Source organism: Natator depressus, chromosome 14 (assembly GCF_965152275.1).
Source record: "Natator depressus isolate rNatDep1 chromosome 14, rNatDep2.hap1, whole genome shotgun sequence".
Classification (NCBI taxonomy): Eukaryota; Metazoa; Chordata; order Testudines; family Cheloniidae; genus Natator; species Natator depressus.
This window is the reverse complement of record NC_134247.1, coordinates 45,503,664-45,572,801: the sequence shown is the minus strand read 5'-3', so window position 1 is coordinate 45,572,801 and position 69,138 is coordinate 45,503,664. Positions and strand designations below refer to the sequence as shown.

General features: G+C 53.9%; 4 protein-coding genes and 1 pseudogene across 4 annotated transcripts; 3 read left to right on the top strand and 2 right to left on the bottom strand.

The window, feature by feature from the left end:
- The first annotated feature begins 17,764 nt into the window (after positions 1–17,764).
- LOC141997947 (killer cell lectin-like receptor subfamily B member 1) lies at positions 17,765–24,615 on the top strand. Its single transcript, XM_074970521.1, has 4 exons — positions 17,765–17,854; positions 18,708–18,797; positions 19,552–19,701; positions 22,063–24,615. Exons 1-4 carry the CDS (start codon positions 17,770–17,772, stop codon positions 22,230–22,232), a joined length of 495 nt encoding a protein of 164 aa, XP_074826622.1. The 5' UTR covers positions 17,765–17,769; the 3' UTR covers positions 22,233–24,615.
- On the bottom strand, positions 22,370–31,864 carry LOC141997942 (C-type lectin domain family 2 member A-like; annotated as a pseudogene).
- A 1,932-nt stretch (positions 31,865–33,796) lies between these two features.
- Positions 33,797–43,224, top strand: LOC141997946 (C-type lectin domain family 2 member E-like). Its single transcript, XM_074970520.1, has 6 exons — positions 33,797–34,403; positions 35,134–35,241; positions 37,072–37,237; positions 38,067–38,070; positions 38,712–38,815; positions 40,228–43,224. Exons 1-6 carry the CDS (start codon positions 34,331–34,333, stop codon positions 40,334–40,336), a joined length of 564 nt encoding a protein of 187 aa, XP_074826621.1. The 5' UTR covers positions 33,797–34,330; the 3' UTR covers positions 40,337–43,224.
- Positions 43,225–45,562: 2,338 nt separating this feature from the next.
- LOC141997945 (killer cell lectin-like receptor subfamily B member 1) lies at positions 45,563–54,151 on the bottom strand. The gene is given in 8 exon segments (XM_074970519.1): positions 45,563–45,686; positions 46,374–46,486; positions 47,035–47,189; positions 49,414–49,563; positions 50,318–50,338; positions 50,341–50,397; positions 51,226–51,233; positions 54,075–54,151. Coding segments are annotated over 8 exon segments (705 nt in total).
- A 950-nt stretch (positions 54,152–55,101) lies between these two features.
- LOC141997944 (killer cell lectin-like receptor subfamily B member 1) lies at positions 55,102–62,499 on the top strand. Its single transcript, XM_074970518.1, has 7 exons — positions 55,102–55,186; positions 55,965–56,054; positions 59,673–59,743; positions 59,813–59,903; positions 60,818–60,972; positions 61,562–61,674; positions 62,285–62,499. Exons 1-7 carry the CDS (start codon positions 55,102–55,104, stop codon positions 62,406–62,408), a joined length of 729 nt encoding a protein of 242 aa, XP_074826619.1. The 3' UTR covers positions 62,409–62,499.
- The last annotated feature ends 6,639 nt before the right edge of the window (positions 62,500–69,138 follow it).

Sequence of the window (69,138 nt, the reverse complement as noted above, 5' to 3'; positions counted from 1 at the left end):
CTGGACAATGGCTGTTGAGGGGTTGTTTGACACCCCGCCTGGGCATTGGTTACTTTCCTTGCTGTTGCCCCTGAGGAGCTAATATCTGGCTGATTCCCCAACTTACAGCCTGCTTTAGTGACCACCATACAACACAATTCTCATAACTTCATATGCATGAATGATACACATCTATGGAGACAGAAATGACTTTCAGCAGATCATGACCTTTCCCCTGATACCTTACAAGGCCTGCTTTATATGTGAGATCACGATTATAAGAAAAAGAGGAATACGAGGGTTACAGTATGCCCCCCCCCCAAGATATAGAATGTCACAGAGGTGTAGTCCGATCCAGGTGTCCAGACTATGGATGAGAATGAGCAACATGAGGCTTCAGAGCTACAACCCCCAGGTGGCACGGGGGTGACATTTCCAGATTGAAATATTTCAGTTTTTGATTATTTTTTGGCCAAAAACTTGACATGTTCCAGGGAACCTCCCCTCCCCAACTCACGTGCACACCCATCACAGGCATGCACACCCATCACACATGTGCACACCCCCTCACATGTGTTTACACACATGACACGTGTGCACCCGTCACTCACCCACAGCCAACCAACCAACAATACACCTGAATTACAATCATCCCTGACATCTTTGAAAGCATCCCCGCATTTTACACTGGTTGGAACGTATAGGTCTATGTTCATAACTGGAAGTGTGTTTGTTATCTTTAACCCACGGCAGCAAGCATTCATCTGATCCTTAGTAGAGCATCTCTCAAATGGAATTTCCTTTATTCTCAGCGCTTGTTCTGTTTGCAGACCTATGCAGTATACATCAAGCAAGATTGTATGTGGCCGTATAAATAAGTGGCACTGAATTTCAACGGTTGGTCTTAATGACTTTATGACACAGACTTTTCTTTACTCTTCAATGCATAATAAATATACGTTGCAGCCACATCCTTTGAAGTGCGTTGTGTGATGGGTTAGGTCACAGAAACCGCCTTGGGACTGCCGCCTGATGTGCTGAGACTACCTCTGAGCCCGTTTTCCCTGCCAGCTTGGGACTCCAGAACCCTGCCTTGTTGAGCCAGATATGCTAGTCTGCTGCAAACACAGACCCAGGTCTGAACCATGTCCCCCAAAGCTGCAGGCTTTAACTGAAAGCCACTTAGCAGGTATTCCTGTCTCCAGCACCCAGATACCCAGTTCCCAATGGGCTCCAACCCCCCAATAAATCTGTTTTACTCTGCATAAAGCTTATACAGGGTAAACTCATAAATTGTCCACTCTCTATAACACTGATAGAGAGATATGCACAGCTGTTTGCTCCCCCAGGCATTAATTACTTACTCTCGGTCAATTAATAAGCAAAAGTGATTTTATTAAGTATTAAAAGTAGGATTTAAGTGGTTCCAAGTAATAACAGACAGAACAAAGTAAGTTACCAAGAAAAATAAAACAAAACCACTCAAGTCTAAGCCTAATACAGTAGGAAACCAAATACAGATAAAATCTCACCCTCAGAGATGTTCCAATAAGCTTTTTTCACAGACTAGACTCCTTTCTAGTCTGGGCCCAATCCTTTCCCCTGGTACAGTCCTTGTTCCAGCTCAGGTGGCAACTGGGGGATTTCTCATTACTGCAGCCGCCTTGTTCTGTTCCACCCCCTTATATACCTTTGGCACAAGGCGGGAATCTTTTGTCTCATTGGGTCCTCACCCCTCCTTCTAAATGGAAAAGTCCCAGGTTTAAGATGGATTCCAGTACCAGATGACATGGTCACATGTCCTGTGAGACCCTGAAGCCTTCATTCTTCCTGGCCTGACTCACAGGAAGGCTTGCAAGTAAACAGAGCCATCTACAGTCAATTGTCCTGGTTAATGGGAGTCATCAAGATTCCAAGCCATTAATGGCCCGCACTTTGCATAATTACAGTAGGACCTCAGAGTTATATTTCATATTTCTAGTTTCAGATACAAGAATGATACAGTCATACAAATAGGATGACCACACTCAGTAGATTATAAGCTTTGTAATGATACCTTACAAGAAATCTTTTGCCTGAAGCATATTCCAGTTACATTATATTCACACTCATTAGCATATTTTCATAAAATCCGATGGAGTGCACCGTCACACTCTGCATCACAAGCTGATCTGAGCAGGGCAGTGTGGTGGCCAGGCCCCATTGAGGGGCAATTTGCATCTTCTGTGATGACAATGTTCTCTCTCCCTTATGATTTATATTATGGTCACGCCAACCAAGATCAGCCATTGTACCAGATGCCCTAGAACCTTACTGACAGTCTTTACCCTGCAAGGCTTATCATCTAAATACACGAAAGGCTTATTATCCTCATTTTACAGAGGGGGAAACTGAGGCACTGAGCAATGCCGTAATTACCCATGGTTACACGGGGAGGCTATGGCAGAACTGGGGATAGACTACAGTCCTGTAACACAAGGTCAGCCTCCCTCTCAAATGAAGTTTACCAACCCCTTAAGCATGTTGACATGTCAAGTACCATCATTAGGGCTCAGAGTCAACATCCCAAGGGGTATTTTGGTTTGCATGACTCCAGAGACCACCGCCACACTGTGGGCACTCCACTATGCCAGCACTGGTTTACTGTTTCAGTAGGACCTGGAGCTCCATGTTCAGAGATCAGTTTGGAAGTGGCATGCACACCAAGTGAATTCTGGGATATGGGGAAGGCGGGCAGGAGGAAACTGTGGTCCTTTGATCCCTTTTCTCACGGGTGCTCTGGGCCTCTGAGAAGTGTCCCACAATGCACTGCAAAAATTACCTAGGTGAATTCTGGGCTACAGCATGGAGGCAACCCCCGCTGGCCTCCTGGAACTATCCCACAATCTAGTGCAAAATTTACCCAGTGGGCCATGGAGCACCTGGGTTAACTACCCACAATGCAATGCACCATGCACGGAGGCACGGCTCAGCTTGCACCAGCGCTACTGGAAGTGTGTGACTACGCACACACAGCTGTGGATTCACCACTGCATGTGTTACCCGGGTAGAACTCCTACGGAGACCAGCCTTCAGCTGTGTGGATAATTAAGGGAGTGGTGGGGAGACCTCTGTGTCCCCAACACACACAAACAGCGACAGGATGATTTTGGGGGATCCCTGGTCACATCTACAGCCTTCTGTCTCCACCTTCTTGGTCACCCACGGCTATCCTCGCCGACACACATCCTTTTATCTTCCAGCCCACAAGGGCTAGAACTGCCGAAACTGGAATGAGAAGGAGCAGGTACCATCTCCAATCCACAGGTTCTGCAAACAGAGAGAGGAAGGAAGTTTGTTCCAAGGCTGGCTACTGGGGGGGGGGGGGGGGGGTTCTTTTATGGAAAAAGTTAATTTGCATCTCATGGTGCCTGCCCTAACCTCCAGCCCTATTGGCTAGTCTGAGTTCTTGCTCCTTCTCCCAGAAATTCCATCTCGGACCAAGGCCCCCCTGTTCCTGATCACTGTTGTCCAATGATACATTTCTCTGAAAAGTTTTGAGGCATCGTCAGTTTGCTCTGGTAGCTTCGCGAGATGGGGCAGTGCGGTCCCTGGCCCTCACAGAAGTTTCGGGACGGGCATTTTACGTTTTCATTCAGGGGCGTGCGTTGGGTCGCTCCGCCCCCCGACTGAGATGGAAAATTCCCCCACCCCACACCAAACCCTCCGAGCAAACAATGATGCTGAGCCGCCCCCTGGGCTGAATTTACCCAACACCACCAGATGGAGCCGGGCCAGGCAGGTCGCATCCAGATCTTGGAACCTGTAGACTCCCCCGTCCCCGCTGTGTACGCCCTGCACCATGAAGTCACCCCCGGACACAGAGACCCCCACTCGGAAGGAACGCAGCAGCTGGTGTGACGTCCCGTTGATGAAGGTGTAGACGTGGTCCCATGTCCCCGTGGAATTATGCCACTTGTAAAGGTCCAGGGTGGCGGGCAGGTGAAGCGGGATGCACAAGGAGCTGCCCCTGGTCACAGAACAGTGGGCATGGGGGCAATCGCCAGCTCCTAGAAGGGGGAGCAGACAGGGACCGGCGTGTGAGAGAGGAGAGCACGAGGTGGCAGGGCTGTGGGGCTATGAGTGGGAACGTGATGTAGACAGGGCACTGGCTAAGCATTCAGAATCCCCAGGCTCCATCCCCAGCTCTGCGCGGGGAGTGGAGTCTAGTGGTTAGAGCAGGTGGAGGGCTGGAAGTCAGAACTCCTGGGTTCTCTCCCCGGCTCTGGGAGGGGTGGAGGGTCTGGTAGGTTAGAGCAGGTGGAGGGCTGAGAGCCAGGACTCCTGGGTTCTCTCCCCAGCTCTGGGAGGGAAATGGGGGCTGGTAGGTTAGAGCAGGTGGGGGCTGGGGGCCAGGACTCCTGGGTTCTCTCCTCAGCTCTGTGGAGAGCATGCACCTGTAATGCCTGAGCTAAAAGAGCCATCTGTGTAACGCCAAATCCTTTATGTGGTTCAGCCACTAGAGGGAACCAGAGGGCCACACTGGGTTAGCACAGGTTACAGTGTGCGTGTCCCATATAGACTAGAGGATAACAACCTACTACTTCTGCTCTCAAATGGAGTAGCCCTTTTAGCTCAAGTGGTAAAAGGCTCTGCCGGAGGTCCTAGGTTCAGATCCTGTTGGCGATCCGTGTTGATGGGATAGTGACATCAATAATCAATGTGCTGGAAGAAGGTTGAAAGTTTCAACAGAGCAATCGGCTTCTCGGTTACCTGATGGCTCAGGTTGGCATTGGATGGAGGTAACGGCCCTGCAAACCAGCAGGAGGAGAAGGCAACCGTGTCCCACTGTCCTCCAGAGATGCCCCGCGAGCCTGGGAGCCATCGAGACGTGTAGGGTCAGCGTGTCTGAGGAGGCCTTACCTGGGAGAGGAAACCCGGTGAGAGGGATAAAGAGCGAGCCGGGGTGGGAGGCAGATGGACTGACAGAGAGAGAGGAGAGAGCGTGGGGAGAGGAGATTGTTGAGAGAGGGAACCCTCCAGGGAGTGAGGGATGGGAAGAGTGTGAGAGACAGATAATAGAGTGATACACAGGAAACCTCGAGTGGGAATGCCACGGCGGGGAGATAGCTTCACTCCACATTGACCCTCGATCTGAATTGAGCCCTGATTCCATTGGGGTCACTCTGGATTTACACCGGGGTCACTGAGATCAGAATCCAGCCCTGACTCCATCTACATCAGTGGGGTCACTCCGGATTTACACCAGAGTCCCTGGGATCAGAATATAGCCCAGATGCCATCACTATCAGTGGTGTCTGTTGGGATTTACACCGGGGTCACTGAGATCAGAATCCGGCCCTGACTCCATTGGTATCAGTGGGGTCACTCTGGATTTACACCAGGGTCACTGAGATCAGAATCCGGCCCTGATTCCATTGATATCAGTGGGATCAATCTGGATTTACACCGGAGTCCCTGGGATCAGAATATAGCCCAGATGCCATCACTATCAGTGGTGTCTGTCAGGATTTACACAGGGGTCACTGAGATCAGAATCTGGCCCTGACTCCATTGATATCAGTGGTGTCTGTCGGGCTTTACACTGGGGTCACTGAGATCAGAATCCGGCCCTGACTCCATTGATATCAGTGGTGTCTGTCGGGCTTTACACCGGGGTTACTGAGATCAGAATCTGGCCCTGACTCCATTGGTATCAGTGGGGTCACTCTGGATTTACACCAGGGTCACTGAGATCAGAATCCAGCCCTGACTCCATTGATATCAGTGGGATCACTCCGGATTTACACTGGATTCACAGAGGTCAGAATCTGGCCCTGAGTCCACTAGAGCTGGTTGGGAATGGGGTGTTTCCATTCCACGGGAAGTCCTAACATTTTGCGGGGGGCGGGGGGGGGGGAGGGGAATTGTTCTGAATTGGAACAAAAAGCCAAACTTCCCCGCAAAATGCAAATGCCGAGCTATTTCAGCTCGGGGCCACCGAATTATTTTGTTTCAAAAGGGTCAAAAGTAGACCAGGGCAAATAATGATTTCTCCCCCACCCCCACCCCCGGTTTGCCGACAATTCTGGGGAGGGGGGATTTATTTTGGGCTGAATGAAAAAATGCAGTTTGTAAAATTTCTGGCACATCATCAAGTCACCGTGGCTAATTATCTGGAGGCAAGCGGAACATTAGGGTTGACCAGAAGCGAAATGTTTCTTTCCAGTTTGGGCGCTTTTTAAAGGGGTGGGTTTTTCAAAACAAAGCCAGAGGGACTTTCTAAATGAAAAGTTATTTCAACCCAAAGAAACCAGCAGCCAAAAATTTTCATTTAAAAAATCTCCAACTGAAACATTTTGATGTTTTTCAAACAATGTGAAGGTTTTTCTCCCCCCGCCTCCTTACAATTTAGCCAAATAGACACAAATCCCTTAAATGTTTTGGGGTCACTGGAGCTGCTTTGTCCACCAGAAAAATATTTTGCCCAGAAATTTCACCAGCTCTAGTCAAGATGTTTTATTCTGGGGGGAGGGAGAGCTCTGTGGTTTGAGCTTTGGCCTGCTAAACCCAGGATTGTGAGTTCAATCCTTGAGGAGGCCATTTAGGGATCTGGGGCAAAAATTGGGGATTGGTCCTGCTTTGAGCAGGGGGTTGGACTAGATGACCTCCTGAGGTCCCTTCCAACCCTGATAGTCTATGAAAGCTGCTGTCAAGTCTCATTTTGTCTTTATCTTCTGATCTTTCTATTCTACTTATTAGTAACTAGATTATACATAATATTAAATAGAATATCTAAAGTATAATAACATGCAAATGAATATTTTGCTATCATATACGTGCCCAAATAAAGAGATAACGTTGGAATGCTGTGGTAGCCATGTCTGCCCTAGAAGTTGGTCCGATAAAAGAGATGAGCTCACCCACCTTGTCTCGCTAACGTTGAAATGAAACATTTTGACTTGTTCCCGTGGAAAAGGCCATCAAAATCAGCGTGTTCCCACAAAACAATCGGACGCTGATGAAATCGGGCGCTGTATTTTTCAACCGAATGCTCCCATCGCAAAGAAATTGACCAGCTCAGTTTCTGAACCTGTACTATCCAGAATCAAGGTACCTTTGGACTCAAATCAGGAATCGGAGCAAGGTTTCCTGACAAAGCTGCTTTTCTAGAATCGGGGTCGGGAGTGGGGGGGAAGGGGGAGACTTTGCACAGAAAGCCATCCCTGACATCAGGGAGGAAATACAGGCAGCCAGGAGTTGAGAGACACCCTCGTCAAAGCAATGCCTTGGATGTGTGCCAGAGAGATGAACCCGGCGTACCTGGGAATTGGACTCTTCTCTGCCATCCCCAAATGGGGAAGGTGGATACAGTTAATCCCTGAGAGCGGGGACAACAACCTCCCTGGATTCTGCATGGGGACGCTCCAAGCAGGACCTAGCAATGGAACAAGTGGGAAGGCAGCTGATCTCCAAAGACATCCAGCCTCCGCCACGTAGCTACTCACCTGCTCAGCGATCAGGCTTGATCCCAGCCCTCGGCCTGCTGGCACAATTCTGGGTCCAGGCTCTGCCGTGGGAGCTGACCTATTTATGCTCCCAGCGGCGGATTTTCCCCTTCGTCACGTTGCTGCTCCGCTCGCAAACCGCAGTTCTGCAATGAGCCGGTGCTGCAAAACCACCACGCACTGAGGAGCTGGTGGGGAAGAAGGAGATCAAACATCCCAGAAACCACAAAGGCCCTCAGCGTTGCTCAAGGCACCACGCAGTGACTAGATAACTTGCCCATGACGGGATGTTCACCCCAGACCCACTGGGATGGGGTAAAGGAGGCTGAGAAGGGGGCTGATTAACTTGAGAGGGAATGAGGCAGGATAAGCAACCCCTGATTTGGGAATAGAGCCCAGCTGAGAAGGAACAGGCAGGGCTATGGCAGAGCCAGGAAGCTGGCGGCAGAAGGAGCTGCCTTGGGTGATTCTCCAGCCATGGACTGGGAGATGAGGAACCAGGGGGAGAAGAGAAGCCCTGGGGTCCTGGCCCTGAGGGAAGGACATACCCAGAGGAGGGTGGAGAAAGAGCCTGATAGAGGCAAAGTAGGAAGCAGCCTGGGGAAACCGTAAGAAGGTAAGGGGCTGTGCAGACCTTGGCTGCTGGCTGTAAGGTCCCTGGACTGGAACTCGGCGTAAAGGGTGGGCCCGGGTTCCCCTACCAGCCATGGGGGAAGTGGCACAGACCAGGCAGTGGGGCAGAAGGCTGTCTAGGACAGTTGTCCAGTGGGAAGTTGGGATGCCAGAAGGTGAGGACTATAGTGACCTAGTCAGAGGGCCAAGCCATGAAGAACGAGAACCCTGAGTCGCAGGGAGAGGTGGCTGGGTGTGCGGACGAGTGTCAGAAGGGAGCCTCAGGTCTGGCAAGAGCTAATCCCCAGAGAGGCCAGCAAGAGGCACCCGAACGGTGAGTGACCTCCATGACACTGCCCCCAGGGAACATTTCTTCCTGACCGCTGTATGAAAGCGCTTGAGCGATGCCCTGAAGCATGCGGGTTTTACATCTCATCCCAACCTCTTACGTCTGCACTTCAGTCCATGACGTTGTGGCTAAGAGCAGGCGTAGGGAGGTGGTGTCAGTGACACAAAGGCCTCTTGGCAAAGCAAGCAATGATCGTCTCAGACCCGACAAACTCACTCCATCAAATGCCTTGCTCACCGGGTGTTTGTCCATCAAGTGTAACATATAAGGTCTCTACTGAAATTAGCCGTGTTCAGGATCATAGAGTGATGTGCGCACAGGTAGCTTTTAAGGAACATTGTAACTGGTCTTCAGTTTAGAAGGTGTCTACAGGGCTTGTTAGTGCAGGGGGCTAGTTGCCACCCATCCCTGGCTAGCCGGCGATGTCATCTCAGGCTCAGTTGGCTGCCTTTGCCCCGATCTTGAACAGTCAAGGGAACACCATCAAAGGCAACGGCCAACAATCAACACCACGTGGAGGTATAAAAGGAACATTACAGCATCCCGGGGATCACCAGCTCTATGGATGAAGCCAAAAGACTGTTTCAGCATAACACAGAGGACGCTTTGAACCCACCCATGGAGGTGCCATGATGAACGGGGGTGTTTTGGGCAGAATCGGATCCTGGTTCCTGTGAAGCCAGTTAACTCTGCAATAAACTGAACTTCGGGGAGGAGGGGACTCTCCTTTCTTCTTAGCTGGGGAAGGGAACTAGAGGTTAGTGCAGGCCCTGGTTTGCGTGCTGTGGTTTTGGTTTTGTGTGGTAACCACGTGTTTCCATCACGCGCTCTTGTTTCTAGTGGAATCGCCGTCCTTCCTGAAGCAAACCCGCTTGTGATTCGTGGTGTGGTTTACGGGAGCGGTGACATAAAGTGAGGGGGCACGCTGCTCCTTCGGGGGCAGAGGAGCTGGGATCTCTGTGAGTAGCCAGCGTCAGGGCTGGATGTCACAGGGGAGCGCAGCAAAAGGGTGCGGGGACTGGGGTCCACCTATTGTTAACTTGCAAGCCAGAGACAGGACTGGCCTAGCCCGGAGGAGGGGGCTTGAGAAGCTGAAAGGCTGGTGAGGTTAGGGAACCAACAGGCGATCCCCTGGCCCCCCGGTTCCGGCACTCCTGGATCTGCTACCTTGCAGGGGAGCGCCCTAAGGGCTACGGGAGAGTCTAGCACAGGGGCACCCTCCTTCTCCTCTGCTGATGCTGTTCCACTAATGAAAGACACTTTGGAAAGTTGGTGGCAGAAACGTTCCTTCTGAAATAAACCTTCGTGGGTTTCACCGCTCGGGCTGTGTGGTTCACAGGACCGGCGGGCTAGGGTGAAGCAGGCAAACTGGGGCACATTGCTGCTTTGGGGGCAGAGGATCTGGGATTTCTGTGAGGACCTGGTGTCAGGGCTGGATATCACAGGGGCGCGCTTCAAAGGGACACAGGGGTTGGGGTGTAGCTGTTGTTACCTCCAAGGCAAAGCCAGGGCTGGCCTAGCCCGGAGCAGAGGGTTTGCGAAGTTGAAAGGCTGGTGGGGTTAGGGAACTGACCACCAGTTCCTGTAAGCAAGACTCCCTCTCACTGGAGGCAGGGGTTAAATAGGTGGGTACCCCAGGATGCAGTGTATACAGCCTTGGGGAGATCCTTACTGGAGACTCTCTGGCGTCCATCATTCACACAGGCTCTTGCTAAGTTGGAAAGGGCTCAGATAAGAGCCGCGCAAAGGACTCGAGGTCTGGGAGAGCTGCCTTCCGGCGCTTGATCTGTTTAGCTCACCCACAGCCCGGATAACAGGTGGCTTGATCACAGTCTATAAGACCCAACATGGGGAGGAGATTTCTGCTAGCCACGGGCCGTTTAATCATGGCAAATACCATGACAGAGGGTCCCAAAACAATGGGTGGGGTTAGGGGAGGTCAGTAGGGTTCTGTGTGATTCACCTTGTCTCAGGGTACAAGAACCAGGGGAAAGTTGATGGTTTTGAAAGGAGGGCACTTGAAACCAGATCAAAGGAAATAATATTTCCTCTCAAAGCATGCAGGTAGCCTGCCGAACTCTCTGCCACAAGATTTCAGTGAGGCCAAGGGCATAGCTTCATTAATTCCACACGTCAGTCTCCAGGCCTGCCTGGCACAATGGGGCCCTGATCTCAGCTGGGGCAGGGCTTGTCTCTCGCTGTGTGTCTTTGCAGCGCCCGGCACAACGGGGCCCTGTTCTCAGCTGGGGCAGGGACTGTCTCTCGCTGGGTGTCTGGGCAGCGCCTGGCACAACTGGGGGTGGCTTGGTTTGTTTTTTTCACTCGTTTGTTTGTTTATGTTTTCAGGCTGGTCTTTTTTCCCCCCTTCCATTCTTCAATTTTCTCAAGTTTCAGTCTCAAGGGATTGAGGCTGTCTTAGATCTGCAGACCAAGGGTCTGATCCAAGGCTCCCACTGGTGGCACACGGCCAGAGATCTCCTAGCTGGGTTGATGGGCTGAAGGCCCTGAGCCAGAGGGCGAAGGGCTGGGGGAGACCCCAGGGCTGGGAAGTGGAGGAGACAGAGAGGGGGGCGTTTCTTGGGAAATCCTCCCCCTAAGGGAGCCCCATGACTGGGGGCGTTTCAGGCTCTAGAAATTGGGTAACAGGGGACAATCCGCTCCGGGGCTGGCTGAGTTGGGTGCGCAGTGGGTGCCGGGGGGTGACTCAGTGGGGTTGTCAGTCTGCCTGGCTGGGAAAGGGGAAATGCATGCGTGAAACGCAAACCGCCACCCACCACGTGAGCCCTCGCTGGACGCGGCATAGAGGAAACACCAGTTTCTCGTCCTCAGAGCTGGGGCAGGCAGAGAGAGAGTGGAAGGAAGGAGGGGAAGAGGGAGGGTGAATGCAAAGAAAAGCCAGGGACTGTGAGTCAAACTCAGTGGCTGTGGGTTATGGGCTGGCAGCCTGACACCTCGTGGTCACAGGTTGGTTTCTGCCCAGATGCAGGAAAGTTTATAGCCCTGCCAACCACAGCGATTGTGAACCCCTTCCTGTTATAACTCTGGAGAGTCTCATTCTCCAAATCAAGGTGTGATCCTCCTCTAAACGCTGCTAACTTGTGGCCCCAGTGAGATCTTGTGGCAGAGAGTTCCACAGTCCATCTCCACATTCACAGATTCTAAGGCCAGAAGGGACCATTATGACAATCTAATCTGACTTCCTGGATAACACTGGCCAGAGAACTTGCCCAAACGAGCAGATCTTATAGAAAAACATCCAGTCTTCATTTTCAAATGGTCAGTGATGGAGAATCCACCACAACCCTTGATAAATTGTTCCAATGGTTAATTACGCTCACCATTAAAAATTTACACCTTATTTCCAGCCTGAATTTGTCTAGCTTCAACTTCCAGCCACTGGATCATGTTAGAGCTTTCTCTGCTCGATTGAAGAGCCCACTGTTAAATATATTAAAAATATATATTAAATATTAAATAACTCTCATGCTTCAGGGCAGAACTCAACCTCTTTAATATTGTGGTCAGGAAGAAATTTTCCCCTGGGTGCAGGTTAACCAATCGCTGCAGGATTCCTTGACCCATCCTCCAGAGGAGTTGTCACTGGCCAGAGGAGAGCGGATGACATGCCCGCCTGGTCTGATTGGCGTGTCCTGGAGCTACGTGGTGGTCTGAGTTTTGACTCAGCAAAGCCTCTGCAGATGGCTAGAAGGAGGATGCAGCCCTGAGCACCTGTGGCCATGAGGCTCTTTGATCTCCTTTCTCGCTTCCTCCTCACAAGCTTTGCAGCGCTCGGTGGCTTGGCAGTGCAAGTTCCTGGTGAAGCTACGGTTTCCAGGCACAGTGTCAATGTGACTACGGGGAAATGCAGCAGCAACAGTGCAGAAATATCAGCGGTGACACAGGGTCAGGAGTCCCCACCATTCCTGCGGGGAGTGGGTTGGGCTCAAACCTACACTGGCACTGTGGGAAGGGAAAGAGCCGAGCAGTCTCCTTCTCCATATCCGGGTCCGACCCGCCTCTAAACCCGATTCAGATCGGGGTGGGAATGGGTTGTTGCAGGGCTGGGCAGCACAGGGGTCCCGATCCTCAATTCTTTGAGGAGCCTGGGCCAAGCAGCTTGCGGTGGCTGCTGGAGGCAGGCAGGGGCAATCTCAGTGCACAAAGAGCCCCGAAGGAAAGAGGTTTGGGTTCCCAGAAACACCAGTGCCCTCCTCGAAATGCCTCGTCTTGTGACTGAGGGTGTCAACCAGGCCAACCTCAAACCTCAGTCACACGCTGAGCAGCTGGTTCTGCGTAATCGGTCAGGGCAGTCAGCGGGCACGCAGGGTGGTGGCGAGATGGGCAAGTTCCAGTCCCCCCGGACCACACCCCCAGCTGGTGTCAATAGGCTGTAGCTCCTAGCGGGGCTGGATCCCCAGCTGGTGTGAATCAGCTGTCGCAAATTGGAATCAGTGGACTAGATTCCCAAGCGGTGTAAACGGGTGGACCTTCAGAGCGGTGACTCTGTATTTTACACCAGCGTCACAGAGATCAGAATCCAGCCATGATTCCTTTAATTTTCTGAGGGGGCGGAGAGTCACTCCAGGTTTATACTGGGGTCACTGAGATCAGCATCCAGCCCTGACTCCATTGACTGCAGGGGGGTCACTCTGGATTTATGCTGGGGTCCCTGAGATCAGATATTCAGGGTCTGTGGCATTTTCATCGGTGAGGCACTACCATACGGCCACTGTGTGTCACTAGGTGAAAATGACAGCCCTTTTCTAACAAACAGGCAGAAAGAACGATCAATGGCCTGCAAAAACTCTCCCGCAATGAGAGATTGAACTGACTGGGATTGCTCTCTTAGAGAGGAGATGGGGACAGGATAAAAGTCTAACAAATGGGATGGAGAAGGGAGGTCGGGAATTATTCCCTCTGTCCCAAGAAGCAGAGGACAGTCAATGAAACTCATAAGTACGTTCAAACTGGATCAAAGGAAATATCTGTACACATAACATGTCATGAGACTGTGGAACTCACTGTCACAAGAAATCACAGAGGCCAAGAACTTAGTAAAAAGAAAAGGAGGACTTGTGGCACCTTAGACACTAACCAGTTTATTTGAGCATAAGCTCACGAGAGGTCCTTAGAATTAGAAAGTTTTTCCTAATGTCGACCCTGAATCTCCCTTGCTGCAGATTAAGCCCATTGCTTCTTGTCCTGCCTTCAGTGACCCTGGAGAACAATTGATCCCCGTCCTCTGATTAAGAGCCCTTAACAAATTTACCAGCCTAAGTCCTCCCTTCTCTAGACCAAACATGGTCATTTTTAACCTTTCCTCCTAGGTCAGGTTTTCTAAACCGTCAATCGCGTTTGTTGCTCTCCTCTGGCCTTCAGAACGCCGTTCGCCTTTTGCGCTGCACTGTGGGCTTGAATTCAGTTTGTGACGGTCACCCTCGGCTCCTTGTCAGCCCAGGACCGGACTCATACGCAAGCACAGAGCATTCACGGCAGGGGTTAGAGCTGCACGGCTTCTTTCTGGCAAATCCAGTTGATGTCGCCAGGGCAGGTGTCAGCCCGAGCCCGATTCCTCTTTAACAGCCCACAGCTGTGGCTTGTAGCAGGAGAAATTTTTTTTCCCGCTGTGACGACTCCCCCAGCCACCCACACAAAGCGTGAGAGCTGGTGGCGGCCCTGCCGGCCGCCCGGCCAGCAGCCACCGCTCTCCGGCCGCCCAGCTGAAGGCAGCGCAGAAGTAAGGGTGACAATACCAAATCACGGACATTTGTCCACCTGGAGGGAGATCAGAGGAGCAAAAAAGAGGCCGTATCCGGGAAAACCCAGACGTATGATGTGTGGTAACTCTCACGACCCAGCTACAGTAGCCTTGCAACCCCCTTTTGGTTCGGGACCCCGAGTCGGAGCTAAATCATAACAAGTCGCTCTTACGTCGGGATCAGCATATCCATCTGTGTGGGGAGTTATAGCAGCAGAGCGATGCCAGTAAAATCGGGACGAGCCATCAGCACTTGTGTGTAGACGCACCGGTTTGTAGACACACCAGAGCCTTTCCCCAGCTATAATCCAGCCCTCAATCTCCAGAGATCGGGCATTGGGACCTGCGTTGAGTGCGAGTGGAGAGCGCCCCCTACTGAGCTCCACCACCCTGATTCTTGTAGAACAGCGCCCCCTAGTGCTGCACTGGGGCAGTGGAGCAAGCACTGAGTGCAAGTGGGGTGCCCCCCCCCGGGACTCCCCTCTGCTCACTGCAGAACAGCCCCCCCTGACCTCACACTGGGGCACTGGGCCAGTGCTGACTATGAGGGGTGAGCACCCTCTACTAAACCCCCTGCCCCGCTCCCTGCAGCACAGCGCCCCCTAGTGCTGCCCTGGAGCCACACGGACTGTGCGGGGGAGCACTCCCCTACTGGGTCCCCACCCCGCTCCCTGCAGCACAGCGCCCCCCTAGCGCCGCACTGGGGAAACGCCACCAGCCCTCGTATTCGCTGGTACCCAGTGAAATCCCCAGCTCTCCAGGGGAAGTTACGGCATTCTGCTCTTTACCCTCTCCCCCCGCTCCTGGATCGCGAGCAATTGGGACCTGACTGAGCAGGAGACATGGCTTGAGAAAACCGATGGCGTTTGCTCTTGGGCAGCAGCCGGTTAAGAGGGCAGCATCTGCACCCGGATCCGTCCACTGGAGGAAACGGGAGAGCCAGCGTTAATTGGACGGGAAGTTCCTCTGGATCAGTGCTGAGCGAGGCAGGCACAAGGGGGTGCTGTGCTGGGGGGTGGGGGTGAATCGCCGGTGGGTTTCCTTTCCGCCTCCCGAAATTCCTCCTGCAGGTTCAGGCGGATACAGGATTCCTCTTCACCGTTGCATTGCTGTGGGCTGGTGAACAGCTGCCACAACCCACCCCAGAGGGGGCTGCATTTCAGGGCTGGATGCAGTGAATTCTATAGCTCTTGCTCCTTGTACTTTGGGGTCATTTGGGCTGAAAAGAGGACGGGAAGAGGACCATAAAGCGCTGGCATTCAGTGATCCGGGTTCAATTCTCAACTCTGCCACAGCCTGCCCGGGGTCACCCTGGGAAAATCACTTAATCTGTATGTTAAGCCCTGCCAGAGATTAATTAGGTCAGTGGTTTTCAACCTGGGAGCCGCAGACGATGTGTAAGATTTCCCCAGGGCTCTGTATGTCCATTTGAAAAAATTTTAGGGGTCCGCAAATGAAAAAAAGGTTGAAACTCACTGGATTAGGTGGCCCCGGTGTCTGAGAATTTCTGTGCCTCCATTTCCCCATCTGTGTAATGGGGATACCAATCCACCCTTTGTCTATCTGGAGGGTCAACTCTGGGGTGGGGACTCACAGTGTCTGCGCAGCGCCCGGCGCAGCAGAGGCCTGGGAGAAGCGCGGGTGTTCGGGCTACCTGCCCAGACTCCAGGCTGTTTGTAAAGCTGTTTTCTCTCCCCGTAAGTCCCCGAACTGGCCACTAGGTGGCACTTCTGTTCTGCCAAACTCCAGCTGAGTTTGCATCGGCGTGACTCAGTTTCCCCCAGAGCTAGAGATGGGCTCAAGGCCTGGCGACCAACTCCAGGTTTCTTCCACACACCCCGCCCTCACACAGACACACACAACAGCTGCCTTTGGCTCTGGCCTGTCGGGTGCTGGCCCATGTGTTCCTGGAAAATCCCAGCCTGCAGCGGGGTTTGTGATCTGAGGGAGCCGTCGGGAGCTGTCCCAGGGGCAGGATCCTAGGCAGAGGGCCCCAGCCGCAGGGAGTTTGGCGTGGGGTCTATCCCAGGCACTTCCCCACCCGGCTCAGCACGATCCCAGCCGGAGCCACGCGCCCGGAGCCTTGTGGACCGGGGGAGACTCTGCGGGACAGAAGGGTCGGGGGCACAAATGTCACTGGCAACGTCGGGGCCTGATTCTGCCCTCAGGGGGGCAGATCCTCAGCTGGTGTAAATCAGCCCAGTGCGCCGTTCTGTCAGCTGACGCACAGAGTGGTGACCCCAGCGGGGCTACGGCCAGTTCCCCCCAGCGGGGATCGGGCCCCATTGACCCCAGTGGGGCTACGGCCGGTTCCCCCCAGCGGGCATCTGGAGTCAGGTTATTCCCATGGGCAGGGGTCTGTGGAATCAGCCGCTCCCCCTCCCCCGGCCCAGTCCGGCCCATCTCCAGTGCGATCCCGGCTCCGTCCAGATTCTCCCCCCTGTTCCCCGCCCTGGGGTGGCAGCCACCACCCTGCCCCCTGGGCTGTGACACAGAGCCCATGTGGGCGAGGGGTGTGGATTTCGGTACCTTGGTTCCGGGCTGGGGACGGGACACCCACGCGCCCCTTCTGGGGCCACAGGTTCAGTGCTGGGGAGCCCTCCTGCTCCTGCATTGTGCCGGAGAGAGAGGAGATCGCGCGGGGGGGGGGGGGGGGGCGCAGTCAGGAGTTGTGGGGCAGGTGCTGGGGGGAGGGCAGTGAGGGGCTGTGGTGTGCGATCACACAGGAAGCTGCAGCTGGGGGGGGCGGGGGGGAGAGATGCTGGCCAGAGCGTCCGGCCTCAGGGGCTCGCAGCTGCTGCAGAGGTCGGCTCGGGCAGGCAGGGGCTGGTCACAGACAGTGATGGCCGCCCCCGTTCCACCCTAATGCAGCTGCAGCCGCCCTGATGCCAGGGTGAGGGGCACAGCCTGAGTATGGGCTATTCTGGCCCTGGTCATTTCACCCCCCTGCTTGGTGACGCAGGGAGGTATCATGCCCCCCCCAACCGGCCGGGGGGCGTTTGGTGCTGGGATCCCCGGCAAATGGTCACACCAGAGCCGCCCACCCCGTGCTCTCCCCTTCCCGACGGCTGGCTGCCACCTGCAGCTAGGAACTGCAGGCCCAGAGAGGGGATCGGTCTCACCCTGGCCCTCTGAGCTGTTTTCCTCTGGCTATAACGAGTTTTCAGGCACTTGCTAGGCCCGATCCTGGGCTGGGGTCGAGCCCTGTGGAAATCGACTCTCACACATGCTGGGCCCGATTCTGGGCTGGGGGGTCGATCCGTGGGACTGATTCTGAGCGGCACCTACTGAGGCTCTGACCCTAGAGCTCAGATTTTTGACACTGCGCCCCTCACCCTGGTGTCAGGCCAGCTGATCCCCCTCAGGGAGTGGAGGATGGGGGGTGTCCGGGGCTGGCTGGGAGCTTTCGCGTGACAGAGCCAACATCTGCCAGAGCAGAGAGAGGAAATTCAGGCTGGAGCCTCTGACCGTGGCCCCTCAAACCATGTGACTGCAGCCCAGCGGCTCAGCTTCCTGTGCGATCTCACAGCCCAGCCCCCCCACCCCCTGCCCGCGCCTTCATTGTCTCCTCTCACTCAGGCACGATGGAGGACGAGGAGGGCTACACGGCATTGAACCTGCGGCCCAAGCGGGGCAGCTCGGGAGGCCCGTCCCCACCCGGGAACCAAGGTAGCGATTTCAACCCCCTCCTCCCCAGAGACGGGCCAGGGGCCGGCAGAGTCTGGCTATGTGGTTATATCACGGGGTGGGGGGGGAGTAGCGCCCCGGACAGAGGTAAATAGCGTGGGGGATCCACAAAGTGACAGAGCAAGAGTGAGAGCGCTCATGGGGAGCTTTCCCCTCTGGAAGCCAAAAAGGTGGGTCAAAAGGGGGAAACTGAGGCACAGATAAGGGAGAAAATCTTTCACAAGGACACACCCACTAGACCCCATTCCCCTCCCCGAGAGAGGAATACAGCCTAGGCGTCCTGGCTCCCAGCCTGCCCCGCTCTGATCCACTAGACCCCACTGCCCTGCCAGGTTTGAGGCTTTAACATAGGAGTCCTAGCTCCCAGACACATCCTGCTCCAACCACTGAACCCCACTCCCCTCCCAGAGCCAGCAATAGAACCCAGGCATCCTGGCCCCCAGACCCCGCTGTTCTAACCCATTAACCCTCACTCCCTTCCAAGGGTAGGGGCTAGAAACCAGGAGTCCTGGCTCCCAGCCCTACTGCTCCAACCTACTAGACCTCGTTTCCTGCGCATATCTGGTGGGGTTTGCAGAGCTTTGAAAACAGGGGTTTTTGCAATTCATGGAGCAGTGTCCTGCTCTCAGAGCGATTGGTGCAGGCTCTCTGCAAACTCAGGCAGTGTTGCTGTATCAGTAACACTTGGGGGTCACATTTTCAATCTTTTCTCCCCTTCTGTGAGGGTGGAAAACTGCCTTTCTCTTTGAAATGAAAGCTGAGACTCTGGTACAATCACCTGACTTCTGGAGCTGGGGCCTTAATTCAGCCCGGCTCTGCTTGTGTTTCCTTACAGGTTCCCGTCAGTGTCCTGGCTGGCTTCAGGTCGCTCTAGGGGCTGGGAATCTCATCCTGGCAGTGGCTCTGCTCTTGCTGGCGGTTTGTGGTGAGTCACCAAGGGCTGTAGCTTTATCTGTCCGGGTGCGTCAGTCGGCAGCGTGGATGAGACACTGGGGGAGGGGCGGCCAGTAACATTGAGAGGTGGCAAATTTAAAATGGATGTTCTGTCACAATGAGCCTGTGGAACTCACTGACACATGATCTCACTGGCGCCATGAGCTTAGCAGGGCTCAGTGAAGGATCAGGGCACATATATGAGGAACGAGACCAGCCAGAGGGCTAGGAAGTACCCAAGTGCTTTGGCAGGGGCTATAAACCCTCCTGCTTCAGGGCATCAATGAGCCTCTAAGTGATGGGCAGGAAGGGTCTAAGTTGGGGGACAAGTTATCATTGTCCATTAGGGGCTGTCTTGCTCCTTGCTCGGAAGTAGCTGGGGCTGTCCAGCCTTGGAGGTGGGCTCCCGGGTGAGATGGGCCCCAGGTCTGATTCAGTGTGGCCATCCCCATGCAGCCAGTTTTGGGGGTCGTTTTGAGGGTGAGAATGGGCGGAAACACGATCTGGGTTTGCAAAGAAGCCCAAGGGATTTAGGCACCGGATTCCCAGTGATTTTCAATCCCAGACACTTTTTCAGACCGTGTCCCTTTGAGGCTTCTCCCAAGCCCAATGGAGTCAGTGGCGATGGGGCTGAACAGGCTCTGGGGCAGGCCCTGTGTCTCTGCAGGGCTCTGTGCTGGTGCTTTTACCAGCAACCCCCACAACATTGACCGGGCGCCCTCACTCCCTCCGACGCTGCTTTGCAGTTTCCCACTTTCTGTCTGAGAAGGGACAGACCCCGGCAGCCCCTGGGAGCGACGGAGCTGGGAGCAGAGACCCCAGCACGGCAGAATGCAGCGCCCGCCTGGAGCGTTTCCGATCCCAGCTGTGTCACGCGGCCCCGACCGGCCCAGCAGGTAACCCCAGCTCGTGTGTCTCTGAGCCGCCCTCCGCCCCGGGCACGGCCAGTGGAAACCCCCAGCTGCCTTCCCAGCCCGTGGGGATCCTGCAGGGCAGGGACACGCCGCCCCCTGCTGGCTGCACTGATCTAGCCACCAGCCCCGCTGGGTGCCAGGCGAGGAAGATGAATGGACTTCCTCAGCGGGGACTGGGCACGGGGCAGCAACATCTACTGGCCGTTCAGGTTAATACACAGCCACGAAGATTTTAATAACAATGTAATAGAAAAAAACAACAAGGAGTCCGGTGGCACTTTAAAGACGAACAGATTTATTTGGGCCAAAGCTTTCATGGGTAAAAAACCCACTTCTTCAGATGCATGGAGTGAACATTACAGATGCAGGCATTATTATACTGACACACGAAGAGAAGGGAGTTACCTCACAAGGGGAGAGCCAGTGTTGACAGGGCCAATTCGATCAGGCCCTGTCTGATACAACCGCATTTGCTCCAATCCCTCAGATAGAGACAAACACCTACAAGATCTCTATCAAGCGTTCTTACAACTACAATACCCACCTGGGGAAGTGAGGAAACAGATTGACAGAGCGAGACGGGTGCCCAGAAGTCACCTACTACAGGACAGGCCCAACAAGGAAAATAACAGAAGATCACTGGCCATCACATACAGCCCCCAGCTAACACCTCTCCAGCACATCATCAAGGATCTACAACCTATCCTGGAAAATGATCCCTCACTCTCACAGACCTTGGGAGACAGGCCAGTCCCCACTTACAGACAGCCCCCCAACCTGAAGCAAATACTCACCAGCAACTACACACCACACCACAGAAACACTAATCCAGGAACCAATCCCTGTAACAAATCTTGTTGCCTACTCTGTCCCCATATCTACTCTAGTGACATCATCAGAGGACCCAACCCCATCAGCCACACCATCAGGGGCTCATTCACCTGCACATCCACCAATGTGATATATGCCATCATGTGCCAGCTATGCCCCTCTGCCATGTACATTGGCCAAACCGGATAGTGTCTATGTAAAAGAATAAATGGACACACATCGGACATCAGGAACGGTAACATGCAAAAGCCAGCAGGAGAACACTTCAATCTCCCTAGACATTCGATAACAGATTTCAAAGTAGCCAGCCTGCAACAAAAACCCTTCAGAAACAGACTTCAAAGAGAAACTGCAGAGCTAAAATTCATTTGCAAATTTAACACCATTAATTTGGGCTTGAATCGGGACTGGGAGTGGCTGGCTCACTACAAAAGGAACTCTCCCTCTCCTGGAATTGACACCTCCGCATCAATTATTGGGAGTGGACCACATCCGCCCTGATCGAATTGGCCCTGTCCACACTGGCTCTCCCCTTGTGAGGTAACTCCCTTCTCTTCATGTGTCAGTATAGTAATGCCTGCCTCTGTAATTTTCACTCCGTGCCTCTGAAGAAGTGGGTTTTTCCCCATGAAAGCTTATGCCCAAATAAATCTGTTAGTCTTTAAGGTGCCACCGGACTCTGCATTGTTTCTGTGGATACAGACTAACACGGCGACCCCCTGACACTTGACACAACGTAATATAAGGGTGTCCAATTTTTGTCAGTGGTTCTGGGGGGGTTTCACACTCAGTGCCAGGATATGAATGTCCCTGCCTCAGCTGGGACTGCGCACGGGGCAGCGACATCTACTGGCCGTTCAGGTTAATACCCTGCCATGAAGATTTTAATAGCAACATAATACAAAGCTGTCCAATTTTTTTCAGTGTGTGTGGGCGGGTTTCACATCTTATTAGTGAGATTGTCTTACGGTCCCATCCTCTCCAGTTCCCTGACATCTGGGCCCAATGTCCCCTCCCATTCATCCCTGGGTCCCAGCCTCCCCTCCTGTTTCCAGTTTAACACCACCCCTTCCCCCCAGTTACTCCAAGACCCTACTAGGCCATTCTGGCAGTGTAAAGGGGCCTTAAAGTGGGTACATTGGCCCCTGAGAATCTCCCCTGTCCTGGGGGGGCCTCTCCGGCTAATGTGAAGCTGGGCTAAGGGCCCTCACCCACCCTGTTCCCAAACTCCAAAATGGGGGGCAGATTGGTAGTGTGGCTAGAGTGCAGTGCGCTGTGGGTCTTCTCTGCTTCCCAGGGCCCATCTGGGAGCAATGGATAAGGCAGAGCAGCCCTGAGGCTGCTGTAACTGACAGCAGGAGCCAGGCAGGGCCTGGCCCAGCCCCAGATTTCAGGAGCACAAAGGGGACTCAAACCTATTTGAATCCCGTTCCTGCCCCAGTCGCAGGAAGGGAGGAGCCAGGAACAAGGCCCAGAGGGCTCAGAGCATTAATGAATCCTGTCTCCCTGCAGGGGGCTCCGGGTGCAAACTCTGCCCCACGGACTGGCAGCTGCGTGGGGACAAGTGCTACTGGGTCTCCAGAGGAGGTAAAACGTGGAGCGAGAGCCGCGCCGACTGCTCAGCGAGGGGCTCCCAGCTGCTGGTTCTTTTCCTGTCTACCTGGCCAGTGCATCTGAGTTGAGAGTGCTGTCCAGAGCGGTCACAATGGAGCACTCTGGGATAGCTCCCGGAGGCCAATACCATCGAATTGTGTCCACAGTACCCCAAATTCGACCCGGCAAGGCCGATTTAAGCGCTAATCCACTTGTCAGGGGTGGAGTAAGGAAATTGATTTTAAGAGCCCTTTAAGTCGAAAAAAAGGGCTTCATTGTGTGGACGGGTGCAGGTTTACATCGATTTAACGCTGCTAAATTCGACCTAAAGTCCTAGTGTAGACCAGGGCTAAGTGACCCTCACCTGAATTTTGTGTAAATCGCTTGGTGGTGGCAGCAAGGACAAGGAAAGGAGTTTATGCCTTGGGGAAGTTTTTAACCTAAGCTGGTAGTATATAAGCTTAGGGGGTCTTTCATGTGGGTCCCCATATCTGTATCCCAGACTTCAGAGTGGGGAGGGGAACTATGACTGATAAAAAGATTATTTGTATCTTCCTGAGGCTTAGCACGGTGGTGAGCGAGAGTGTATGTCACTGTTCGCAGTTTGTCTCATCAGGAATGGTTCCTGGGGATTGCACCTGGCCAGAGAGAGAACAGCCCGGCTCTTTGATCTCTCTCCCCCACACTCCAGTGGGCTCATGACAGACCCGTTCTTCCCCAGGGCAGAGACACCAGTGCGGAGCCCTGCCCTTTATAGGCAGAGATCAGAGAAAAGCCCAATGAGTGCAGTGCCCTTCCCCTCGACCACATCACCCCCTGGTGGGCAGAGTTTTCCCTCATTCTGGGGGAGCCCCTCCCCGGCAGGCAGAGGGAAAGACAGGAAGGATGACCGAAAAAGAGACACACTCACATTTTCCTCAGCTCATTAGTCCTTGTGGGGAGGGGCGCTCACAGCCCTGGTGGGAGGATGCAGCTGCTGCCTCAGTTTCCCTCCTCGGTTGCGAGGAGCCTTTCACATGAGGACTTAAGTTTACAAAATAAAAGTTTCCCTTCTGGGAGCTGGTGTATTATTATACAAATATTTATGTGCACACATGTATATACACACACACACGTCTATGCTAGCACGTTCCAGCCATCCCCTCCTGTCCGTGGCGTCTCTTCACGCTCCCCCAGCGCTCAGCAGGGCCTGCACAACAGCCCTTCTCGCTGTACAGCGGAGTTCATGCGTCCTTGCGCCAGGCTGCAGGGTTCACACCGGCCCCTTCACCGCTTGGCTGCAGGGGCCACAGCACCTCCCGATGGCCCCAGCTGGTCCACTGGCCTCTAGCCACAGCCCGGGCCAGGCTCCTGCCCTGGGCCCCTGACAGGAGGGACACGGCAGGCTGGGCTGCTCCCCTTCTGATTTCCAAGTCAGAAGATCCCTTCTCTGTGGCAGAGAGTGAGCTGGGGGATGCTGGCTAATCAGCACCCTCACCCCAGTCCCCAAATGGCCCAATGGGTGCCGGAGGCTCCAAGGGGAGGAGCTATATGCTGTCCTTCAGCGAGCGTCTCTCTTCCTTGCTGCTGGGGCTGTCCCCCTTCGCCAGCCCCATCCAGTTCCCCAGTCACTGACAGCTTGGGACAGCCCCGTGAAAAGGACAAGGACCCGCCTCATCCAGGTCACCGTCACTTTGCTCTGCATTCTGGTTACACCGCTGGTTTGCTGCAGATCCAGTGTCTCGCCCTGGAGCAGTCTGAACTGGCGATTTCGTCATTGTCCGCAAAAGCACATAGGCCTCCTCCCACTATTGGAAACCTGCAACAGCAACAAATAATAATAAAAAACCCTGCACAACTCTCGGAGCAGCTGTGACGTTGCCCTCCATATGTTTTATGGAAATATGCTTACGAGTGTGTATATGATGGAATATGCAAAAGGTGTCTTGTAAGGTATCATAAAGTATCATAACATACTGAATATATTCCTCCTATATGTAGACATGTATCATTGTTGTATCTGAAGCTAGAAATATGAAGTATAACTCTGAGGTCCTATTATCAGTATGCAAAGTGTGGGCCATTAATGGTGGTTTAGAAACTTGATGGCTCCCACTGACTAGGACAACTGGTGGTAAATGGTTTATTTACCTGCAAACCTTCCTGTGGATGTTTGGGCCAACCCAGGAAGAATGGAGACTAGGGGCCTTACAGTGATGTGACCACGTCCCATGGTAATGGAGCCCATCTTAATCCTTGTACTTTTCCATTGACGAGGTGGGGATGGGGACAAGCACAGACAAAAGATTCCCACTTTGTGCCAAAGCTATAAAAGTGGGTGGAGGAGGAGAAAAGGGGTGCCCAGTCATGAGAAAACCCCTGCTGATCAACTTAGATGTCTGCTGGAACTAACAAGGACTGTACCGGGGAAAGGATTGGGCCTAGACTAGGAAGGACTCTAGTCTGTGAAAGAAGCTTATTGGAACATCTTTGAGGGTGAGATATTACCTGTCATCAGTTTCTTAATGTATTAGGCTTAGACTTGCCTGTTTTGTTTTATTTTGCTTGGTAACTTACTTTGTTTTCTCGGTTATTACTTGAAACCACTTAAATCTTCCTTTTTATACTTAATAAAATCACTTTTCTTTATTAATGAACCCAGAGTAAGTGATTAATACCTGGGGGGGGGGGCAAACAGCTGTGCATATCACTCTATTGGTGATATAGAGGGCGGACAATTTATGAGTTTACCCTGTATAAGCTTTACAGAGAGTAAAATGGATTTATTTGGGGTTTGGATCCCATTGGGAGCTGGGTGTCTGGGTGCTGGAAACAGGTGACCTGCGGAGCTGTTTTCAGTTAAAGTCTGAAGTTTTGGGGGCGTGGACCAGACCTGGGTCTGTGTCGCAGTAGGCTAGCGTGTCTGGCTCAACAAGGGAGGGTTCTGGAGTCCCAAGCTGGGAGGGAAAACAGGGTCAGAGGTAATTTTAGCATATCAGGTGACAGTCCCAAGGGGATCAGAGCTTCAACTAGCAGTGAAAATCCAGCCTCGAGCAATTCACCCCCGGTCACATGGCAAATCTATGCGAGAGCCAGGCACTGAACCCCCATTTCCCAAGTCACAGCCCCAGGCCTTAACCACACGGACACTCTGCTGTTTTAAATGCGAGCTGCAACATTTACGGAGTTAACAGAACTGAAATGGACCCACCAGTTGTTGAATTCAGTGCCATTGGTCCACATCCAGCGTTGGCCCGGTTCCCTCCAGAGGCCGATCCAGTGATCAAAGGGTCCTTTATAGCACATCAGAAAATCCTTTGTAAAAAATGTAAAAGCAAATACACGTTACATATCTCTGTCTCTGGGATCTCTACAACCTACACTGGATTCTCTGGGCTGCTACTCAGGGTGCTGGGCAGGTGGTCCAGGCTGGGATTTCTACACCAAGAAATGACATCCCAAACTCAGAGGCAGCACCCGTCCGCTCCGTGAGTTATGGGTTGGTCAGCCCACGCAGGGACATCGTGCTCAGACTAGTCTAGTGTATTTCAAAGTGCTGGCTGAAGATTTGTCATCAGTATTTCTGTGACAGAAAATGTGTTTCCTACAAAGTTGAATTTTTCCTACGTTTAATTTTGATTTCCTTGAAAAGTTTCTATTTTCCACTGAGCGATGATTTTGTTTCGGGTCAGTTCGACATTTTTCTGTAGCCAGCTGAGTTACCAAGGTGCCTCATGGGAGTTATAGTTTGCGCCTCAGACCTCCATTCTCTGCTATGGGTTGGGTTCCCCCAGACTAAATCTTCTATAATGCACCATGGTTTCCCCATTGGCTAAGCCACTGCTGGGCATCATGGGAGACATAGTCCAACCTGGAATCTCAGGACGCAGAAGGGGGCAGAAGGCACCCAAACGACAACCCCCATGAGGAACCACAGGTGCTGTTCAATGTTGAACCATGCGAAAGCAAAATGTTTTGATTTGGTCTGACAAATCAAACTGCTTTGATATAGGAATGATGAAAGAAATCGGTTTGATCAAATGTGGAAACCAGATATTTTGAAAAAAGAAAAGGAGTACTTGGGGCACCTTAGAGACTAACCCATTTATTTGAGCATAAGCTTTCGTGAGCTACAGCTCACTTCACTGGATGCATTCTGTGTGCATCCAGTGAAGTGAGCTGTAGCTCACGAAAGCTTATGCTCAAATAAATTGGTTAGTCTCTAAGGTGCCACAAGTACTCCTTTTCTTTTTGCGAATACAGACTAACACGGCTGTTACTCTGAAACCAGATATTTTGACACATTTCTGGAACTGAATGCAAAGTAACAAATTTGTGAATTTCAACTCCTTGTCCTGACTCATGATAGAGACAAATGTGAAAATATCAGGTTTTCCATCTAAATTCTGATTTTGCAGCTACCTGGCTCAGCTTCTCAGCTGCATTCCAGACCTTTAGCACTCCTGCATTCTTACCAAATCCCGTGATTTTCCTGAGAGTCTCATGCTGTTTGGTGTTTTTCTTAACACCCCAGCTCTTGGAGTCAGGTGATTACAAGAGACGCTCGTCTTTCATAAGTTTCTAGCCCTCATGGTTGCAGAAAAAAAAACTTGTAAATGTGACCCCTAAAAGCTATGACACCAGGAAACAAATTAAAAGCCTTGAAAGCTGTTATTTTAAAGTCAATCTCATGGTTTCGGGGGTCCCAATCCATGATTTTTGAACACTTGGGTTGGCAATGCTGCTCCTGTCACATTAAAGGGCCAGGAAAGCAACTGGATTCCCCTGCTGTGAATTCCCCTGGAACAGAGGGTCGGCGTATTAGCCCCACACTGCTCCGACTCAATCCCTGGTGAACGGGGAGGATGGAGAGCGGGTGGAGCACTCTGTACTCTGGCTATTCTGGGATGTGAGAAGTTGCCCTAAATTCAAGCAGCATCTGGGGCCCTGACAGCCCCAGGGCAAACCCAGCAGAAAGCCGCCTTTGCCACCCCCACCCTGTGCAGCCCAGAATCTGGGGCTCACCATTTCCTGCTGGGTGTCAATCATGGCCAGGGAGGCACCGAGTGCAGAGCAGTTGTTCTGGCTGTAGGTCCAGTTTCCTGCAGCCTGTGAGAAATAGTAACACTTCCCCAGGTATCCGAGCCAGCCGTCTGGGCAGGCAGGACCAGCTGGACACGGCTCAGATTTCCTTGCTGGAGATGAGAAAGTAACAGGGTGAGAGATCTGCCCGTCTCCCTCTGTAGCCACGGCAACAAGCTCCAGAGTGACACCACACCATGGAACACCGCACACCCTCCGCACCATGGGAAGCTGAGCTTGTGCCTAGACACGTTCCCCTTTACAACAGGGAGAGACCAGCGCCCTCCACCAGCTCCCCACAGCGACACCAGCTGTGAATTTGGAGTCTCGTTTCCAGCCCTGCTCTCCTTTGCTGGGGTCCCCATTTGGCCCCCTGCAGTCCCCTGCAGGCACAGACCGTGACGCTGTATGAAATATGTGGAACACTTCGTGATATTATTGATACCAATATTATCAAATGGCAAACGAGCTGGCCAGATAGGCCGTGTGAGGTAGCTGCGAAAATGTTATGATTTGCCAAGTACGATAACCTTGTTTATATGTTTGTATCACTTTTGTGTTACGAGTTCTAGATGTGTTGGGTATATCTGTACTTCCAAACTTGTGCTGTGTTTCTGGGGGACACCCCCAGACAGACTGGCATCAGCACTGCCTAGCCTGCTCTGTGGCCCATCAAGGGTCCTCAGCTGTACAATGAACCCATGGAAAGGAGACAGGGGCTACACCTTATGAGTCAGCAAGACATGTAGGGGCAGGCCAACGGACAGAGAGCTTGAAGGCTTTTTCATGTCATGGGCTGTGAAGCTTGTGTTTGGGACACAGGAAGTACCAGCCACATAGTAAAAGAACAGAAAGGGCAGCTGCACCTTCTCCATTTGGTTTCCAATCCTGCTTTTTACCTCTGGAGGAACTTTTCTGCAAACTGAAGCTCTGAAAAAAGGACTGAATGTCCCATCCAAGCTGTGGATGTGTTCCAGGGGGACTTTCAAGCCAGCAAACACCAATGCAGCTAAGAATCTCATCTGTGGACTTTGAAGTCTCAGTATCTATCTGACTGCTTGACCATTTCACAACTCTCTTCTTGTTCTTTCTTTTATAATGAACCTTTAGTTTTAGGTGCTAAAGGATTGACTGGAAGCATGGCATTTTGGGTATGATCCAACCTAATACTGACCTGGTAATGTGGCTGGCTCACTGGGGTCAGAAGACCATTTTGTATAGTGAGCAGAGTTTTTAAATAACTTCTCACTGTAGTGGACCCCTGAATCCATTCCCTGAGGAGGAGCAGGGTGGCTTTCAGGAAGGCTTGGATCCTCATTCCTGTGAAGCCGACCAGCTCTGCAAGAGTCTGGACTTTGGAGGAGTGGGGGGGTGGGGGTGGCTTTTATAGACAGGAAAGGTGAGTGTAGACCCAGTGCTCAGAAGTGCTGTGCGTGATATAGCAATATAAAGTCAAACTATTAAACAGGGACACATGCATCTCTGGGGGCAGAGGATCTGGGATTTCTGTGAGTAGCCGGTGTCTGGGGTGGATGTCCCAGGGGAATGCTGCAAAGGGATGCAGGGACTGGGGTGCAGCTATTGTTAACCTGCAAGAAAAAGCCGGGGCTGGTCTAGCCTGGAGGAGAGGACTTATGAGGCTGAAAGGCTGGTGGATTTAGGGAGCTGACAGCCAGCCAGGTGCAGGTACGGCTCCCTCCCACTGCAGGCAGGGGGGTAAGACGGTGACTCACTGCCCTGGGTAACCAGGTGTCTTTAGGTGACACAGCAGAGTTACCCAACAGCCAGCGGGACAATGGGGGTGGCGGAAACCCCATAGAAACGCTACCGGCTCAGCAGAGTATGATGTGACTGTTAAAGCCGGGGTGGGCTGTGGGGGGGAGGGGGGAAGAAATTGTGCCGGGGGGGGTGGGGGGGGAGAGGGATTGCGACGTTTCGAGCACTGAGTGTAAGGTGCAGAGACGGGGTCAGTGCGGGCTCCACACTCACCTGACACGGCGAGGAGGACGATTACGATGATGATGATGATGCTCAGTAGGAGATTGAGAACCACACTCGGAACTGCCCAGCGACGTGCCCGTGCTTCCAACCCAGACAGCAAACCTGTAATAGAAAGAGCCAGTGACGCTCAGGCTGCTGCTATGGCAGGAAGGACGGGGCCCTACGCTGACTAACTGCATCCGCTGGAGCTCCTTTAAAAACAGGGGATATTCTGCAAATAGAGAGAGACATTTAGAGTAAATGAAGCAAAAATTTTCATTCCAACTTGCGGCGGGGGGTGAGGAGAGTCCTTTCAACTTTTCTGGGGGCGGGGGGGAGAGGGGGAAAATCGAAAAAATGTGGGTTTCAATTTGAGGTTTTCAGAGATTTCCCCGGCCCCTTGAAAAGGTTTCCAGTGAAAGTATATATTTAAAAAGGGAGAGAACGGGGGGAGGAGAACCTGAGATCATAAATCCAAAATTGATTCTTCTCGTTATTTTCTAACACAAAACTCCCCTCCCTCCAAAATTTGTCCACCCGGAATGAAGACTGGCATTGTTTCCATTTGAAACCCTGAAAACTTCTGAACAAAACAATTGTGGAAAAAAATTCTGGTTCAAAAAAGCATTTTCCACCCAGAAGACGTTGATGGAAAGTTGACCACCCTGTCTAGCGCTGATGGAGGAGGTGGGGTGACTATGCAGGGATTGAGCAGGGACCTCTGGAAAGAAAGACACAGACTGCTCCTGCCTGCGCTGAAGGCCGGGGTATCTTGAAGGCCGTAGCTGATAAAGACCCGCAGGGAGTTAACGCGGGGTGGAAAGGAGAAGTGTAAGAAGAACCAAAGAGGCAGCTGTACCCGCAGGGCAGATTGTGCAGCTCTCTCCACCCTGTGGGGGGATGGTCACACGAGTTGTTTTGTTTTATGTCACTGGGGTTTCCTGGGAACCCAGGTCTGGCTCTGGCTCTGTTGTCTCAGCAGGAGATGACTCGGCGCATCTCCTCTCTCTCCGAAAGACTCATGGACTCCACAACGAGAGACTTGTTCATCTGAAGCGCCATTCTGCAGCCACCAGTAACTAAGGCCTGTTCACAGTGGGCTGGAGGTGCTGGCAGAGCCCTTCGTAAGGACAGATTCAAAGCAGCTCACTCGATTACAGCTCAAGCGCGGTTTGGCTACGTGGGGCGATCAGGAAAAACACCTTTCAAACATAATTTGTTTGTGAGTTTTGCCCAAATACCCTGACCAGCCAGACGGTGTCTGGGCTGCGTTCGATTAAACTGTTCAAAGCTTTCCTTGACACTGCTCTTATCCCCAGGGTGAAACAAGCCTTAGCAGGCGCTGGCCAAATCAACTCCAGGTCACTGAATCATCCTTGTCCCATCCTGTGGGGTCTGATCTCAAGGATTTACCTGTGGAGAGAATTGTCGGTTACTCTGGCTGGCTTGTGTCGGGGTTTTATCTGCCCAGCCACAGCCCTGCACAGCAGGGGCAGTTAGAGCGGACAGTGCTCGGACTACCTGGGTTTCTCTACAGGGACTTGCATCTGAAGGATCCCAAAGCACTTGACAAACACATGGAGGCACGTGCTGGATTGGGGTCAGTTCCATGTAGAGAGAGTGGGGCCAGATCCTGGGCTGGTGTGAATTGGGGCAGCTCCATTGAAATCACGGACCCTAGATCCCCAGGTGGTGAAATTAGCCATCACTCCACTGCAGTCAATGGGGTAAGATCCTCAGCTCTGATGGGTCATGTCTGTTTCTGCAGACACACCTGAATTGGGAGGAATGTATTTGCTTCCCCTTATGCAGATAGTTTGCAGCAAGTCCTAATGGTTCAATTTGAGAGCCTGGAATTTTGCATGCTGTGGGGACGGCAGTTCCCTCTCTCTGCCCTTGCGGGATGCCCCAGGAAGTCCCTGCACCCCTGGCAGGACAGAGACTGGGAGAGCAGCAGACACAGATTCCCAGCTGAGCCCTGTGACAGCAGCAGAGCAGATCTGAAGGGAGCGACTCCACCAGCAGCCAGCACCAGCTGCTTCAGCGGGGGGACAGGACACCCCTGTACTGGACAGCAATGGAATCACCTGCCCCCAGAGAGAGATTCTTTCCTCACCCCCATTGGCTAGAAGCTGGGGCTTTTATCTTGCCACTTAGAGCCCTTCCCGCTCCAGGTTATTTTGTAATATTAACAGTTATAACTCTGGATGGTCCCATTATCCCTATAAACGCCTAAGAGCTTGGCAGGATTCAGAAAAGAAGATCAATCAATGAGACCCTGTGGCAGTGAGTTCCACAGGCTAGCTGTGCCTTGCGTGAAAACGCAGCCCCTTGATCAGATCTGAATTTGCCGCCTGTTCGAGGCAGAGGGGGAAATGGTTCAGATCCAGCTTTTGGGGGAACAGAAGAAGAGCTGTTGCAAAAGAGACTTGACAGCATCTGCCCCCTAGTGGGAATTTCAATCAAGCAATAAACAAACAGCTGCGTCAAGGAACCAATAAAACACAGCTAAACAAACAGCCCCCTCCTCTCACAGCTCCTCTAGGGTATTAGCAGAGCCGTGGGGTCATGGGGGACGGGAGTAACGGCTACCTCAGCCAGCTGGGTATTGCCCGAGAGTCCCATTGTGTGCCATAAAATGCTACGAGACAGAAAATGCAGCCGGTTCCCCGGTTAGAGTCTCCTGTGCTCGTAAAGGGATTCGGAGTCTCCCCTGCCCAGCACCTTGTAACCTCTCTGCCACCTGCCTAAAGCTGTCCCCAGCCCCCTCCTGCGTCACACAATGAGAGTGGCGGGAGGGATAGCTCAGTGGTTTGAGCATTGGCCTGCTAAACCCAGGGTTGTGAGTTCAATCCTTGAGCCATTTAGGAATCTGGGGAAAAAATTGGGGATTGGTCCTGCTTTGAGCAAGGGGTTGGACTAGGTGACCTCCTGAGGTCCCTTCCAACCCTGATAGTCTATGAGTCTAGGAGCAGCCCACCCTCCTCACAGCACCCATCTGCCCGAGGGGGCATTTCTTCCCGGCTGCTCACAGGATCCAGGCTTGGTGAATTTCCTTTGCAAACCACAGAACAGGCGAACACACATACAGGCTGGGGCAGCAGTTTAATAATCAGTAACTAGAGTCCAGGCAATGCAGCTGACAACCACTCTCCGGTGTCTCTGTGGATCTGCTCTGGCAGGGAGAGAAGCAGCAGCTGCCGCCCGGGCCGGTGTTTGCAGGAGGGACCCCATCTGCCGGGACAGACAGCGCCAGAGCAACGGGGCAGGAGCCCAGAGAGCGAATTCGGCAGCTCCAGGCAGCAGGCGGTCCCAGCAAACGCCTCTAAGGGAGGCAGCACCAAGGCTCTGACCCCAGGGCAAAACCCTGCGTGCTCTGCCATGGGGCGGAGAGATCAGACCCCACCTGGCTTTGCAGGGCAGACACATCCCAGGCTGTTCACTACAACAAGCCCAGGGGCATCATTGCCCCTGTCCCCAGCGCACCCAGCCCCACATGTAAGTGGGGGAATGCTTCCGCGACTGTGGGGAACTTTCCTGCCTTCTGCACGACTCCGGTGAAATGGGCTAGTGGAAGGATCTGAGTCCTCGCTCCCACTTCCTTTACCCAGAGGCCTCCCTGCCCTCGAGGCCTCCCCTTCCACTCTCCTGGCTGGCAGAATCCTCGTCACCCCAACAAGGCTGGGCCCAGGATTCCCGGGGGGCTCGACCCCCAACCCTGCTGTGGTCACCTAGGACAGGGGCTGGGGTGTCCCCACTCCGGGGTGCTCGCTCTGCACTGGGCACTTCTCTGACCATTACATACAAGTCGAAGCAAATGCAAGTTATTTAATCAACCATTAATTTTAATAAGAATAAGGACAAATGGGAACGGTGAAAGGAAACCCGTCACCCCGCTCTGGGGGCGGCCACGCACCGCGGGCTCTGGGACCCGCTCCCCGGCATCAGCCCCCGTCGGGTTCAGATCCCCGCCCAGCCTGGCCCGCAGGGACCCTGGGCTGGGGGCGTCTGGGGAGCTCGGCCCAGGGCCCCCCCTTGGCTGGCCCCAGCCGCTCACCGCACCCGGCTCCAGACCGCTCCGGCTCCCGCCCCTGTTCTCGGCCCGGCTCCCGCTGCTGCCTCCGGCCCCCTGCGCTGCGTCTCTGGCCCCGGCCCCGGCCCGGCCCCTGCTCTGAGCGCGGCCCCCCCTGCCTCGCCCAGGGGGAGTCCCACCCACACGGAGGGTCCCGCCCCCTGCCCGGCCTCCTGACTCCCTGATTAGCCTGAGGCTGTGTCAATGAGGCTGGCCCGGGGCCACGGCCTCCCCCGTCGGTCCTGGGAACTGTCACTCTCAGGCCCTCACAGAGGCAGAGAGCAGCTGGCGGCAGCTCACGTGGCTGGACGGCTCCGGGCCCGTGAGAGCTGCCGCCCCGCGCTGCTCCGGCCCTTCGCCCAGCGCCGCACACCCGCTGGGGGCGGAATTAACCCTTTCCGCGCTGTCTGTCCTGCCGGGAGCCGGGGGCTGCTGCCCAGGTGAGCAGAGCGCCGCGGGCGGGGGGGGGGGCACCGGGCTGGCTCCGTCCTGTCTCCCCGGCTCCGTCCCTGCGATCCCAGTGTCGCCCCCCGCGGGTCTGTGCGGGGCTGGGGCAGGGCGGCCAGAGGAACCCGACAATTCTCTCCACAGGCAAATCCTCGAGTCCCCCAGACCCCGCGGGACGGGGCGGGGACGATTCAGGGACCTGGAGCTGATTTGCCCAGCGCCTGCTCAGGCCTGGTTGCCCTGGGGATAAGAGCAGTGTCAAGGGAAGCTTTGAACAGTTCATTCGAACACAGCCCAGACACAGTCTGGCTGGTCGGGGTATTCGGGCAAAACTCACAATCCAGTCATGTTTGAAAGGTGTTTTTCCTGATCGCCCCACGTAGCCAAACCGCGCCTGAGCTGTAATCGGGGGAGCTGCTGTGACTCTGTCCTTACGAAGGGCTCTGCCAGCACCTCCAGACCCCTGCGAACAGGCCTTAGTTACTGGTGGCTGCAGAAAGGCATTTCAGATGAACAAGTCTCCCGTTGTGGAGTCCATGAGTCTTTCGGAGACAGAAGAGATGCGCCGAGTCGTCTCCTGCTGAGACAACAGGGCCAGAGCCAGACCTGGGTTCCCAGGAAACCCCAATGAAACAAAGCGGAGCAACTCATGGGACCATGTCCCCACAGGGTGAAGAGAGCCGCACAATCTGCCCTGCAGGTACAGCTGCCTCTTTGGTTCTTCTTACACTTCTCCTTTCCACCCCGCATTAACTCCCTGCGGGTCTTTATCAGCTACAGCCTTCAAGATACCCCGGTCTTTAGCCCAACCAGGAGCAGGCTGTGTCTTTCTTTCCAGAGGCCCCTGCTCAATCCCTGCATAGTCACCCCACCTCCTCCATCAGCGCTAGACAGGGTGGTCAACTGTCCATCAACGTCTTCTGGGTGGAAAATGCTTTTTTGAACCAGAATTTTTTTCCACTATTGTTTTGTTCAGAAGTTTTCAGGGTTTCAAATGGAAACAATGCCAGTCTTCATTCCAGATGGACAAAGTTTGCGGGGAGGGGAGTTTTCTGTTAGAAAATAAGAGAAGAATCAATTTTTGATTTATGATGTCAGGGACTCCTCCCCCCGTTGTCTCCCTTTTTAAATATATACTTTCCCTGGAAACATTTTCAAGGGACTGGGGAAATCTCTGAAAACCTCAAATTGAAACCTACATTTTTTCGATTCCGTCCCCCCCCCGCCCCAAAAAAAGTTGAAAGGACTCCCCCCCCCCCCCCCCCAAGTTGGAATGAACATTTTCACTTCATTTACTCTAAATGTCTCTCTCTATTTGCAGAATATCTCCTGTTTTTAAAGGAGCTCCAGCGGACACAGTTAGTCAGTGTAGGGCCCCGCCCTCCCTGCCATAGCAGCGGCCTGAGCATCACTGGCTCTTTCTATTACAGGTTTGGTGTCTGGGTTGGAAGCACGGGCACGTCGCTGGGCAGTTCCGAGTGTGGGTCTCAATCTCCTACTGAGCATCATCCTCATCGTCGTCCTCATCACCGTGTCAGGTGAGTGTGGAGCCCGCACTGACCCTGTCTCTGCACCGTACACTCAGTGCTCGGAAACGTCACAATCGCCCCCCCACTCCAACTTCTTCCCCTTCCCCCGCACAGCCCACCCCTGTTTCAACAGTCACATCAGACTCTGCTGAGCTCGTAGCGTTTCTGTGGGGTTTCCGCCACCCCCATTGTGCCACTGGCTGTTGGGTAACTCTGCTGTGTCACCTAAAGACACCTGGTTACCCAGGGCAGTGAGTCACCGTCTTACCCCCCTGCCTGCAGTGAGAGGGAGCCGTACCTGCACCTGGCTGGCTGTCAGCTCCCTAAACCCACCAGCCTTTCAGCCTCATAAGTCCTCTCCTCCAGGCTAGGCCAGCCCCGGCTTTGTCTTGCAGGTTAACAATAGCTGCACCCCAGTCCCTGCATCCCTTTGCAGCATTCCCCTGGGACATCCACCCCAGACACCGGCTACTTACAGAAATCCCAGATCCTCTGCCCCCAGAGATGCATGTGTCCCTGTTTAATAGTTTTACTTTATGTTGGAATATCATGCACAGCACTTCTGAGCACTGGGTCTGCACTCACCTTTCCTGTCTATAAAAGCCACCCCCACTCCCCCAAAGTCCAGACTCTTGCAGAGCTGGTCGGCTTCACAGGAGTGAGGATCCAAGCCTTCCTGAAAGCCACCCTGCTCCTCCTCAGGGAATGGATTCAGGGGTCCACTACAGTGAGAAGTTATTTAAAAACTCTGCTCACTATACAAAATGGTCTTCTGACCCCAGTGAGCCAGCCACATTACCAGGTCAGTATTAGGTTGGATCATACCCAAAATGCCATGCTTCCAGTCAATCCTTTAGCACCTAAAACTAAAGGTTCATTATAAAAGGAAGAAGAAGAAGAAGAGAGTTACAGAGACTTCAAAGTCCACGGATAAGATTCTTAGCTGCATTGGTGTTTGCTGGCTTGAAAGTCCCCCTGGAACACATCCGCAGCTTGGATGGGTCATTCAGTCCTTTATTTGGAGCTTCAGTTTGCAGAAAAGTTCCTCCAGAGATAAGAAGCAGGACTGAAAACAAAATGGAGAAGGTGCAGCTGCCCTTTCTGTTCTTTTCCTATGTGGCTGTTACTTCCTGTGTCCCAAACACAAGCTTCACAGCACAGGACATGGAAAAGCCTTCAAGCTCTGTGTCCATCGGCTTGCCCCTACATGTCTTGCTGACTCATAAGGTGTAGGCCCTGTCTCCTTTCCATGGGTTCATTGTACAGCTGAGGACCCTTGATGGGCCATTGAGCAGGCTAGGCAGTGCTGATGCCAATCTGTCTGGGGGTGTCCCCCAGAAACAAAGCACAAGTTTGGAAGTACAGATATACCCTACACATCTAGAACTTGTAACACAAAAGTGATACAAACATGTAAACAAGGTTATCGTACTTGGCAAATCATAACATTTTCGCAGCTACCTCACAGGGCCTATCTGGCCAGCTCGTTTGCCATTTGATAATATTGGTATCAATAATATCACGAAGTGTTCCACATATTTCATACAGCGTCACGGTCTGTGCCTGCAGGGGACTGCAGGGGGCCAAATGGGGACCCCAGCAAAGGAGAGCAGGGTTGGAAAGGAGACTCCAAATTCACAGCTGGTGTCACTGTGGGGAGCTGGTGGAGGGCGCTGGTCTCTCCCTGTTGTAAAGGGGAACGTGTCTAGGCACAAGCTCAGCTTCCCTTGGTGCGGAGGGTGTGCGGTGTTCCATGGTGTGGTGTCACTCTGGGGCTTGTTGCCATGGCTACAGAGGGAGACGGGCAGATCTCTCACCCTGTTACTTTCTCATCTCCAGCAAAGAAATCTGAGCCGTGTCCAGCTGGTCCTGCCTGCCCAGACGGCTGGCTCGGATACCTGGGGAAGTGTTACTATTTCTCACAGGCTGCAGGAGACTGGACCCACAGCCAGAACAACTGCTTTCCACTCGGTGCCTCCCTGGCCTTGATTGCCACCCCCACCCTGCGCAGCCCAGAGTCTGGGGCTCACCAGTTCCTGCTGGGTGTCAAAGGCGGCTTTCTGCTGGGTTTGCCCTGGGGCTGTCAGGGCCCCAGATGCTGCTTGAATTTAGGGCAACTTCTCACATCCCAGAATAGCCAGAGTACAGAGTGCTCCGACTACTCTCCATTCTCCCCATTCACTTGGGATTGAGTGGGAGCAGTGTGGGGCTAATATACCGACCCTCTGCTCCAGGGGAATTTGCAGCAGGGGAATCCAGTTGCTTTCCAGCCCCTTTAATGTGACAGGAGCAGCATTGCCAACCTAAGTGTTCAAAAATCATGGATTGGGACCCCCAAAACCATGAGATTGACTATCAAATAACAACTTTCAAGGCTTTTAATTAGTTTCCTAGTGTCGAAGCTTTTAGGGGTCACATTTACAAGTTTTTCTCTGCAACCATGAGGGCTAGAAACTTATGAAAGATGAGAGTCTCTTGTAATCACCTGACTCCAAGAGCTGGGATGTTAAGAAAAGCACTAAAAAGCATGAGACTGTCAGTAAAATCACAGGATTTGGGAAGAATGCAGGAGTGCTAAAGGTCTGGAATGCAGCTGAGAAGCTGAGCCAGGTAGCTGCAAAATCAGAATTTAGATGGAAAATTCTGATATTTTCACATTTGTCTCTATCATGAGTCAGGAGAAGAAGTTGAAATTAACAAACTTTTTACTTCACATTCAGTTCCAGAAATGTGTCAAATATCTGGTTTCCACATTTGATCAAACCAATTTCTTTCATCATTCCTATATCAAAGCAGTTTGATTTGTCAGACCAAATCAAAACATTTTGTTTCAGCATGGTTCAACATTGAACAGCACCTGTGGTTCCGCAAGGGGGTTGTCGTTTTGGTGCCTTCTGCCCCCTTCTGTGTCCTGAGATTCCAGGTTGGACTATATCTCCCATGATGCCCACCAGTGGCTCAGCCAATAAGGAAACCATGGTGCATTATAGGAGACTTAGTCTGGGGGAACCCAACCCATAGCAGAGAATGGAGGTATGAGGCCTAAACTATAACTCCCATGAGGCACCTTGGTAACTCAGCTGGCTACAGAAAAATGTCGAACTGACCCGAAACAAAATCATCACTCAGTGGAAAATAGAAACTTTTCAAGGAAATCAAAATTAAATGTGGGAAAAATTCAACTCTATAGGAAACACGTTTTCTATCACAGAAATATTGATGAAAAATCTTCAGCCAGCTGTACGAAATACACTAGACTAGTCTGAGCACGATGTCCCTGCGTGGGCTGACCAACCCATAACTCACGGAGCGGACGGGTGCTGCCTCTGAGTTTGGGATGTCATTTGTTGGTGTAGAATTCCCAGCCTGGACCACCTGCCCAGCGCCCTGTGGAGCAGCCCAGAGAATCCAGTGTAGGTTGTAGAGATCCCAGAGACGGAGATGTGTAACGTGTATTTGCTTTTACATTTTTTACAAAGGATTTTCTGATGCGCTATAGAGGACCCTTTGACCACTGGATCGGCCTCCGGAGGGAACAGGACCAACCCTGGATGTGGACCAGTGGCACTGAATTCAACAACTGGTGGGTCCATTTCAGTTCTGTTAACTCCGTAAATGTTGCAGCTCGCATTTAAAACAGCAGAGTGGCCGTGTGGTTAAGGCCTGGGGCTGACTTGGGAAATCAGGTTTCAGTGCCTGGCTCTCACATAAATTTGCTGTGTGAATTGGGATGAATTGCTCGAGACTGGATTTTCACTGCTAGCTGAAGATGTGACGGGTTCAGTCTCTATGATCCCCTTGGGACTGTCACCTGATGTGCTGAAATTACCTCTGAGCCCGTTTTCCCTGCCAGCCTGGGACTCCAGAACCCTGCCTTGTTGAGCCAGACACGCTAGCCTACTGCGACACACACCCAGGCCTGGTCCATGCCCCCAAAACTTCAGACTTTAACTGAAAACAGCTCAGCAGGTCACCTGTCTCCAGCATCCAGACACCAGCTCCCAATGGGATCCAAACCCGAAATAAATCCATTTTACTCTCTGTAAAGCTTATGCAGGGTAAACTCATAAATTGTCCGTCCTCTATATCACTGATAGAGTGATATGCACAGTTGTTTGTCCCCCCAGGAGTTAATCACTTACTCTGGGTTTATTAATAAACAAAAGTGATTTTATTAAGTATAAAAAGTAGGATTTAAGTGGTTTCAAGTAATAACAGAGAAAACAAAGTAAGTTACCAAACAAAATAAAACAAAACATGCAAGTCTAAGCCTAATACATTAAGAAACTGATGACAGGTAATATCTCACCCTCAAAGATGTTCCAATAAGCTTCTTTCACAGACTAGAGTCCTTCCTAGTCTGGGCCCAATCCTTTCCCCGGTACAGTCCTTGTTAGTTCCAGCAGACAACTAAGTTGATAAGCAGGGGTTTTCTCATGACTGGCCACCCTCTTTCTCCTGCTCCACCCACTTTTATAGCTTTGGCACAAGGTGAGAATCTTTTGTCTGTGCTTGTCCCCATCCCCACCTCATCAATGGAAAAGTACAAGGATTAAGATGGGTTCCATTACCATGTGACATGGTCACATCACTGTAAGGCCCCTAGTCTCCATTCTTCCTGGGTTGGCCCAAACATACACAGGAAGGTTTGCAGGTAAATAAACCATTTACCACCAGTTGTCCTAGTCATTGGGAGCCATCAAGATTCTAAACCACCATTAATAGCCCACGCTTTGCATAATTATAATAGGACCTCAGAGTTATACTTCATATTTCTAGCTTCAGATACAACAATGATACATGCATACATATAAGAGGAATATATTCAGTAGGTTATAACCTTTGTTATGATACCTTACAAGACACCTTTTGCATAAAACATATTCCATCATATTCACACTCATAAGCATATTTCCATAAAACATATGGAGTGCAACCTCACAGCTGCTCTGATAGTTGTGCAGGGTTTTTTATTATTATTTGTTGCTGTTGCAGGTTTACAATAGTGGGAGGAGGCCTATGTGCTTTTGCGGACAATGGCAAAATTGCCAGTTCAGACTGCTCCAGGGCGGGACGCTGGATCTGCAGCAAACCAGCGGAGTAACCAGAAGGCAGAGCAAAGTGACGGTGACCTGGATGAGGCGGGGCCTTGTCCTTTTAACGGGACTATCCCAAGCTGCCTCAGTGACTTGGGAACTGGATGGGGCTGGCGAAGGGGGACAGCCCCAGCAGCAAGGAAGAGAGACACTCGCTGAAGGACATCTGATATCTCCGCCCCTCGGAGCCTCTGGCATCCATTGGCCCATTTGGGGACTGGGGTGAGGGTGCTGATTTAGCCAGCATCCCCCAGCTCACTCTCTGGCACAGAGAAGGAATCTTCTGACTTGGAAATGAGAAGGGGAGCAGCCCAGCCTGCCGTGTCCCTCCTGTCAGACGCCCAGGGCAGGAGCCTGGCCCGGGCTGTGGCTAGAGGCCAGTGGACCAGCTGGGGACATTGGGAGGTGCTGTGGCCCCTGCAGCCATGCGGTGAAGGGGCCGGTGTGAACCCTGCAGCCTGGCACAAGGACGCATGAACTCTGCTGTACAGCGAGAAGGGCTGTTGTGCAGGCCCTGCTGAGCACTGCGGGAGTGTGAAGAGACGCCGCGGACAGGAGAGGATGGCTGGAACGTGCTAGCATAGACGTGTGTGTGTGTGTGTGTGTGTGTGTGTATACATGTGTGTACATAAATATTTGTATAATACTACACCAGCTCCCAGAAGGGAAACTTTTATTTTGTAAACTTAAGTCCTCATGTGAATGGCTCCTCCCAACCGAGGAGGGAAACTGAGGCAGCAGCTGCATCCTCCCACCAGGGGTGTGAGCGCCCCTCCCCACAAGGACTAATGAGCTGAGGACAAGGTGAGTGTGTCTGTTTTTCAGTCATCCTTCCTGTCTTTCCCTCTGCCTGCCGGGGAGGGGCTGCCCCAGAATGAGGGAAAACTCTGCCCACTGGGGGGTGATGTGGTCGAGGGGAAGGGCACTGCTCTCATTGGGCTTTTCTCTGATCTCTGCCTATAAAGGGCAGGGCTCCGCACTGGTATCTCTGCCCTGGGGAAGAACGGGTCTGTCATGAGCCCACTGGAGTGTGGGGGAGAGAGATCAAAGAGCCGGGCTGTTCTCTCTCTGGCCAGGTGCAATCCCCAGGAACCATTCCTGATGAGACACACTGAGAACTGTGACACACACGCTCGCTAACCACCGTGCTAAGCCTCAGGAAGATACAAATAATCTTTGTATCAGTCATAGTTCCCCTCCCCACTCTGAAGTCTGGGATACAGATGTGGGGACCCACATGAAAGACCCCCTAAGCTTATATACTACCAGCTTAGGTTAAAAACTTCCCCAAGGCACAAATTCCTTTCCTTGTCCTTGGACGGTATTGCTACCACCACCAAGTGATTTACACAAAATTCCTGTAAGGGTCACTTAGAATCCCTGTCCCCCCAAAAATATCCCACCAAGCCCCTTCACCCTCTTTCCTGGGGAGGCTGGAGAATAATATACCAACTAATTGCTTTAGCAATGTGAGTACAGACCAGACCCTTTATCTTTAGGACACTAAAATCAATCTGGTTCTTAAAAGAAGAACTTTATTATAAAGAAAAAAGGAAAAGCATCACACCTGTAAAATCAGGATGGAAGGTCACTTTACAGGGTAATAAAAAGATTTGAAACACAGAGGACTCCCCTCTGGACTCAGCGTCACAGTTACAAAAACAGGAATAAAACTACCTTTGTAGCATAGGAAAATTCACAAGGTAAACCAAAAGATAACCTAATGCATTTCCTTGCCTTACTTACAATTGCTGTAATTTTAGATGGATCATTCCAGATATATTTCCAGGAGATGTATCTGCTTGGTCTCTCCCTCTGTCTGGAGAGGCAACAACAAACAAATTCTCTCTCCTCCCCCCCCCCCCCCGATTTGCAAGTATCTTCTTTCCTCATTGGTCCTTCTGGTCAGGTGCCGACTAGGTGATTTGAGCTACTTAACCCCTTAGAGATAAAGCGATTCAGTACAGCTGCCAAGGAGGGATTTTATGCTACCCTTTTCTTTATATTTATGACAGTATCACATCAGCAGTTAGAGGCTCCAGCTGAGATCGGGGCCCCGTTGTGTCTCACGCTGCCCAGATACACAGGGAGAGACAGTCCCTGCCCCAGCTGAGATCGGGGCCCCGTTGTGCGAGGCGCTGCACAGACACACAGGGAGAGACGGTCCCTGCCCCAGCTGAGATCAGGGCCCCGTTGGGCCGGGCGCTGCACAGACACACAGGGAGAGACAGTCCTTGCCCCAAGCAGTTCACAGTCTAAATAGACAAGACAGACAAAGGTTGGGAGAGGAAACTGAAGCACAGAGAGTGTAAGTGACTTGTGGAAAGGTCAGAGACAGGAATAAACCCAGTTGTCCTGAATCCCAAGCCAGGGTTCTGTCAGCTCTGCGGCACATCAAGAATAAACACACTCTGCTTTTGCATGGTTTAACAGGAATCTTTAATGTCCGTGCGATAGAAATAATCCCTCGCTCTGATCTAGAGCTGTCCAACGGTAGATCTCAAAGCACTTCACAAAGTCTCATTATCCCCGTTTCTCAGATGGGGAAATTGAACCACAAAGGGTGTCTGCACTGCAGTTAGAGACCTGCGGCTGGCCCGTGCCAGCTGACGTGGCCTCAAATGAAGGGGCTGTTTAACTGCAGTATCGCGACTGGGGCTCTGGCTGGAGCCCGAGCTCTGGGACCCCCACGAGGTGGAAAGGTCCGAGAGCCCAGGCTCCAGCCTGAGCCAGAAATGTCCACCTGGGAATTAAACAGCCCCTTAGCCCAAGCCCCATGCACCAGAGCCAGCTGACCCAAGTGTCTAATTGTAGTGTAGACCAGAGGTTTCAAACCGTGGGTCGGGACCCCAAAGTGGGTCACAACCACTGTTCCCTCCAATGATTTACATCCATGTGCGGAATGAATTTTATGTGACATGTGACACAGCCCCTCCCTATGGGTGCACTTACCAAAGTTCATGTGGTGGGGGTGGGGCCGAGGGGTTCGGAGTGTGGGAGGGGGCTCAGGGCTGGGGCAGAGGGTTGGGGTGTGGGGGTGTAATGAGGTTAGCCGGGGCTCATCTCTCCCTGGGGCGGCAGGGACCCCCCACCGCCTCACTAAGTGGGGGAGAAGGCCTAGCAGGGAATTAGTCCAGCCGCAGGAGTCTTCCCCCGCGGCCTTTGTGAGGGCAAAACCACAGTTAGTCGTCAGCCCAGGCCCTGGCTCAGGGCAGGGCAAGGGTGAGTCAGGCCTGGGAGAGGGGGAGGCTGCCACCCGCGAGTTGGGTGGCAGGGGGGACGCAGGCCGGGGGCTCTGGGGTGGGGCCTTTATCTTTCCTGTGCCATGCCCGACCCTCTGGGGGGCGGGCTCAGAGCTCCCTGGCTCCGCCCACTCTGGTGTCCGGAGGGGCTCGTCCCTCTCTGGGGCGGCGGCAGCGACCCACACCGCCTCACTACAGGGGGGATGGGGGCTCTGGGATGTAGCTGGGGATGAGGGATTTGGGGTGCAGGCTGCCCTGGGGTGCGGTGGGGAGAGAGGACTCCCCCCCAGCCCTCTCTCACGGCAGCAGCTCGGGGCCGGGGGAGAAGCGCCTCTCCCCACCCACGGCAGCTCGGGCTGGGCTGGGCCGAGGGAGGGGCTCCTCTCCCCCAGCCTCAAATCCAAGGCTGGTGTTACACTTGCTGGGGCCCGGGGTTGAAGCCGAAGCCTGAGCCCCACTGCCTGGGGCCAAAGCCCCAGGATTTCAGCCCTGGGTGGCAGGGCTCCGGTTGCATTCCCCCATCCCCAGGGCTGGAGCCCCTGAGGTTTGGCTTTCGCCCCCCGGCCCGGGACAGCAGGACTTGGGCGGGCTCAGGCTTCGGTCCCCCATCCTGGGGCCGTGTAGTAATTTTTGTTGTCAGAAGGGGGTCGTGGTGCAATAACGTTTGAGAACCCTGGTGGAGACAAACCCAAAGAGATGAAGTGTCGTACGCAGAGTCACCCAGCAGGCACGGGGCATCCAGCCCGTCAGCCGAGGCTGGGGGCTAGAGAGGGTGCAGCAAACGCCAGGGTGGCCCTTCTGTAGCAAAGCCAGGAACACAACCCAGCTTTCCATGTCCCAGTCCAGGGTGCTATCCATTAGGCCACACTGCCTCCCTCCCCTGACATCGCCATCAGCATGGCGTATTCGTCCAGCCCCAAAATGTGTCTGCGCTCGCCAGCTCTGTCTCTCCCCCAGACCAGACCAGTTCTGTCTCTGGCAGTCACAAGCCCAGCTGTCTCGGGGGGCGGCTCCTAAAGACAGTGGGGTCTGTTTGGCTTGGTCAGCCAACCTGCCCTCCAGCTTTCCCAGTCCATCTCCTCCTGGGCGGCCGGGCCACTGAATAACAGGGCGTTCGTTAGCCCCCAGCCCTCCCCGTAGTGCCACTGAGCATCCCCACCCGGCTCCTCTGACAGAGACACTGACCCCAGAGATCACCAAGCAACACGCATGGAAAGGTTCCCTTTGGGATCGAGGAACTGATCCCCTTAGCGATGCTCTGAGGAGATCGCAAGGGGACAGCACGTCAGCATGGTAAAGCTCTGATGCCTGACTGGGGAAGCTGAGACCCCACCATTAGTGACAGGAGTTAACGATCCGTTAGGGCAGGATGGGCAGAGGTGCGGACGGGAGCAATGGATGGGCCGGGGAAGAGAGCTCAGAGAGGGACCTGGCAGAGAGGTGCAAAGAAATTAACCAGGAGTGAACTACAGGTGAAACCCCAGTCCCCACCTGGTGTGAATCCACCATGGCACCACTGGAGTCAATGGGGCAGATCCCAGTTCGGGTCAGTCAGTGCTGCTCCATTGGAGTCCCTGGACGGATGCTGATTTACACCAGTTGGGAATCTGGCAGATTCCTCCCTCCCACGTCCAGGGCTAAACTGCCCCAGGCTGTGCAGAGCATTACCCCTACGGCCCAAGCCCTGCCCCCGCAGCGCCTCCAACTCCCTGGGACAGGTAACCCGAGCTTGGAATTGTTCTTCTCAATGGCATTAACCCCCTTTAAACTCTTTTGCCTGAGGGAGGACTGGGAGTCAGGACTCCTGGGTTTTAGTCCCAGCCCTGGGAGAGGGGGAGAGGCTGGGGGTTAGAGGGAGGGGGGCTGGGAGTCAAGACTTCTACTTTGCCGCAAACTCGCTCTAATCGCAGGCAGGTCAGTGTCAGTGTCTGTTTCCCCATGTGTGACATGGGGCTAACGGTGTCTCGCTCTGAGGTCTCCTCCGTACCCTGCTCAGAGTGGGACGGCGTCTCTCTGGCAAATCCACTGATATCCAGAGCTGCAGGTGTCAGAACCAATTCTATTCCCCTTCACCACCCCACAGCTGTTCCCCTCAGCCGGGCCTGACACCGGGAACCTGCGGGACAGAGGAGAGGGCCCCTGTCAGCCCGTGTGGGTCCATCACATGCATTCGGCAGTGGCTCTTCCCTGTTCCAACGGGATCTGCAGCCGTCGTCTCCTCCAGCTCTGCCCTGGGGGCTGCCCCCTCTCCCCACTGTCAGGGCCCTGGCCAGGGTCTCGAACGGCCTCTCCCTGCCCAGAGACCAGGGACCTGCTCCCTCCTCGTCCTCCCTGCTGGGCTAGACCCTGTCCATCTCCCTCCCCTGCTCCCGTCCCCTCCCCACCGGGCTGGGCCGACGCTGCCCCCTCCTGGTCCCCTCCTGTCTCTCTGGCTGCTCCGTGTCTCCCCCTCCCCCCTGCCCCATTGTCTGCGGGATGCCCAGGGCTCTGGCCTGGCCCCTTTGCTCTTCTCCCTCCACACCCCGTCTCTGGGCCACCTCCCCTGCCCCCCAGGGCTCCAGCCACCATCTCTGTGCTGGGGGATGCACAAATCTCTCCCTGCCCCATGGCCCTGTCTGCTCCCACCCAGCCCCCCTCTCAGCCGGGCTCCCCAGCCCCCCTCCTGGGGTCTCAGATCGTCTGACACTGAACACGGCTCCCCTTGAACTCCCAACCTTCCCCCCAAACCCGCCTCCCATCCCTGGCCCTGGCCCCTGCTGCCCATGGAGGGGAGGGAAAGTGTTTGACTCAAGGAATCACTCACAAGGTCTGATCCAGCCGGGAGCCATCCAGCCAGTTCCAGCCCTTCTCCGGGGAGGAGACGGAGAGTCCGATCCAGAACAGACGTGAACCTTGTGTCAAGTCCTTTAGGAACTCCTGCAGGGAGCGTGGGACAGGCAGCTTGTGACCAGACCTGCTGTCGCACTCTTTTCTTGTGAATCCAGGTTGTCGACAGCCTCAGGACCAGAACCCCTGTCTGTCTGTCTGTCCATCTATCCCTATATACACCCATTACCCATCCCCATATATCTGTCCCCATACACACCCATCTATCTATCCAACTATCCCCCATATACACCCCTCTATCCGTCCATCCATCCATCCAACCGCCCTCTCTCTGTAGCCACCCATCCTCACACACCGCCAGCCCCTCTCTCCAGCTGCACACCCCAGAAGGGGGTACCTTTAAGCCGCCTTTGTGTGCCCCTGATCCTGGGGCTGGTGATTTAGGCTGGGATTGTCAAAGCAGCCTAGGGAGTTTGGACACCCCATTATTAACAATTAATGGGAACAGGGTGTCCAAATACCCTAGGCCGCTTTGAAAATCCCAGCCCTACCATGTAACCTATGCACGCCCTTGGACTCTGTACCCAGGGCCCAGCCCTGCAGGGGCAGCTCCAGCAGGAAGGGATCATCCCCTTTACCAGCTCCTCGGGGTCCTGGATCACCAGCAGCTGGGAGCCCCTCGCTGAGCAGTCGGCGCGGCTCTCGCTCCACGTTTTACCTCCTCTGGAGACCCAGTAGCACTTGTCCCCACGCAGATGCCAGTCCGTGGGGCAGAGTTTGCACCCGGAGCCCCCTGCAGGGAGACAGGATTCATTAATGCTCTGAGCCCTCTGGGCCTCGTTCCTGGCTACTCCCTTCCTGCAACTGGGGCAGGAATGGGGTTCAAATGGGTTTGAGTCCCCTTTGTGCTCCCAGAAATCTGGGGCTGGGCCGGGCCCTGCCTGGCTCCTGCTGTCAGTTACAGCAGCCTCGGGGCTGCTCTGCGTTATCCATTGCTCCCATATGGGCCCTGGGAAGCAGAGAAGACCCATAGCGCACTGCACTCTAGCCATACTACCAATCTCCCCCCATTGTGGGGGTTGGGAACAGGGTGGGTGAGGGCCCTTACCCCAGCTTCACACCAGCCGGAGAGGCCCCCCCAGGAAAGAGGAGATTCTCAGGGGCCAATGTACCCACTTTAAGGCCCCTTTACACTACGAGAATGTCCTAGTATGGTCTTGGAGTAACTGGGGGGAAGGGGTGATGTTAAACTGGGAACAGGAGGGGAGACTGGGACCCAGGGGTGATGGAGAATGGGAGGGGACATTGGGCCCAGATGCCAGGGAATGGGAGTGGATGGGACCGTAAGACAATCTCACTAATAAGATGTGAAACCCCCCCACTCTGAAAAAAATTGGACAGCTTTGTATTACATTGTGTCAAGTCTCAGGGGGTCGCCGTGTTAGTCTGTATCCACAGAAACAATGTGGAGTCCGGTGGCACCCTAAAGATTAACAGATTTATTTGGGCATAAGCTTTGTGGGGAAAAACCCACTTCTTCAGATGCATGGAGTGAAAATTACAGATGCAGGCATTATTATACTGACACATGAAGGGAGTTACCTCACAAGGGGAGAGCCAGTGTGGACAGGGCCAATTCAGTCTGGGTGGATGTGGTCCACTCCCAAAAAATAGATGCGGAGGTGTCAATTCCAGGAGAGGGAAAGTTGCTTTTGTAGTGAGCCAGCCACTCCCAGTCCCGATTCAAGCCCAAATTAATGGTGTTAAATTTGCAAATGAATTTTAGCTCTGCAGTTTCTCTTTGAAGTCTGTTTCTGAAGGTTTTTGTTGCAGGATGGCTACTTTGAAATCTGTTATCGAATGTCTAGGGAGATTGAAGTGTTCTCCTGCTGGCTTTTGCATGTTACCGTTCCTGATGTCCGATGTGTGTCCATTTATTCTTTTACATAGATACTCTCCAGTTTGGCCAATGCACATGGCAGAGGGGCATAGCTGGCACATGATGGCATATATCACATTGGTAGATGTGCAGGTGAATGAGCCCCTGATGGTGTGGCTGATGGGGTTGGGTCCTCTGATGATGTCACTAGAGTAGATATGGGGACAGAGTAGGCAACAAGATTTGTTACAGGGATTGGTTCCTGGATTAGTGTTTCTGTGGTGTGGTGTGTAGTTGCTGGTGAGTATTTGCTTCAGGTTGGGGGGCTGTCTGTAAGCGAGGACTGGCCTGTCTCCCAAGGTCTGTGAGAGTGGGGGATCATTTTCCAGGATAGGTTGGAGATCGTCGATGATGCCCTGGAGAGGTGTTAGCTGGGGGCTGTATGTGATGGCCAGTGATGTTCTGGTATTTTCCTTGTTGGGCCTGTCCTGTAGTAGGTGACTTCTGGGCACCCGTCTCGCTCTGTCAATCTGTTTCCTCACTTCCCCAGGTGGGTATTGTAGTTGTAAGAACGCTTGATAGAGATCTTGTAGGTGTTTGTCTCTATCTGAGGGATTGGAGCAAATGCGGTTGTATCTTAGGGCTTGGCTCAATTGGGTTGTATCAGACAGGGCCTGATTGAATTGGCCCTGTCAACACTGGCTCTCCACTTGTGAGGTAAGTCCCTTCTCTTCGTGTGTCAGTATAATAATGCCTGCATCTGTAATGTTCACTCCATGCATCTGAAGAAGTGGGTTTTTTACCCATGAAAGCTGTTGCCCAAATAAATCTGTTCGTCTTTAAAGTGCCACCGGACTCCTTGTTGTTTTTTTCTATTACATTGTTGTTAAAATCTTCGTGGCTGTGTAATAACCTGAACGGCCAGTAGATGTCGCTGCCCCATGCACAGTCCCAGCGGAGGACGTCCCTTCATAAACCTCGCCTGGCGCCCAGTGGGGCTGGTGGCTAGATCGGTGCAGCCAGCAGGGGGTGGCATGTCCCTGTCCTGCAGGATCCCCACGGGCTGGGACGGCAGCTGGGTTTCCACTGGCCGTGCCCGGGGCGGAGGGCGGCTCAGAGACACACGAGCTGGGGTTACCTGCTGGGCCGGTCGGGGCCGCGTGACACAGCTGGGATCGGAAACGCTCCAGGCGGGCGCTGCATTCTGCCGTGCTGGGGTCTCTGCTCCCGGCTCCGTCGCTCCCAGGGGCTGCCAGGGTCTGTCCCTTCTCAGACACCAAGAGGGAAACTGCAAAGCAGTGTTGGTGGGAGTGAAGGCGCCCGATCAATGTTTTGGGAGTTGCTGGTAAAAGCACCAGCACAGAGGCCTGCAGAGACACAGGGCCTGCCCCAGAGCCTGTTCAGCCCCATCGCCACTGACTCCCATGGGCTTGGGAGAAGCCTCAAAGGGACACGGTCTGAAAAAGTGTCCGGGATTTAAAATCACTGGGAACTAGGTGCCTAAATCCCTTGGGCTTCTTTGCAAACCCAGATCGTGTTTCCACCCATTCTCGCCATCAAAACATCCCCCAAAACAGGCTGCTTGGGGATGGCCACACTGAATCAGACCTGGGGCCCATCTAACCCGGGAGCCCACCTCCAAGGCTGGACAGCCCCAGCTACTTCTGAGCAAGGAGCAAGACAGCCCCTAATGGACAATGATAACTTGTCCCCCAACTTAGACCCTTCTTGCCCATCAGTTAGAGGCTCATTGATGCCCTGAAGCAGGAGGGTTTATAGCCCCTGCCAAAGCACTTGGGTACTTCCTGGCCCTCTGGCTGGTCTTGTTCCTCTTATATGTGTCCTGATCCTTCACTGAGCCCTGCTAAGCTCACGACCCCAGTGAGATCCTGTGGCAGTGAGTTCCACAGGCTCATTGTGACTGAGCCTCAGTTTTAAATTTGCTGCCTCTCAATGTCACTGGCCGCCCCTCCCCCAGTGTCGCATCCACGCTGCCGACTGACGCACCCAGACAGATAAAGCTACAGCCCTTGGTGACTCACCACAAACCGCCAGCAAGAGCGTAGGATGAGATTCCCAGCCCCTAGAGTGACCTGAAGCCAGCCAGGACACTGATGGGAACCTGAAAGGAAACACAAGCAGAGCCGGGCTGAATTAAGGCCACTCTAGATCCTGGCCTCAGGCCCCAGTTCCAGGAGTCAGATGATTGTACCAGGGTCTCAGCTTTCATTTAAAAAAGAAAGGCAGTTTTCCTTCCTCACGGTAGGGGAGAAAAGATTGAAAATGTGACTGCCAAGTGTTACTGATACAGCCATGCTGCCTGAGTTTGCAGAGAGCCTGCACCACTTGTGCTGAGAGCAGGGCTCTGCTGCATGAATCACAAGAACCACTGTTTGGGAAGCTCTGCAAACCCCACCTGAAATCCTGGTTTCTATTACCAGATATGGGCAGGAAACGAGGTCTAGTAGGTTGGAACAGTAGGGCTGGGAGCCAGGACTCCTGGGTTCTAGCCCCTACTCTTGGAAGGGAGTGAGGGTTAATGGGTTAGAGCAGCGGGGGCTGGGAGCCTGGATGCCTGAGTTCTATCCCTGGCTCTGGGAGGGGAGTAAGGTCTAGTGGTTAGAGCAGGATGTGTCTGGGAGCTAGGACTCCGGAGTATTGTCATGGATGGATATAAGCTGTTCAGGAAGGACAGGCAGGGCAGAAAAGGTGGGGGAGTTGCATTGTATGTAAGGGAGCAGTATGACTGCTCAGAGCTCCGGTATGAAACTGCAGAAAAACCCAAGAGTCTCTGGATTAAGTTTAGAAGCGTGAGCAACAAGGGTGATGTCGTGGTGGGAGTCTGCTGTAGACCACGGACCAGGGGGATGAGGTGGGCGAGGCTTTCTTCCGGCAACTAACGGAAGTTACTAGATCGCATGCCCTGGTTCTCATGGGAGACTTCAATCACCCTGATATCTGCTGGGAGAGCAATACAGCGGTGCACAGACAATCCAGGAAGTTTTTGGAAAGTGTAGGGGACAATTTCCTGGTGCAAGTGCTGGAGGAACCAACTAGGGGCAGAGCTCTTCTTGACGTGCTGCTCACAAACCGGGAAGAATTAGTAGGGGAAGCTAAAGTGGATGGGAACCTGGGAGGCAGTGACCATGAGATGGTCGAGTTCAGGATCCTGACACAGGGAAGAAAGGAGAGCAGCAGAATACGGTCCCTGGACTTCAGAAAAGCAGACTTTGACTCCCTCAGGGAACTGATGGGCAAGATCCCCTGGGAGAATAACATGAGGGGGAAAGGAGTCCAGGAGAGCTGGCTGTATTTTAAAGAATCCTTATTGTGGTTACAGGGACAAACCATCCCGATGTGTAGAAAGAATAGTAAATATGGCAGGTGACCAGCTTGGCTTAACAGTGAAATCCTTGCTGATCTTAAACACAGAAAAGAAGCTTACAAGAAGTGGAAGATTGGACCCGTGACCAGGGAAGAGTATAAAAATATTGCTCGGGCATGCAGGAGTGAAATCAGGAAGGCCAAATCACACCTGGAGGTGCAGCTAGGAAGAGATGTTAAGAGTAACAAGAAGGGTTTCTTCAGGTCTGTTGGCAACAAGAAGAAAGTCAAGGAAAATGTGGGCCCCTTACTGAATGAGGGAGGCAACCTAGTGACAGAGGATGTGGAAAAAGCTAATGTACTCAATGCTTTTTTTGCCTCTGTCTTCACGAACAAGGTCAGCTCCCAGACTACTGCACTGGGCAGCACAGCATGGGGAGGAGGTGACCAGCCCTCTGTGGAGAAAGAAGTGGTTCAGGACTATTTAGAAAAGCTGGACGAGCACAAGTCCATAGGGCCGGATGCGTTGCATCCGAGAGTGCTAAAGGAGTTGGCGGATGTGATTGCAGAGCCACTGGCCATTATCTCTGATAACTCATGGCGATCGGGGGAAGTCCCAGAGGACTGGAAAAAGGCTAATGTAGTGCCCATATTTTAAAAAGGGAAGAAGAAGGATCCGGGGAACTACAGGCCAGTCAGCCTCACCTCAGTCCCTGGAAAAATCATGGAGCAGGTCCTCAAGGAATCATTTCTGAAGCACTTAGAGGAGAGGAAAGTGATCAGGAACAGTCAGCATGGATTCACGAAGGGCAAGTCATGCCTGACTAATCTAATTGCCTTCTGTGACGAGATAACTGGTTCTGTGGATGAGGGGAAAGCAGTGGACATGTTGTTCCTTGACTTTAGCAAAGCTTTTGACACGGTATCCCACAGTATTCTTGCCAGCAAGTTAAAGAAGTATGGGCTGGATGAATGGACTATAAGGTGGATAGAAAGCTGGCTAGATCGTCGGGCTCAATGGGTAGTGATCAATGGCTCCATGTCTAGTTGGCAGATGGTATCAAGCGGAGTGCCCCAAGGGTCGGTCCTGGGGCCGGTTTTGTTCAATAGCATCATTAATAATCTGGAGGATGGCGTGGATTGCACCCTCAGCAAGTTTGCAGATGACACTAAACTGGGAGGAGAGGTGGATACGCTGGAGGGTAGGGATAGGATACAGAGGGCCCGAAACAAATTGGAGGATTGGGCCAAAAGAAATCTGATGAGGTTCGACAAGGACAAGTGCGGAGTCCTGCAATTAGGACGGAAGAATCCCATGCTCTGCTACAGACTAGGGACCGAATGGCTCGGCAGCAGTTCTGCAGAAAAGGACCTAGGGGTTACAGTGGACAAGAAGCTGGATATAAGTCAACAGTGTGCCCTTGTTGCCAAGAAGGCTAACGGTATTTTGGGCTGTATAAGTAGGGGCATTGCCAGCAGATCGAGAGACTTGATCGTTCCCCTCTATTCGACATTGGTGAGGCCTCATCTGGAGTACTGTGTCCAGTTTTGGATCCCTGCACTACAAGAAGGATGTGGAAAAACTGGAAAGAGTCCAGCGGAGGGCAACAAAAATTATTAGGGGACTGGAACACATGACTTATCAGAAGAGGCTGAGGGAACTGGGATTGTTTAGTCTGCGGAAGAGAAGACTGAGGGGGGATTTGATAGCTGCTTTCAACTACCTGACAGGTGGTTCCAAAGAGGATGGCTCTAGACTGTTCTCAGTGGTAGGAGATGACAGAACAAGAAGTAATGGTCTCAAGTTGCAGTGGGGGAGGTTTAGGTTGGATATTAGGAAAAACTTTTTCACTAGGAGGGTGGTGAAACACTGGAATGCGTTACCTAGGGAGGTGGTGGCATCTCCTTCCTTGGAGTTTTTTAAGGTCAGGCTTGACAAAGCCCTGGCTGGGATGATTTAGTTGGGGACTGGTCCTGCTGTGAGCAGGGGGTTGGACTAGATGACGACCTGAGGTCCCTTCCAACCCTGATATTCTATGATTCTATGACTCCTATGTTATATTCTCAACCCTGGAAGGGCAGTGGGGTCTAGTGGGTCACAGCAGGGGTGGCTGGGAGCCAGGACACCTGGGCTCTATTCCCAGCTTGGGGAGGGGAATGGGGTCTAGTGGGTGTGTCCTTGTGAAAGAGATTTTCCCCTGCTCTGTATCTCATTTTCGCCCATTTGACCCACCTTTTTGGCTTCTGGAGGGGAAAGCTCCCCAGTCTCTCTCCCAATCTTGCTCTGTCACTGTGGGGATCCCCCATGCTCTTTACCTCTGTCCGCAGCGCTACCCCACCCTGTAATATAACCACATGGCCAGACTCTGCCGTCCCCTGGCCAGTCTCTGGGGTCCCAGCCCCGCCTCTGACCCTGCTGCCAGGACATGGGGCCCGTAGGTGGGGAGGAGGGGGTTGAAATTGCTATCTTGGTACCCGGCTGGGGACGGGCCTCCCGAGCCGCCCCGCTTGGGCCGCAGGTTCAGTGCCGTGTAGCCCTCCTCGTCCTCCATCGTGCCCGAGTGAGAGGAGACGGCGAAGGCGCGGGCAGGGGGTGGGGGGCTGGGCTGTGAGATCGCACAGGAAGCTGAGCCGCTGGGCTGCAGAATTGTGGTTGGGGGGGCCACGGTCAGAGGCTCCGGCCTGAATTTCCTCTCTCTGCTCTGGCAGATGTTGGCTCTGTCACACGAAAGCTCCCAGCCAGCCCCGGATGCCCCCCGTCCTCCACTCCCTGAATGGGATCAGCTGGCCTGACACCAGGGTGAGGGGGCTCAGTGTCAAAAATCTGAGCTCTATGGACAGGGTCAGAGCCTCAGTAGGTGCCTCTCAGAATCAGTCTCAATGATCGATCCCAGCCCAGGATCGGGCCCAGCATGTGTGAGAGTGAGTCGATTTCCACAGGGCTCGACCCCAGCCCAGGATCGGGCCTAGCAAGTGCCTGAAAACTCGTTATAGCCAGAGGAAAACAGGTCAGAGGGCCGGGGTGAGACTGATCCCCTCTCTGGGCCTGCAGTTCCTAGCTGCAGGTGGCAGCCAGCCGTTGGGAAGGGGAGAGCAGGGGGTGTGTGGCTCTGGTGTGACAATTTGCAGGGGATCCCAGCACCAAACGCCCCCCCCCCCCCCCCCCGCCGGGCCATGATACCTCCCTGCGTCACCAAGCAGGGGGGTGAAATGACCAGGGCCAGAATAGCCCATAGACAGGCTCTGCCCCTTACCCTGGTGTCAGGGCAGCTGATCCTCCTCAGGGAGTGGAGGACAGGGGGCGTCCGGGGCTGGCTGGGAGCTTTCGCGTGACAGAGCCAACATCTGCCACATCAGAGAGAGGAAATTCAGGCCAGAGCCTCTGACCGTGGCCCCATCAACCATTAGTCTGCAGCCCAGCGGCTCAGCTTCCTGTGCGATCTCACAGCCCAGCCCCCCACCCCCTGCTCGTGCCTTCGCCGTCTCCTCTCACTCGGACACGATGGAGGACGAGGAGGGCTACACGGCATTGAACCTGCGGCCCAAGCCGGGCGGCTCGGGTGGCCCGTCCCCAGCCAGGAACCAAGGTACGATTTCAACCCCCTCCTCCCACCTACGGGCTCCATGTCCTGGCAGCAGGGTCAGAGTCGGAGCTGGGACCCCAGAGATAGGCCAGGGGATGGTAGAGTCTGGCCATGGGATTATATCATGGGGTGGGACAGAGGTAAAGAGCGTGGGGGATGCACAAAGTGACAGAGCGAGAGTGGGAACGAGACTGGGGAGCTTTTCCCTCTGGAAGCCAAGAAGGTGGGTCAAATGGGGGAAACTGAGATACAGATCAGGGGAAAAATCTTTCCCAAGGACACACCCACTAGACCCCATTCCCCTCCCTGAGCTGGGAATAAAGCCCAGGCCTCCTGGCCTCCAGCCCCCGATGCTCTAACCCATTAACCCTCGCTCCCTTCCAAGAGTTGGGGCTAGAACCCAGGAGTCCTGGCTCCCAGACCCACTGTTCCAACCTACTAGACCTCATTTCCTGCTCATATCTGGTAATAGAAACCAGGATTTCAGGTGGGGTTTGCAGAGCTTCCCAAACAGTGGTTCTTGCGATTGATGGAGCAGAGCCCTGCTCTCAGAGCAATTGGTGCAGGCTCTCTGCAAACTCAGGCAGCATGGCTGTATCAGTAACACTTGGCCGTCACATTTTCAATCTTTTCTCCCCTACCATGAGGGCGGAAAACTGCCTTTCTTTTTTAAATGAAAGCTGAGACCCTGGTACAATCATCTGACTCCTGGAGCTGGGGCCTGAGGCCAGGATCTAGAGTGGCCTTAATTCAGCCCGGCTCTGCTTGTGTTTCCTTACAGGTTCCCGTCAGTGTCCTGGCTGGCTTCAGGTCACTCTAGGGGCTGGGAATCTCATCCTGGCAGTGGCTCTGCTCTTGCTGGCGGTTTGTGGTGAGTCACCAAGGGCTGAAGCTTTATCTGTCTGGGTGCGTCAGTCGGCAGCGTGGATGTGACACTGGGGGAGGGGCGGCCAGTGACATTGAGAGGCAGCACATTTAAAACTGAGGTTCAGTCACAATGAGCCTGTGGAACTCACTGCCACAGGATCTCACTGGCGCCATGAGCTTAGCAGGGCTCAGTGAAGGATCAGGACACATATATGAGGAACGAGACCAGCCAGAGGGCTAGGAAGTACCCAAATGCTTTGGCAGGGGCTATAAACCCTCCTGCTTCAGGGCATCAATGAGCCTCTAAGTGATGGGCAGGAAGGGTCTAAGTTGGGGGACAAGTTATCATTGTCCATTAGGGGCTGTCTTGCTCCTTGCTCAGAAGTAGCTGGGGCTGTCCAGCCTTGGAGGTGGGCTCCCGGGTGAGATGGCCCCCAGGTCTGATTCAGTGTGGCCATCCCCATGCAGCCTGTTTTGGGGGGATGTTTTGAGGGTGAGAATGGGTGGAAACACGATCTGGGTTTGCAAAGAAGCCCAAGGGATTTAGGCACCTAATTCCCAGTGATTTTCAATCCCAGACACTTTTTCAGGCCGTGTCCCTTTGGGGCTTCTCCCAAGCCCATGGGAGGCAGTGGCAATGGGGCTGAATGAGCTTTGGGGCAGCCCCTCTGTCTCTGCAGGACTCTCCTGGCGCTTTTACCCAGCAACTCCCGTAACATTGACCAGTCGCCCCCACTGCCACCGATGCTGCTTTGCAGTTTCTCACTTGGTGTCCGAGAAGGGAGAGACCCCGGCAGCCCCGGGGAGCGACTGAGCGGGGAGCAGAGATACAGCGACACCCCCTGGGAGCGCAGACCCCAGCACAGCAGAATGCAGCGCCCGCCTGCAGCGTTTCCGATCCCAGCTGTGCCACCCGGCCTGACCCGGCCCAGACCTGGGTTCTAGTCCCACATCTGCTGGGGGACCTTGCACAAGGCACTTTGCCTTTGTGTTCCTATTCCCTCCCCAGCCGATTATTTGCCTTGTCCATTTATGGGGAGATTTTCAGGAGCCCTTTAGGAATTTAGGAGCACCACCTTCCCGCTGACGTGAAATACCCTCCCTGTGTGACTCTGGGCAAGTGCTCTGGGCCTCAGTTTCCCCATCTATAAAATGGAGATTGTGCCTCCTTCGTCTAAGTAGATTGCAAGTTCTGTGAGGCAGGGACCGTCTCTCCCTGTGTGTCTGTGCAGCGCCCGGCACCACGGGGCCCTGATCTCAGCTGGGGCCGGGACTGACTCTCCCTGTGTGTCTGTGCAGCGCCCGGCACCACGGGGCCCTGATCTCAGCTGGGGCCAGGACTGTCTCTCATTGTGTGTCTGGGCACAGCTGGGCCTCTAGGCTCCACAGTCATAGATATAATACCAATAAGAGAAGGCTGGTCCAAGGGCCTACAGCCTAGCTGCAGCCTAGAATGTGTCTGTGCTGGGCTGTAAGGAGCCAGCTGGGCTCTGGGCAGAAGATGCCGTTTGCTGCCCTGTCCCTGTTTGTAACCTTGTTTACTTAGGCGGCCGGAGCGACGCTGTGGTTTCTCTTTGTGGTACAGGAGAGGAAGTAAAATGAGGACAGGAGCTGTTTCCACACTAGACTGGGCAGTGAGGGGGCGATTCAACTTCAAAGGTCATCTAAGTCAATGGAAAGTTTTATTAACATTGCACTAGTAACCCAGCTGAGATCAGGGCCCCATTGTTGTTGGGGACACTGGGGCATGGCCACTCGGTAACTCGAGGGGATGGAAGACCACGAGTGTCGATGAAGCCCCCTCGCACTAGGCCCAGGTGTCCTCGGCCCCCCCTCCCGCCTGGAGGCACTCGCAGCAGCTCTGCGTACTAGGCCCAAGTGTCCTTGGCCCTCCTGCCTGGAAGCACTCACAGCAGTTCTGCTGAGGATCTGCAACAATATGCTGCAGAGTCAGACTGCCTGAAACTAAACAAGGCCAAACAGGGCAGATATGGAAGAACAATGCTGAATAAAGCAGCTTTATGTATAGGTTAACAAATGATACAGAGAATCAGGGAACTAGCTGGGAACTGGATTGGCTGGCTATATGGATACTTGGGGCAGCTTGCTATTGGATAGGTATACTGGGAAAAAGGATGTATAAAAGCCTGTGTAACTTCCTGCTCTGTGTACAGGATTTGAGATTCAGATCTCCCTGTACCTATTTGAAGCTTCAAATAAACTTTTCTGCTTCTCCACCCCGTTGTGATTATTGGGTGTAGCACACCGGGTAACGAACCAACTCAAGCTGTTGTTCAGCCTCTCGGCACTGGGTGCCGGTAACATTGTGCCAGGAGCTGTTCAGACCCACAGCGAGAGACAGTCCCTGCCCCAGCTGAGATCAGGGCCCCGTTGTGCCGGGCGCTGCACAGACCCACAGGGAGAGACAGTCCCTGCCCCTCCAAGAGCTCAGAATCTCAGTAGACAAGACAGTCAAAGCAAATGAGTTGAATTTACTTGGCCAAGGTCATACGGCAGAGCTAAGTCTTGAATCCCGATTTCCTCCTCACGCTGCTTTTCCATTAATCACGCTGGGTACTCGACTGTACCACCAGCTGGGGAGTTGTAAAGGGATTGTTGTAATTTCAAATTTTGAAACATTTCCACTTGCTTCAAAATCTGGGGGCAGGGGGAAATGATCCTAGTGGACCCCCAGCTTTTCGTCAGCCGTGGACGTTTCCATACAACTGTCCTCAACACGTAATCGTGAGGAAATGTAGCTGGTGGATAAAATGGAGAAGGGACGTCTCCAAAATGTGTCTGGAAATGTTTCCCCCTGAAGGTCGTGTTCCCATCGCCAGGCTGACGTGTCAGACAGAGCTGGCTGTTCGCCACAGGATGGTGGGACGGGGCAGGAGCTCCCAGGCATCCCGAGAGGAAGGCTGGCCACTGGTTTTGGTGCTAATCTGGGACTCAGGAGCTCTGGTTCCTGGTTCTGCCACTGATTCCCCGTGTGACCCTGGGCTGGTCCCTTAAGGCTGGAATTCCACAGGGGTTTAGGTACCTAACACTGCAGCTAGGTGCCTAAAAACGACCCACTAGCTGCCTAACGCCTATTGAAGTCAATGGGAATTAGGCTCCTAGGGCCCAAGTTCTCAAATGTATTTAGGTGCCCAACAGCCAAGGGAGTTAGGTACTTAAATCCTGTTGAGGATCTGGCCTAGGTTCTTCTGAAAACCCTACTCGGGGCCTCTCTGCAGCTTTAAGTGCCTAAACCCCTTGAATAGCAGGAGTTAACAGCCCTGTGCCCTGCCTCACAGGGTGGGGTTGGGAGGCGAAATGTAGCAAAGACTCTGAGGTGTTCTGATACTGCTTTGATGGGGGCTGGATAACTCAGATGCAAAGATGAGCTGGGTTTTCAAAGAGGCTCAAGGGGTTTAGGCACCCAACTCCCACTGATTTTCAATCCCAAGCCACTCTTTTGGACTGTGGCCCTTTGGGGCTGTTCTGAAGTCCATGGGAGTCAGTGAAGATGGGGCTGAATGGGCTTTGGGCCAGGCCCTGTGTCTCTGCCGGTGCTTTTCCCCAGCAACTCCCCATCACATTGACCCGCCACCTCACTCCCACCGACGCTGCTTTGCAGTTTCCCACTTGATGTCCGAGAAGGGACGGACCCCGGCAGCCCCTGGGAGCGACGGAGCTGGGCGCAGAGACATAGCGACACCCCCTGGGAGTGAAGGAGCCGGGAGCAGAGATACAGCGACACCCCCTGGGAGCGCAGACCCCAGCACGGCAGAATGCAGCGCCCGCCTGGAGCGTTTCCAATCCCAGCTGAGCCAACGTCTGTGCCCCCCGGCCCCGACCGGCCCAGCAGGTAACCCCAGCTCGTGTGTCTCTGAGCCGCTCTCCGCCCCGGGCACGGCCAGTGGAAACCCAGCTGCCGTCCCAGCCCCTGGGGCTCCTGCAGGGCAGGGACACGCCGCCCCCTGCTGGTTGCACCGATCTAGCCACCAGCCCTGCTGGGTGCCAGGCTAGGAATGGACCTGCCTCAGCTGGGACTGGGTGTGGGGGCTCTGCTGAGACTGCGGGGGGGGGGTGTGGGGGTGTGGAAGCGACATCTAGTGGCCATGCCCGGTACTGCTCAAGGGGGGGTCTTAAAATAATCTAATACCAGGATGGCCAAATGTTTGCAGAGCAGGGGCAGATCCCAGGAGAGAGACAGTCTCATGGACTCACCCCCTCCCATTCCCAGCCATCCCTGGGATCCCACTTTCTCTCCTGTGCTCCCCAGTTACCACCTCCTCTCCCATATCCTGTTAGATTTCCACTAACCAGCCCCCAACGCATCTTCAGTTGTCCTAAGCCCCTTCTAGGACACTCTGGCTGAATAATGTAGCCTTAAAATGGATGCAAATAGCTCCACGAGATCCCCTCTGCCCTGGAGACCTCCCTGCCTAGTGTGGGGCTGGAGTAAGAGCCCCTCACACACTCTGTTCCCAACCCCCAAAGTAGGGAGCAGATTGGCATGTGTGGCTGGAGTGCAGTGCACTATGGGTATTCTCTGCTCCCCAGGGCCCATCTGGGAGCAATGGATAAGGCAGAGCAGCCCCGAGGCTGCTGTAACTGATGCCAGGAGCCAGGCAGGGGCCGGCCTAGCCCCAGATTTCAGGGAGCACAAAGGGGACTCAAACCCATTTTATCCCCATCCCAGCGCCAGTCACAGGAAGGGAGTAGCCGGGAACGAGGCCCTGAATGCTCAGAGCATTAATGAATCCTGTCTCTCTGCAGGGGGCTCCGGGTGCAAACTCTGCCCCACGGACTGGCAGCTGCACAGGGACAAGTGCTACTGGGTCGGCAAAGAAAGTAAAACATGGAGTGAGAGCCGCACCGACTGCTCAGCGAGGGGCTCCCAGCTGCTGGTGATCCGGGACCGGGAGGAGCTGGTAAAGGGGACAGTAACATCCTGCTGGAGCTGCCCCTGCAGGCCTGGGCCCTGGGTACAGAGTCCGAGGACTCGTATATGCTACATGGTGAATCTAGGATTGTCAGTGCTGCCTAAAGGACTTGGACACCCCACTCCCATTAATTGTTAATATCAGGGTGTCCAAATCCCCTAGGCAGCTGTGACAAAGCCCAGCCTAAATCACCAGCCCTGAGATCAGGGACACACAAAGGTGGCTTAAAGCTACCTGTATCCTCCCCCTTCTGGGATGTGCCCAACACAACTCAGCTGGAGAGAGGGGCTGAGTGTGTGTGTGTGTGTGTGAGAGAGAGAGAAAGAGAGAGAGAGAGTTATGAGGCTTGAGGGCTACAGAGAGAGGGGGTAGGTGTGGGGCTGGGTGGACAGAAGAGTCTACATGGGGAATAGTTGGCGAGATGGAGAGGTATGCGTGGGGATGGATAGGTGTGTACAGGGGTAGGTGGACAGCCAGACAGTAGTTCTGGGGCTAAAGTTGTTGAGAACTTGGATTTGGAAGAAAAGAGCCGAGAGCAGGTTCTGGTCCCCAGCTGCCTGTCCCACACTCCCTGCAGGCGTCCCTCCAGGCCCTGACAGGAGGCACGTATCAGTTCTGGGTCGGACTGTCCCGCCCCTCCCTGGAGAAGGCCTGGACCTGGCTGGACGGCTCCCCGCTGGATCAGACCCTGTGAGTGATTCCTTGAGTCAAACCCTTCCCCTCCCCTCCGTGGGCAGCAGGGGGGAGGGGATGTTTGGGGGAAGGTCAGGACTTTGGGGGAAGTCATTTTCAGTGTAAGGTGACGACAAAGACCCTTCTATTCCCCCCCCCCCCGCCCCCAGAGGAGGTGAAGCTGGAGCCCTGGGGGCGGGGGGACGTCTCCCAGAGTCGGGGTGTGGAGGGAGAAGAGCAAAGGGGCCAGGCCAGAGCCCTGGGGATCCCCCAGACAATGGGGCAGGGGGGAGGGGGAGACACAGAGCCACCAGAGAGGCAGGAGGGGACCAGGAGGGGGCAGCGTCGGCCCAGCCTGGTAAGGGGGGAGACGCGGAGCAGGGGAGGGAGATGGACAGGGTCTAGCCCAGCAGGGAGGAGGAGGCTGGAGCAGGTCCCTGGGCTCTGGGCAGGGAGAGGCCGCTCGAGACCCTGGCCAGGGCCCTGACAGTGGGGAGAGGGGGCAGCCCCCAGGGCAGAGCTGGAGGAGACGACGGCTGCGGATCCCGTTGGAACAGGGAAGAGCCGCTACCGACTGCATGTGATGGACCCACACGGGCTGACAGGGGCCCTCTCCTCTGTCCCACAGGCTCCCGGTGTCAGGCCCGGCTGAGGGGAACAGCTGTGGGGTGGTGAAGGGGAATCGGCTTCATTCTGACACCTGCGGCTCTGCATTTCAGTGGATGTGCCAGCGAGACGCCGTCCTGCTCTGAGCAGGGTACGGGGGAGACCTCAGAGCGCGGCACCGTTATCCCCATGTCACACGTGGGGAAACCGAGCGGCAGACACTGACCTGCCCAAATTACACCAAGAATTGGTGGCAAAGTGGGAAATGGAACCCAGGAGTCCTGGCTCCCAGCCCCTCCCCCTCGCCCAGCGCTGGGAATAGAACCCAGGAGTCCTGGCTCCCAGCCCCTCCCCCTCGCCCAGCACTGGGAATGGAACCCAGGAGTCCTGGCTCCCAGCCTCTCCCCCTCGCCCAGCGCTGGGAATAGAACCCAGGAGTCCTGGCTCCCAGTGCTACCTCAGCCTAGAGAAGAGCGATTCCAATCTCTGGCTTTGCGTATTGCAGCAGGGGCTGGAGAGCGCTGCGGGGGCAGGGCTTGGGCTGTAGGCGTCAGGCTCTGCAGAGCCCTGGGGCAATTTATCCCTCACCCGCCCAGGACTGGGAGAGAAGAGTCTGCCCCAGGTCACGTAAATCAGCCCCGATTCGGTGTCCAGTGGAGCAGAACTGATTGACCTCAGCTGGGGATCTGGGCTTTCCCCTGGATTTCACCCGATTCATTTCCTTTCACCTCTCTGCCAAGTTCCGCTCTCCGCTCTCTTCTCCGGCCCACCCACTGCTCCCGTCCAGCCTGTGACCTGACGCACCTCTGCCCATCCTGCCCTAGCAGATCGTTAACTCCTGTCACTAACGATGGGGTCTCAGCTTCAGAGGTTTCTGTGTGGATGTGCTGTCCACTTGCTACCTCCTTAGGGCACCTTTAAGTAGATCAGTGCCCCCACCCCCGATCCCAAATGGAAGCTTTCCCTGTGCATTATTTGACGCTCTCCTGGGTCACTGTCTCTGTCAGAGGAGCCGGGTTGGGGTTCTCCGTGGCAGTGAGGGGGGCACTATGGGGACGGCTGGGGGCTAACGAACACCCTGTGACCCCGTGGCCCGGCAGCCCAGGAGGAGATGGCCTGGCAAAGCTGGAGGGCAGGGCGGCTGGCCAGGCTGAGAGGTGCCCTTCCAAACAGACCCAAGTGTCTTTAGGAGCCGCCCCCGAGACAACTGGGCTTGTGAGTGCAACAGGACAGACCTTGTCCAGTCCGCAGAAGAGACAGGGCTGGCGAGTGCTGGCCCGTTCAGGGTTTGGTCATAAGGCTGGACGAAGGCAACATGCTGAAGGTGCTGTCACACGAGGGAGACGGTGTGGCCTCCAGCCAGAGCCCCAGCATCTACCCTGCAGTTAAACCGCTCCTTCGCTCGAGCCCGAGTTAGGTGGCATGAGCCAGGCGCAGGCGTCCAACTGCCGTGTAAACATCGCCTCTGTGCTTCACTTTCCCCATCTGTGAAATGGGGATATTGATCCTGACCTTCCTGCATGAAGCACTTTGAGATCTACAGATGCAAAGCTCGAGATCGGAGCAAGGGCTCATCATGATCATGGGGACATTAAAGGTTTCCATTAAACTGTGCGAAAGCTGGGTGTGTTTATTATTGATGGGTCACAGAGCAGACAGAACCCTGGATCTGACTTTAGACAAGTCACTTGCCCAATCTGTGCCTCTCCCACCCTTTGTGTGTCCTGTCTGTTCAGATGGTGAAGGGACCACAATATAGTCCTGATCTCAGCTGGGGCAGGGACTGTCTCTCCCTGTGTCTGGGCAGCCAAATGCCTATTGTAGTTTTTGTTGATTACTGTTGGAGATCCCCTCATCCAGGGGGCAGAAAAGAACTGCCCCTGCCCTGGTCTTGCCCTCCCCCACCTGTGAGTGAAATGAACAAGGATGCCAGAAATGGCTCCTCATCCCGCGGTCTGAACCGCGGAGGGAACCCCTGAATTTAAGCTGTTCTTATGCAGGCGACAGGCACCCTAGGCAGTCCTCAGCTCCGGGGGGAGTGGGGTCTAGTGGTTAGAGGGGGTGGGACTGGGAGCCAGGACTCTTGGGTTCCATCCGCAGCTCCAGGGGGAGTGGGGTCTATTGATTAGAGCGGGGAGGGGCTGGGAGCCAGGACTCCTGGGCTCTCTCCCGGGCTCTGGGAGTAGAGTGGGGTCTAGTGGTTAGAGGAGGGGAGCTGGGAGGCAGGACTCCTGGGTTCTCTCTCCAGTTCTAGGAGGGGAATGGGGTCTAGTGGTTAGAAGGGGATGGGTCTGGGAGCCAGCACTCCTGGGTTCTATCCCAGCTCTGGGAATGGGGGCAGTGGTTAGGACCAGGTGGGAATTGGCTGTCAGGGGGATTGAAGGATGAGAAGGAATCACACCTGACATGGGGGGAGACAGCAGTTCTCCCTCAGCCAGTCCCCCTGCAAGCTACAGGGGAGTGCCAGGCGGGGGAAAGCGGGGAGCCTACCTGCCTTCCGCAGCCTGGCTGGAGGAGGAGAGGGAGAGAGGCAACAAACAAAGGTGACAGGGAGTTTTCCCTTTCCAAGCTTTTATTAGCTTTGAGTTTAAACTGTTTGTTACGTGGCCAAAAGAGGTGAAAGTCAGCCGGGACTGCCTGCTCCACTTCTTTGCTCCGTACCCGGCTCACTTTCACCTCTGCTCAAGACCCGCACAAAGGAGCGTGGCAACAGTGAGGAAACGGTAACACAGGGAGGGCTTAGCTGTGGGGATGCTGGCCCCCAGGGCGAGGCTAACCCAGGCCGATCACCCAGATTAACGGTGCAGTGAGACATGCCCGGGGAGGGGTCACGCGGTTGCAGGTGGGTTTTACCTGGCACAGGGACCGGAGGGGTCAGCCGCCTTCCTGGCACGTTGGCAACACGTGTTTTGAGGGAGTCGTGCCAAGTCTCATTGAATTTTTCGTGCTGTAACCAGCCACTAGCTGGCACTGCGGGTGCATAAATGAACCCCAGCCCCGCCTTCTGGGCTGTCCTGGGAGGAGCATTTTGGGAGGCTTTTCCCACTGCAACAAACACAGAGTGGCCTGTAGCTCATGAAAGCTTATGCTCAAATAAATCTGTTAGTCTCGAAGGTGCCACAAGTCCTCCTGTTCTTTTAGAGATCAGAAGGTGAGACTCTCCCCAGCAGGCCGTTACCCTGAGGAGCAGATTCACTCCCACGTCTCCGGAGCACAGAGATGGGCAGGGGACGTTCTCCCACCGCTGGGTGGCTCTGTGGATTTTCTTGGCTCTGTGGATTTCGCTGGGTGGATTCGCACTGGATCTGAGCGCACGGGGAAATGATCCTGAAGAGGGGAAGGGAGCTGGGGCTGCAGCCCGGGCATCCGCCCCGCACATGGGGCATGAGTGGGCTGGAGAGGAGGGAGCGCAGGTAAGGGGCAGGGAGGATTCATTGCGATAGATCTGGCCCGGCGTGAGAAACAGGGACGGGACGGTGCTGGGGCTCAGCCCCAGGGAGTCCCCGGAAAAGCCACATCACTGCTAGAGAGAGTTAAACATTTTGGTGTTTAGAGCAGAGAAGTCTGGGAGCCCGGATTCCTGGGTTCCATCCGCAGCTCCGTGGGGAGTGGGGTCTATTGGTTAGAGTAGGGGGGGCTGGGAGCCAGGACTCCTGGGCTCTCTCCCTGGCTCTGGGAGTAGAGTGGGGTCTAGTGGTTAGAGCAGGGGAGCTGGGAGGCAGGACTCCTGGGTTCTCTCCCCAGTTCTAGGAGGGGAATGGGGTCTAGTGGTTAGAAGGGGGTGGGTCTGGGAGCCAGGACACCTGGGTTCTATCCCAGCTCTGGGATGGGGGCAGGGTCTAGTGGTTAGGACCAGGTGGGAATTGGCTGTCAGGGGGATTGAAGGATGAGAAAGAATCACACCTGACGTGGGGGGAGACAGCAGAGATCGTCCTGCTACAGAGCCACCTGCCATTGCAGCAGGAACAGACACTAATGATGGCCCAGACCCAGGAGATCAAACTCCAGACACAACACGTGAGCCCCACCCTGGCTGGCTGCTACCCCCGCGACAGAGCCCTTAGGGGTTTGGATTCCTTGGGCACCTGCCTCGCTCATCCTGCCAGCACGGCCTCTTTGCAGTGCAGTGGGGTCTGGCTGGACTCATTCATTCTCCCCTTCCTCACGGGTGTGAGGCTCATGACGGGCTTTCAGATCCTCCAGTGGGAGGCGCTAGCGAAAGGCTGGTCTTGGGATTATCACAGCTGTGTCTGGATCACGCCGGTAGCGCCCTGGGTCGTAGCACCGGGACACGGGCTGCAGACTTTGCTGGGGAGCTTTACTCAGAATGGAAATTCGCTGCCAGGGCAAAGCGTAACACAGAGTACCAACACAGTTGGTACTTTTTGGACTGCTCCGAAGAGACAGCCTGGATCGCGTCCCCTGGGGATCTCACTGATCTGCCAGCGGAGAGTCACCCCAGCCTGGATTCTCCCGTCGGCCATGCAGAAGCCAGGTTGCACAGCAAGAGCGGGGTGAGACAGTGATTGTTTGGTTGACTGGCTGTTCCAAAGAAATGAGGGGAAAAAATAGTTTTGGGTTGAAGGAAACATTTCATTTCAGTTCTGGGCTTGGGGGGGGGTTAAACTTTTTTTTCTTTTAATGAAATAAAACACAAGGAAAATTTGTAAAGGAAAAGCTCTCGTGAGTTGAAAACGGAAGCGTTTCAGCTTGAATTTCCCCCCCCCCCCCGGATTTTTACTCCCCATCCATAAAATGTCGCCGTCGACCGGAATCTGCAGTTTTTGGCTGGCGAAAAGTTTTGCACACCTGCTGGAGGCTAAAATCGTTGCACGTTGTTCCATGATGGGAGAGGAGGGGAAGCAGCTGGAAAGGCAACAAACCAAGTGGGCCTGTTAAAGTGTTAGGGGTGGATTCTGATCTCAGTCACGCTGGGATCCATCCAGACTGACCTCACTACAGTCAATGGAGTCAGGGCTGGATTTGGCTCTCAGGACCCCGGGATAAATCCGGAGTGACTCCACTCATGTCAGTGGAGTCAGGGCTGGATTTGGCTCTCAGGACCCCGGGGGAAATCTGGAGTGACTCCACTCATGTCAGTGGAGTCAGGGCTGGATTTGGCTCTCAGGACCCCGGGGGAAATCCGGAGTGACTCCACCCATGTCAGTGGAGTCAGGGCTGGATTTGGCTCTCAGACCCCGCTGTCAATCCAGAGCAGCCCAACAGCAGCCGGTAGAGCTACATCAGTGTAAACCCAATGTGAGGTCAGACCCTTTCTCAAATACTTTAAGGTAAACCCTCTACTGAGCTATGTTCTGCTACATTTCCCTCCAGCTACTCGTAAGTTACACTGCTTAGCAAACTCCTTGAAAGGGCTATAATTTGCCAGCTACTGTTTAATGTAACATCATTCACTGCCTGTTTACAGGGACATGGCTGTCCTCACACACAGCAGCAGGGACAGAGGTGCCAGGGGCAGAAAGTAGGGGCTGAAATGTAGCCCTTTGTCCTCCGCTTGGAGTGTAAACGGAGTTTGTACAGCACCTTGCACAATGGGGCCCTGGTTTGTGCTTGGTGCTGCTCTGGGCTACAGCCATAGAAATAATACAAACTAGTTAGGTTTGATTCCAGTGGAGATAGGGTGGTATTAATGCCACGCCCCCAGGTGCAGTGCTCCCATCTCTCCTAGTCCCTCCCCACCCAGCTGTTACACAGCTGCTGAAGCAGGGGCTGGAGGGGATGGAGGAGCACTTCTCTCTGCCGGACGTCCCTGCAGGGCTGCGTTAGACAAGGGCACTCTCCAGCTCTGTGTGTGCGAGGTGGACAGTACCCAGGGATGGGAGACAATATTTATTCCTAAGTGATTCCTTGAAAGAGACAAGATCCCTGTGCGGTTGTCAGTGACTTTGTAAAATATTTTACAGAAATTACACTGAGTGATTTCTACCCCAGGGGGGTTATTTTGTCAGATCTTTTCTCAGTCATCGGCTTTCTGGTTAGACTGTAGGTTCCCATGGAGATAAAACATCCGTATGGCTTCCTGATATGACCAACACCTGTGTCCCTCCGTGAGTTTCTGGTTATTTTGAGTTAAGTTTTGAATATATATCAGTTTTGGTTCTTGCTTTCTGCACCTGTTTAAGTTTGGAGAGTACCCTGAAATCACTGCAAGGCTTAAATGCCACATTGTGTATTAGTCACTTTACAACTCAGTCTTTATTCCAAGAGAACATGCTTCATTTAGGTCTATTATATTATTATGATGATGTATTTTATGGAAGCAGCTTGTTGCCCCAAATAAGATCAGGGCCCCATTGTGCCAGGTACTGCACAGACACACAGCGAGAGACAGTCCCTGCCCCAGCTGAGATCAGGGCCCCATTACACTGGGAGCTGCACAGGACCACAATAAGAGACAGTCCCTTCCCCTAAATGTTTGCAATTTAAGGTCCTTATAAAAGCCCAGTAAAGCGAAGAGAACTCCAGGTTGATTTCAATGGGCTTTGGAACAGGCCCTAAATCTACAAGGGAGAAGTCAGGTGGCAGGTGTGTAGATTGAGGAACTGAGACACAGAAAGATGGCTTGACGTGTCCAAGGTAAACCCCAAATAAATCCATTTTACTCTGTATAAAGCTTATACAGGGAAAACTCATAAGTGTTCTCCCTCTTTAACACAGAAAGAGAAATATACACAGCCTTTTGCCCCCACAGGTAACAATTACTTCTACTGGGTTTATTAATAAACAAAAGTGATTTTATTAAGTATAAAAGTAGGATTCAAGTGGTTTCAAGTAATAACAGACAGAACAAAGTAAGTCACAAAGCAAAATAAAACAAAACACGCAAGTCTAAGCCTAATACATTGAGAAATTGAT

Coding starts and splice junctions, on each gene's coding strand:
- LOC141997947 (XM_074970521.1), top strand. CDS start 17,770: ATGGAGGACGAGGAGGGCTACACGGCATTGAACCTGCGGCCCAAGCGG. Junction 17,855..18,707: donor GTCCCCACCCGGGAACCAAG/GTAGCGATTTCA, acceptor GTTTCCTTACAG/GTTCCCGTCAGTGTCCTGGC. Junction 18,798..19,551: donor GCTCTTGCTGGCGGTTTGTG/GTGAGTCACCAA, acceptor GCTGCTTTGCAG/TTTCCCACTTTCTGTCTGAG.
- LOC141997946 (XM_074970520.1), top strand. CDS start 34,331: ATGAAACAAAGCGGAGCAACTCATGGGACCATGTCCCCACAGGGTGAA. Junction 35,242..37,071: donor CGTCCTCATCACCGTGTCAG/GTGAGTGTGGAG, acceptor TCTCATCTCCAG/CAAAGAAATCTGAGCCGTGT. Junction 38,816..40,227: donor GGCACTGAATTCAACAACTG/GTGGGTCCATTT, acceptor TTGCTGTTGCAG/GTTTACAATAGTGGGAGGAG.
- LOC141997944 (XM_074970518.1), top strand. CDS start 55,102: ATGGAGGACGAGGAGGGCTACACGGCATTGAACCTGCGGCCCAAGCCG. Junction 60,973..61,561: donor TCCGGGACCGGGAGGAGCTG/GTAAAGGGGACA, acceptor CACTCCCTGCAG/GCGTCCCTCCAGGCCCTGAC. Junction 61,675..62,284: donor TCCCCGCTGGATCAGACCCT/GTGAGTGATTCC, acceptor TCTGTCCCACAG/GCTCCCGGTGTCAGGCCCGG.